At 36.1% G+C, this 68,261-nt stretch overlaps 3 protein-coding genes and 2 pseudogenes across 3 annotated transcripts; 2 read left to right on the top strand and 3 right to left on the bottom strand.

Annotated features, from left to right (window-relative positions):
* Window positions 1-20,124: 20,124 nt before the first annotated feature.
* Window positions 20,125-21,206, bottom strand: LOC127810046 (fasciclin-like arabinogalactan protein 21; annotated as a pseudogene).
* Window positions 21,207-21,292: 86 nt separating this feature from the next.
* On the top strand, window positions 21,293-23,535 carry LOC127810045 (putative fasciclin-like arabinogalactan protein 20). Its single transcript, XM_052349262.1, has 2 exons — window positions 21,293-21,351; window positions 22,524-23,535. The coding sequence occupies exons 1-2, from the start codon at window positions 21,293-21,295 to the stop codon at window positions 23,533-23,535; spliced, it is 1,071 nt and encodes a 356-aa protein (XP_052205222.1).
* A 16,087-nt stretch (window positions 23,536-39,622) lies between these two features.
* Window positions 39,623-46,584, bottom strand: LOC127810234 (plant UBX domain-containing protein 7-like). The gene is made up of 5 exons (XM_052349583.1): window positions 46,295-46,584; window positions 43,084-43,276; window positions 41,100-41,177; window positions 40,956-41,020; window positions 39,623-39,766 (listed from the first exon to the last, which is right to left on the bottom strand). The coding sequence occupies exons 1-5, from the start codon at window positions 46,396-46,398 to the stop codon at window positions 39,700-39,702; spliced, it is 507 nt and encodes a 168-aa protein (XP_052205543.1). The 5' UTR covers window positions 46,399-46,584; the 3' UTR covers window positions 39,623-39,699.
* Window positions 46,585-56,719: 10,135 nt separating this feature from the next.
* LOC127810233 (fasciclin-like arabinogalactan protein 21) lies at window positions 56,720-57,980 on the bottom strand. Its single transcript, XM_052349582.1, has one exon. The coding sequence runs from the start codon at window positions 57,917-57,919 to the stop codon at window positions 56,753-56,755; it is 1,167 nt and encodes a 388-aa protein (XP_052205542.1). The 5' UTR covers window positions 57,920-57,980; the 3' UTR covers window positions 56,720-56,752.
* Window positions 57,981-64,476: 6,496 nt separating this feature from the next.
* LOC127810044 (uncharacterized) lies at window positions 64,477-67,569 on the top strand (annotated as a pseudogene).
* The last annotated feature ends 692 nt before the right edge of the window (window positions 67,570-68,261 follow it).

Raw genomic sequence — 68,261 nt, 5'->3', positions numbered from 1 at the left:
AAAAAGGAAGTATTTTTGATAGTTTGGTTGATCTGGATCACGCTGGTCAACCTTTCCAATGAAACCCCAAAATGGCAAGTCATCATAGTACATTTGAAAGTAATAGTTTTCAGCAACTGCAGTGCGGAACTTAGAAACTTCTTCTTTTGTCAGATTCTTTCTACATGCAACTTCATACTCCTTCTGAACAAGAAATTCAAGTTTGAAGGGACCAGAAACAAGACGATCTCCATTCAACACTTCAGCTAAAGATTCCTTCTTCCCTTTCACATGGTCTGTCAATGAATAATAATAGAAAAAAATGCAATAGTTGAAACAGAAACCTAATAAAATAGAAAAGGCAACAATCAGAATTTTAGAAACAAAGATGAAGATGAAAACCTGGCAAACAGAAGGGAAGATCATAATAAGCATATGTTTCACTGGAAGCAAATGAAAATAAAAATAAACAGAATTATTTCCAACAGTAAGGTATCCAGTCTATGCAAGATATGGAAAGGCAAAGTTATCATGGCAGCATTGGATCTTGGGCTATCAAATACCTCACCCAATTCAGGGGTGGGGGAAGCAAGCTGTTTCTGAATCCAGAGTAGCATTGCATTACAAAACTTTGTAAAATTTTATACACAATATCCATAAATATTATCAATATTAGGTGGCTAATGAAAATGTAATATAAAGGCTGCAGTCAAGAACATGCCAAAACACAAGATGAAAAAATGCACCATTTTGCAAGCATACACATCCAAACAAGATAGATATCCCACAAATGGGCCATTCCATTTCAAAAGAAAAAAAATAAAAATAAAAATGGCAGGCCCAAGTAAATGGGCCAGCCTGAGACCCTAAGCAGGCCCACAATAGAGGGGAAAGCCTTCATTTGGCCCATGGGCCTTTTAAAGGAGAGCTAATGGGGCAAAGCCTCATTTGGCTCCCCTTCATTCTCTCCCTCTCTGCTCTGCAAAACTCTAGCCTATTTCTGGGCCAGATCTGACCTAGAGACAGGCCCAGGCCCATCATACTCTTAGGGATTTGTATTGGTCATGGACCCCAAATTTGGGTCATGGCATATTAACCACTGAATAAACTACCATGGTGGATAATTACACCTAATACTTCCAGAAGCAAAATAATTGCATGAAGAAACATAAATCTGAATATACAGAAATTGTCAGAATATATAGAAAGAGCCAAGTTAATTAACTAAAAATGTAGATAGGTCATTTATAAATAAAAACATTAGTTAGAAAAAAGCTGTTTAAAATCTAGGGATGTAAAGGTCGAGATATTACCTAGGATTGCGATATGGGCCAACCTTGTTGGCATAAAGGGGGACTGTGTCTCCAGCTTTGTATCTATGGGGTGACGTATCTGATCTGACATGACTTGCACCACATATTACAAGAAAAGAAACAAGTAGAACTGCTGGAAATTCTTCCATTCTCCTGTGTTTAACAAGAATAGGAGAGCTAAATTAAGTAAAATAAATGGGTGTTACAGAAAGGGCATAAATAAGGAGAGTAAACATACAACTTCATTTTCCTAGCATGATCCACAGAGGAATGTGATTTATCTCTGTGATTGTGCAGACACTTAAGAAGCTGAAGTATGAATATAAAACAGGTTCTATTAATCTTTAAATCAACATACCTACTACCATTGATGAACAAGGTACCAAAACCAAAACCAAAACCTATACCCTCATATTAAAACAAATAAAAAATTTCCAGAAATTGTTGCTGTACTGCCAAATAACTAACAAGTAAATATGGAATTCAACAGAAATCTTAATGCCATGCATGCCATGGCTTGGCCAGCCTATATCCTCATATATTCCATGGCTTGGCCAGCCTGTTAGGAGCCGTCTCAATAGCAGTCACTTATGGCCACAAACCTTCACACTCATGCGCCCCAAATCACTTAATTATCTTTCGCGTTGTTGCAGGCTTGCAGCCATCTGGCTACTGCAAATATGGAAGTTTCTAGTGCCACAACAGTCTTGACTATAATATTCTACCATTGCAAGACACCCCTTCTCAAGAACAAATTTGCTGAAAAGATATCCAACATTTGTTCCTCCTTGGCCTAACGGCCCTAACCAAAGCTTAGGAGGCCTCTACTTTCTTGGCACAAGGTCATTAAGTTTTATGGCTTAGAGGCTAGAGTTAGAAATAGTGAAGGTGGCCAATCCTGCTCTTTGTCAGTGGCCCAGAGAGAGATCTCCACTAGAAATAACTGTCAGGTTACACATGATCTGTCCACTACCCCTTCCACTGTCTTTCCAAGCTTGAACAACCCTGAAGATATAAATGCCGTTGCCATTATTAGTTGAGGTCATTCAACTAACAAGCATCGCATCATGCAAAGCCAACCACCTATCCTCGATCATGACTTCGGCAAATCTAAAGGATTAGCATCCGTGGTGTGACATTTTCTACAAATAATGGCCCTTCACCTCAAGGGCATGACCTTTTGTTCGATTGAGCAGCTAGTGTTAATATTGTATTAAACAAACCCTTTAACAATTCAACTAAGCTGGTCCTTGCTACGATCTTGAGATTGTCTAGTGCAGTTAGAGTCTCGTCGATCGTGTGCAGAAGGCATTTTCTGTCAAGACTGTGGGGTAATAATAATCCCTATTATGTAGGGATGTTTGTTTTCGTTTTTAACTTGTTCTCAAGCACTTTGCCACGTTATTAGTTACTGTAAAACGTGGGCTAGATATTTGCTTTTCAGTTGGAGTTGTAAGGCTATATATTAGCCACAATTATTCTTAATCAATAAGTCATTCTCCCAGATTGTTTTGTGTTTGTTCTGCTCTAGTTCTGATTCACAACATTCTGGTATCAGAGCCCCCATTTGGCTTGAAGAAACAAAGCAGCAGCTTGTGTGATTTGCAGCAGCAAGAGAGATGACGACTGAAGGAAACTTTGTCCAACCAGCTATTCCTCAATTTGATGGTCACTATGACCACTGGAGTATGCTGATGGAAAATTTTCTAAGATCGAAGGAGTACTGGAGCCTTGTGGAGACTGGTTATGTTGACCCGGAAAAAGAAGCAATGTTGACAGAGGCGCAACAGAAAAGACTGGATGAAGTGAAGCTAAAAGACCTGAAGGTGAAGAACTACCTATTTCAAGCCATAGATCGAACTATCCTGGAAACCATTTTGCAGAAAGATACATCCAAACAGATATGGGATTCCATGAAGAAGAAATATGAGGGCAATGAAAGGGTGAAGCGGTCCATTCTTCAAGCTCTTCGCAAAGAGTTTGAAACTCTTGAGATGAAACCAGGTGAGGGTGTTTCAGAGTATTTCTCAAGGGTAATGTCTGTTGCTAACAAAATGAGAGTTCATGGTGAGCAAATGAAGGATGTTACAGTGGTAGAAAAAATACTTCGATCATTGAGTGACAAATTCAACTATATTGTCTGCTCAATTGAAGAATCGAAGGACATTGATCGCCTATCAATTGATGAATTGCAAAGTTCATTAATTGTTCATGAGCAGAAGTTTCATAGGCATAATGGAGAAGAGCAGGCTCTGAAAGTAAGCTATGAAGATAGACCGGGAACAAGAGGTCGTGGCCGTGGAGTGTTTAGAGGAAAAGGCCGAGGTCCTTTCAACAAAGCCACTGTGAAGTGTTATAAGTGTCACAACCTTAGACACTTTCAATATGAGTGTCCAAGTTGGGATAAGGAAGCTAACTATGCAGAATTTGGAGAAGAAGAAGAGATGTTGTTAATGTCTTATGTTGAGATGAATGAAGCAAAAAGAGAAGAAGTCTAGTTCTTGGATTCAGGGGTGCAGTAATCATATGTGCGGAGACAAAGCAATATTTTGTGATCTCAATGACAGTTTCAAGCAGATGGTGAAGCTTGGAAACAACTCGAGGATGTCAGTGATGGGGAAAGGGAATGTGAGGCTGCAAGTGAATAGTTTTGTGCACATAATCACAAAAGTGTATTATATACCTGACTTGAAAAACAACTTATTGAGTATTGGGCAGCTGTAGGAGAAAGGGTTAGCAATTCTAATTCAACATGGAAAGTGTAGAGTTTATCATCCGTAAAAGGGCTTGATTATTCAAACTGAGATGACCGCGAATAAGATGTTTGTCTTGTTGGCTACGTCACAACCGAAGAAGCCCGTCTGCTTTCAAGCAACTACACAAGACCTATCACATCTATGGCAGTGCAGATATGGCCATCTGAATCACAAAGGTTTGAAAACTCTTCCAAGTTAAGAAGATGGTGCATGGATTACCTCAGCTCGAAGCCTCACCAATTGTGTGCACTTACTGCATAGTTGGAAAGCAACACAGAGATTCAATTCCAAAGAAGAGCAATTGGAGGGCATCTCAAAAGCTTCAACTCATTCATGCTGACATATGTGGACCTATCTCACCTGTCTCAAACAGCAAGAAAAGGTATCTAATTACTTTCATTGATGATTTTAGTCAAAAAACATGGGTTTATTTCTTGGTTGAGAAATCAAAGGCTTTGATCACTTTCAAATACTATAAGAGCTGTGTTGAGAGAGAAACAAGAGCTTACATCAAATGTTTGCACACTGATCGTGGGGGAGAGTTCACTTCACAAGAATTTGATGAGTTTTGCAAAGAAAGTGGCATCAAAAGACATTTAACTGTTGCATACACTCCACAACAGAATGGAGTTGCAAAAAGGAAGAATAGGACTATCATGAATTTGGTTCAAAGCATGCTTTCGGAGAAGAAGTTTCCAAAGAAGTTTTGGCCAGAAGCTGCTAACTGGATAGTGCACATCTTGAATCGAAGTCCCACTCTAGCTGTGAAAAACATGACACCGGAAGAAGCTTAGAGTGGAATCAAGCCCTCAGTCGAACACTTTCGAGTGTTTGGTTGTATCTCACATGTTCATGTACCGGATATCAAGAGAACAAAGCTGGAAGATAAGAGCTTCACTTGTGTATTGTTGGGAAGCATATAAGCTCTATGATCCAGTAGCTAGAAAGATTGTAGTTAGCAGGGATGTAATATTTGAAGAAAACAAATCTTGGGATTGGGATAAGATTTATGAAGAGCAGTTGGTGGTTGATTTAGAATGGGGAGACAATGAAGAAAATGCAGCTATGAATGGTGCAAGTAAGGCTGAGGGTGAAGACGAGAGTGATGCAGAAGAGGTGGAGAATGGTACACCAGTTTCTGTGAATGAAGAAGGGTCATCCAGCTCTAGTGATGGGAGAGTTAGAAGACCACCAGTTTGGATGAATGATTATGAAACCGGTGAGGGTCTCTCTGAAGAAGATAATCTTGCTATGTTTGCATCCGATGATCCAATTTACTTTGAAGATGTTGTGAAGAGTGCAAAATGGAGGGCAGCAATGGAATCTGAGATAAAAGCCATAGAGAAGAATGATACATGGGTGCTAACTGATTTACCAGTAGGGGCAAAAAAAATTGGTGTTAAGCGGGTGCATAAAACAAAGCTCAATGAAAATGGAGAGGTAAACAAGTACAAAGCTCAGTTGGTAGGAAAAGGCTAAGCACAACAACATAGAGTGGATTACATAGAGGTATTTGCACCTGTAGCAAGGATGGATACAGTCCGGATGATTACTGCACTTGCAGCTCAAAATGGTTGGACAATCTACCAACTTGATGTGAAATCAGCTTTTCTCCATGGTGAGCTAAGTGAGGAAGTGTTCATTGAGCAACCAAGAGGCTATGAGCAGAAAAATAGCCCACACAAAGTATACGAGTTGAAGAAAGCTCTATATGGACTTAAACAAGCTCTACGGGCTTGGTTTAGTCGTATAGAATCACATTTTGTGAATGAAGGCTTTGAGAGATGTCACAATGAGCACACTTTGTTTGTCAAGACCAGCAAAGAATGTAAAATTCTAATTGTCAGTTTATATGTTGATGACCTCATCTTTACTGGGAATGATGAATTGATGTTTCATGAGTTCAAGAATTCTATGGTGCGTGAATTTGATATGACTGATTTGGGGAAGATGAGGTATTTTCTTGGAGTTGAAGTGTTGCAGAGGGATGATGGCATTTACATTAGTCAGAAAAAGTATGCTTTAGATGTGTTGAGGAAGTTCAGAATGGAGGAGAGCAACTTGTCAGATTACGATTCTGACAAGAGATAGTTTCCTCGCAATTCAGTGAGGATTGCGTGGGAACCAGCATATTAAGAAAGAGAGAAGAAGAACAAGGGGAGAGAATGGGAGAAGAGAGAGAGAAATTGAGAGGGAAAATGAATCAATTATCTTTCCAAAGTTGTTTTCTCTGGACACGAAGGCTGGTTATATAATACCCAACCCTTGGCGCCACTATTTGGTTACATTTGAATTAGGCCCATGTGCTGTAATTGCCAACCTAATTCATATTACTATAATATCCTATATCCTCCCCTTATTTGCATACTAATCCCGTGACAATCCCCCCCTACTAGAAACATTACTTGTCCTCAAGTAATTCATAGGAGACCAGCAGCCTTGGGAAACTGTTGCAACAGGTTAGGGAGATATTCCCACGTGTTGTTTTCTGGGTGCAAATTGCACCAGCAAACCAACACCTCTGTGATAGGGGCCTGCTGTCGGTAGATGATTCTTCTGTCGACTATAGCTACTGGTTCTGCTTCTTAGCGTGCTGGTTGTATAGCAGTGGGTAATGTAGAACTAACAAGATGGCCGCCAAGAAAGGGTTTGAGGAGTGACACATGAAACACAGGGTGTATGTGAGACCCTTCTAGCAGTTGTAGTTTGTATGCCACCTGCCCAACCTTGCCAATTACTTCAAAAGGCCCATAAAATTTGGGACTCAGCTTAGAAACTGTCTTAGGAGCCAGAGTCTTCAATTGGGCTTGTCACAACTTCAGATACACCCTGTCTCCCACAGCAAATACCCATTCACTTCTCTTTCTGTCGGCATATTGTTTCATTCTATTTTGTGCAGTGGCTAGTTCCTCCCGTAAGGTCTGTAACATTTGTTGTCGCTGAATTAAGTAATCGTCCATTGTGGCCACTTGACTGTGGCTTCCTCTCAGTGGTAAGAGAGGTGGATTGTAGCCATATAGGGCTTCAAACGGTGTCACCTTCAAGGAGGAGTGTGAAGTGGTGTTGTACAACCACTGTGCTAGGGAAAGCCATTTGTGCCACCCCGTAGAATGCATTAAACTCATGCATCTTAGGTAAGTCTCCAGACATTGATTGGTCCGTTCGGTCTAACCATCCGTCTCCGGGTGGTATGAAGATGACATGTGTAGCTGGGTGCCGAGGGATTTCATCAGTTCTTTCCAAAGGAGGCTAGTGAAGATTTTGTCTATGTCCGAGACAATCACTTAAGGTAGCCTATGCAGTTTGCCCACCTTATCCAAGAAAACTCGTGCTACTTCTTGGGCAGTGAAGGGATGGGCTAAACCTAAGAAGTGAGCATATTTGGTCATACGATCCACCACCACCAACACACAGTCCTTACCTTCTGACTTCGGCAGGCCTTCTACGAAGTCCATGATGATGTGGGTCCATGCTTGAGCGGGAATGGGAAGTGGCTGCAGCAATCCGGGAGGATGTATGTTCTCATGTTTGCATCTGTTGCAAGTGTCATAACCTTTGACATACTCCATCACATCTTTCCGTAATCCTGGCCAGAAGAAGAACTGTTTAACCTTACTGTAGGTGTTCTGTATTCCCGAATGACCGCCCACAGGGGAGTCATGCAATTAGTATTCTATCCTTGTACCGTAATAGCCCATTTGTCAACACATAACCTGGCTTGCTGTCTGGTGCCAGAATTAGTTGTTCCAACAACTCTTTGATCCATTCCCCTTTGGTGTAACTAGACGTCACCTCCCAGAGCCAATCTGGGTTGATTGCGGTGATGGCAACAGATGCTCCTTCTTCCACACAACGAGACAGAGCATCATCTGCTTTGTTCTCCTGGCCCTTCCTATACTGTATACTATAGCTAAGGCCCATTAGTTTTGACATGCCCTTTCGCTGAAGGTGGGTATGCAATTTCTGGTGTAGTAAAAACTTAAGGCTCTCATGGTCGATTTTTATAATAAATGAGCCTCCTTCAAGGTAGTGTCGCCATTTCTCTACTACGATTAGAACAGCCAGAAGCTCTTTATCATAGACACTTGGGCCCAAATGTTTGGGGGCTAGTGCTTGACTGATAAAAGCCAACAGTCTCCCTCCATGCACCAATACTGCTCCCACTCCTCCATCACTAGCATTAGTCTCCAATATGAAAGGCTGGTTGAAATCGGGTAAACTGAGTGTAGGTACCATACTCATGGCAGTTTTCAATCTCCTGAAAGCTTCCTCTGCCTTCTCATTCCAACGAAATCCCTCATTTTTAAGTAACTCTGTCAACGGTTTACTTATAACGCCATAATCCTTGACGAATCTACGATAGTACCCTGTGAGGCCCAAGAATTTGCGTAAGGCTTTCACGTTAGCAGGTCTGGGCCAAGCTGTCATGGCTGCCACCTTTTGTGGATCGATGCTAACTCTTCTCCTGAAATGATATGACCGAGATACTCCACTTGGGATTGTGCAAATGCACACTTCGATTTCTTAATATACAACTTATTGAATCGGAGGATTTCTAGAGTAGTGTGTAAGTGCTCAAGGTGTTTGGCAAAGGAAGGGCTATATACCAAAATATCATCAAAGAATACCAAGATAAATTGGCGAAGGTAGGGTTTGAATATTTGGTTCATAAGGGATTGGAATGTGGCTGGGGCATTGGTTAAACCAAAGGGTATAACCAAAAATTCATAATTCATCTTTGGGATGCATTCGGATTTGATGATATCCCAATCTTAGGTCAAGTTTAGAGAAAATTTTGGCGCCATGCAGTTCATCTAATAGGTCTTCAATAATGGGTATAGGGAATTTGTTCTTTATGGTTTGTGAATTGAGTTGGCGGTAATCAATACAAAATCGCCAACTTCCATCTTTCTTCTTTACTAACAACAAAGGGGAGGCATAAGGGCTGGTACTAGGCTGTATAACAGAAGTGTGTAGCATGTCTTTGATCATGCGCTTAATTTCCACTTTCTATTTTGGGGGGTATCTATATGAACGGATGTTGATAGCCTTAGCATTGGGTTTGAGATTAATGGTATGGTCTATTGGTCTTGGGGGTGGTAGAGACTTAGGTTCCTCAAACAAATCCACAAATTCATCTAAGAGTAAATTAAGAGAATCGGATTGAGTTACCTCCCAAGGAGTGTGCGTAGCCTCTACTAAGTTCAGCCCGCAGTGCTCTTTATCATCTGTGTCCACCCTCATGTCCATGGCCTGTACTGAGAATAGTTGGGCTACTTGTGTCCACTTATTCTTGAACAACTTTTGTAGCCTTCTACCCGAAATCATCTTACATGTTCCGGTCTCCATGATGCCGGTCAGGGTCATTCTCTTTCCCCCTTTTTCTCAAATGTGACCTCCATCTTGTTAAAGTTGAAACAAATGGGGCTCACCTCTCTCATCCAATCCACACCTAAGACCATATCACATCCCCCCAGCTTAAGTAAGCGGAGGTCAACTTCAAAGTCTTCCCCCTGCATCTGCCAACAGAACCCTACACAAGCAGATTTGCACAAGACCTGTTGACCGTTAGCTACAGTTACAGACAAGGGTTGAGTTCCCGTGAGTCTACATTTCAATATTCTTGCTATCCCCTCATCCAGGAAGCTGTGAGTGCTTCCACTATCAATTAGAATCATCAAGCGACTATCTCTTGCTTTGCCTTCCACTTTGATAATTTTATTGGTCATAATTCCCCTTACTGCATGTAGGGAGATCTCTACCTTCTCCTCGTCACTATCTTCTTCCACAATGTTACTATCCTCTTCCGCCATCTCCCCCACTTCTTCTGCCCCTTCCAATAACAACAACTGTCTTCTACATTGATGGCCAGGTGTGTACTTATCTCCACACCTGAAACACAAGCCTGCTAATCTTCTTTGCTCGACCAATTGTCCTTGAAACTATTGGGAAGGCGTTGGTAGGGCCGCCAATCCCCTGCTGCTAGTCCCCACATGTCCCCCATTCCTTCCCCATCCCTTATTATTGGATGGTAAGGGCGTCGTTTGCCATCCTCTAGTCACACTCTTCTGTTTTTTTACCAGGGCCTCCACTGTTAACTCCTGCAATTTAGCGCATTCAACTGCTTGTTGGATAGTCTTGGGTTGGAACATCTTAACTGTGGGACGAACTTCTTCGTTCAAGCCGCTAATGAAACTCGACACGAAGTAGCCCTCCGTCAATGTGGGATTCAATACTAACATGAGAGCCTTCAGCTCCTCAAACCTTTGTTGATAAGCCTGTACCAATCCTCCCTGTTTCAGTTTGTTAAATTCTTCTACCACATCCAACATTCCTTTCTCTCCAAATCGTTCACAAAGTCCTTCCACGAATTCTTCCCAAGAGCACTCTTCCTTCACCCCGCTCCAACCTTGATACCATGCATCTCCTTCGTCATTGAGATACGCAGCCACTAGTGTCACCTTCTGAGCTTCAGCCACATTGTGCAGGCTGAACACCCTGCCACAACGTCTCGCCCACCACCGTGGGTTCTGGCCATCAAAGAGAGGTATCTCCATCTTAGGCATAGGGAAGCCAATCTAGTGTGATCCGGTTCCGTAGCCTTGCATCCTAATTCCCACATTCTCCTCTCTAATTGGTGGTTCGATCTCCAATTCCGCCAATCCTTCCGATCGGGAATTACCCCCGTGGTCATGTAAAATCGGCTTCGATCTATCCCTCAAGGGAAACTCAGGTGAAAGTCGTACCTGAGTTTGGCGAGTGAGCATCAAAACAAATTGTTGCATCTAATCTCTGAGGGTCTGACCCTATTCCCTCATTTGCTCCTCTAACCTCATCGCTTGCGACCTGCTTTCCTCTCGCCAAAGCTGCACCGCTCCATCAATTCTCCGATCTACAGAATTCTCCAATGCCTCCATCCGATTCTGCATCTCCCCCATCATTGTCGACACCTGATGGAGGCGATTCCATCTGTTTCATTCGAGTTCCATCTGCCATCTCCAACACCAAATTGTCATCCAAGATGATGCTCTAATACCAAGTTGTCAGATTACGATTCTGACAAGAGATAGTTTCCTCGCAATTAAATAAGGATTGCATGGGAACCAGCGTATTAAGAAAGAAAGAAGAAGAATAAGGGGAGAGAATGGGAGAAGAGAGAGAGAAAGAGAGAGAAATTGAGAAGGAAAATGAATCAATTATCTTTCCAAAGTTGCTTTCTCTGAACGCGAAGGCTGGTTATATAATACCCAACCCTTGGCGCCACTATTTGGTTACATTTGAATTAGGCCCATGTGCTGTAACTGCCAACCTAATTCATATTACTATAATATCCTATATCCTCCCCTTATTTACATACTAATCCCGTGACACAACTCTGTTTACAATCCCATTGTTCCAAGTTTTAAAATCTCTAAGGATGAGAATGGAGTCAAGGTGGATGCAACGTTTTACAAGCAGATTGTAGGGAGTCTTATGTATCTAACTACCACTAGACCAGACATAATGTTTGTGGTGAGTCTGATTAGTAGGTACATGGGACAGCCGACTGAGCTCCATTTGCAAGCTGCGAAGAAGGTTTTGAGGTATTTGAAAGGTACAACAAACTTTGGGATATTCTACAAGAAGGGAGGGATCGAAAGCTTGATGGCATACACTGATAGTGACTATTCGGGTGATTTGGAGGACAGAAAAAGTACATCGGGTTATGTGTTTTTGTTGAGTTCCGGAGCTGTGGCTTGGTCTTCCAAAAAACAGCCCATTGTTACTCTTTCCACAACCGAAGCTGAGTTTACAGCTGCTGCATCTTGTGCATGTCAAACTATTTGGATGAGAAGGATCTTGGAGAAGCTTGGTCATTCACAAGGAGGCTGCACTACTTTGTTCTATGATAACAGCTCAACCATCAAATTGTCAAAAAATCCGGTGATGCACAGACGCAGCAAGCACATAGATGTGCACTTCCATTTTTTGTGTGATCTTACAAAGGAAGGAGTTATAGAGCTGGTTCATTGTGACACACAAGAACAAATTGCAGATGTGATGACAAAGCCTCTCAAGCTTGATATCTTTCAGAAGCTCAGAGGATTGCTGGGTGTTTGTGAGGTTCCAGAAGTAAATTAATTGCTGATAGCAGTTAGTTTAAGGGAGGGTATCAAGATTGTGGGGTAATAATAATCCCTATTATGTAGGGATGTTTGTTTTCGTTTTTGACTTGTTCTCAAGCACTTTGCCACGTTATTAGTTACTGTAAAACGTGGGCTGGATATTTGCTTTTTAGTTGGAGTTGTAAGGCTATATATTAGCCATAGTTATTCTTAATCAATAAGTCATTCTCCCAGATTGTTGTGTTTGTTCTGCTCTAGTTCTGATTCACAACATTTTCCAACTAGATTCTTGGGGGGCCACGCCTACCATGAAGCATGGTGGGGTCCATGGCCCTAGACACCACATGTGGTTGATGTGGTGCTCTGCCCACCACACTATGTGTTGGGGCCCCTTGTGGCTATTGCGGGGCTCCGCTTACCAGGTGATGGACTTTTGCCTAACTCATGCAGACGGGGCGGTTTGCATGAGTTCATGGGGATTAGTTGGGCCGAAGGTCCAAATACCCCATATTACAAAAAAAAAAAAGAACAATTCAACTTTAAGTCCAAATAATTTTTAGAGTTTTTGTAGGATCCATTTGGGTATTACTTTGGGGGCTTAGAAGTGTGGTATAAGACAAAAGTACAAAAAGGCAAAATGTGAAATACTATTTGAAACAGTTACAATATTTTAGAGGGAAAAAAAAAGGAATTTACTCAATATATTGGATAAGGGTTCTTCGAGTTTGAAAAGAATATGTGGCAGTCCTCAACTTTGAATGTCATAAAAAAAATGTGAATCAAACATTGCAGGTTCAATATTGAGACGCAAGTTTACGATGATGCAAAGATGCTGCTTGAGCAGATTGAATATAAGTTCAAGAGAAGTACATGAATTTTTGCACATTGAGCCCAGTATAGACTATTTTTTACATGATCAAGGCGATTGTTACTGAGTTAGTACTTCTGTACGTTTAAATACAAGTCCATGAGACAAATAGAACCTAAATGAATGTGAAAGTTGGATTATTAGTTGTGCATAGACAAATACTTGGATTATTGTTGCCGCTGGAGTCTCCTAGTGATGTATCTAATTATTTGTTCCAAAAGAAGCAATAATAAGACCAACTTAGTTTATAAATGCAAACAAGATGTCGAAATTAAGGTCAATATGCCCAATCCCGATCATCCAAGTTCTGCTAACAAGGATGAGAAATCTCGAAATCCATCAGAACCGTTATCCATGATCAAGTAATCAATTCATTCTTCACCCAATCATTCATCGACAATAAACATTAAGGCTAAAAGATAATGCTCACACCATTTTTGAAATAAGTAGAAACCCCCTAAAACAAGCAAAACCCAAGAAGAGAAAATCCATAAATAAGAGGGAAACAAAGCAAGGAACTGCACAAGAAGCCACTAGAGCAATCGAAAGGCAACAAGTTCAAGGACAGAAAGACGAACCTGGTAGCAGAGAGCGGCGAGAAAATAGAAAAAAGAAAAAAAAAAAAAAAAAAAAAACTTCAGATTTCCGTCTCTTGATGGGAGACGACGGCGTCGGTAATCCAATTTCCGGACAGACTCTCTAGCCCAGAGTCAAGTCAGCTGAGTCAACTTTGAAGCAACTAGAAATCTAAATCTCAATTATTTCCGACGTCTATTGAGTTGAAAATTGCCTAATCTCGATCGACGTGCCCCGAACTGTTGAAGATCGAGCGTTCAAGAAAATTAAAAAAGAAAATCCTTTAATTAATAATTTATTTTTTTTACTTTTCATTTTTATCTTGTTAAACATGAAAATAGAATGGCAAATGGTTGGGCTTAAGTTGTTTATTTTAGGACTCTTTTATCTTTTACTTTGTCATGTGTTTTGACATAATTGTTTATTTTAGGACTTTTATATTTTACTTTGTTGTGTGTTTCGAAAATTTTGTTTGTCACATTATTGTGTTTTTTTTTTTTTTTTTTTTTTTGACAACTTCTAGGTGCCCTACCTAAGTAGCACTTGAAAAATATCGATGATTTTTCTTGTCTACTGAGCAACTCTCTAGAGTTATTTCCTTGTCTTTAAGCAACCCTTTGAAATTATTTCTTTATTTTTTATTGAATCATTTAAATTACATTATGACAACTCTTATATATTTATAATAAGATTTCTATAAATACTCATTTTACACAAATTATTATTTTCTTTACCTTTGAAGTTATTTTTGTTTCACAAAGATTTGGTTGGTTTTTGTATGGATCTAACGCACTATTTTTTTTTTTTTTATTTGGATGACACTCCATCACGAACATTTCCGTTATTCATCCCCACAATTTCAACAAAGGATGTAAATCTAATAGCGAAGATTCGAACACTAGCATACCGCAAAGCGTGAGGGTGAAAAACCTTTATCCATGCTTGCCTTAACGACTAGGCTATGCCCCTCTAAGGGCTAACCCACTATTTTCTTATTGCTATGGCTTATGGCTTTTACTATGATATTAGTTAAAAAAAAAAGGAAAAATACTTATAATTACTAGTTTTTAATTGTTGTTCTTGAACTTTGGCAAAAATGGCATTATGCCCCGACCACATTAAAGAGCCAAACGACTTTATTCCTAATAGATTTTAATTGCAACTTTTATTATCTTGTTTGGTCTCCCGTCGCTCATATTCTCAATTTCGACAAATGAGATAAATCTCAGGTAGAGATTTTGTCTCATTGCTCAAAACAATAAATCGAACTCACGATCTACTGGTATGAATTTCAGCTTATCGTGGTTCGACCACTTGACATATGGCCTGAGAGCTTTTATTAACTCATTTATCTTTATAAGATTTTATATAGCATGAATAATGACAATAGTGGTATAGTAAGGCATCTCAAAACCCGATACGTACTACTCAACACTCTTTTGGGATTATCGCCCTTGTCTGATCCCCCGACGCCCTTGTGAGTCTTTGCCTCATTGCGTAGGGAAATGAATCAAATCCATAATCTACTGGTGTGAATATCAATTTATCGTAACCCAACCATTTGACTTGTGCCCAGGGGGCTACTCAACACTATTTTAATTAAACTGTAACTGCGCCCACCATGTAACACACCACTTTTTCGGGCGTATATAACTTGGAAAATTCTAGGCTAAAAAATTTTCAAAATAACCTTTTCATGCTTAAACAATCATTCTAGAATTTCCAAAATTTTTATCTATCAATCTAGCACGAAATTCACCATACATCATATATGCTAGACTAGGCATTTCATCAATAGCGAAAAGCAAGAATTGAATTTAACTTTAACATTTGCTATAATTCAGATTATATATCATTGTCTTTTAAAACGTTCAGAATTTCAAGTAGCAGAAACTTAAATACATAAATTTAATAATCATAAAACATCATGCACTTGTTAAATGTCGTCACATGTTTCTTTTATGCCTGCTTTTGCTACATCTTTTTTTGGAACATTTGAATATTCTAGGGGTAAAGTCTAGGTTAAATGATTAATCATTTAAAGGTACAATAATCATATTTCATGCATGGATGTAATATGCAAAATGTCCTCATTTCCTTTTGTTTGAGCCAACCTCACCTTATTGCTACTTTTCATTTTTAAGATCTCCTTACCAAGCTGGGGTGTATAGGGGCACCCTTATTAAAGCAGCAATGCCGGCCCATACTCTCAAACAGATGCAATGCATGATCAATAATATCATTGTGAACATATGCATATTTCATTATAACATGTAAATGTAATCTACATGACATATTCACATCAAAGCATGACAACATAATGAAAGTATTTGCATAAAACCAGGTCTAGGGTCGCCCCAATCACTAGTCAAATCCTTTTGCAAGAAACTAAATCCAGTTTGGGTATAACCACTCACATTTGAAAGCAATTTAACACTGAAATCTCGAAATGAGTGTTGGCCTCGATTGTTGTGCCAAGCCTCGAAAATTGCATAAATCACCTAACCTTGAATCTCAATGATCCCTAAACATCATATTTATTTCAAATGAATATAAATATCTATTTTTTTTCAATTTCTTCCATAATTTTCACTTATTTTCTTCATATTTTTATCTTGATAATTCCAAAATAAATACTTAGGCACCCGCCCTCACGCGCCTTCCCATGCGCTTGCAGCAAATGGCCAGCGCATGAAACCCACGCACCAATCGTCTTCTTCGATGCTTCGATCACTAGCAATTTTTCCGACGTCAGATCTGACCACACCCCCTTGAAGCTCTCTTTCAGTTGATCCTATTGGTACTCTCATTGGCTCGAAAACACCACCAGAAAGCCCTTGATCGAACACCTAAATATCTGGCTTTGGTGACCGCTGCAAATATTGGCCACCTCTTGAAACACCCTCAAACCTCAATGAAACCTCACCAAAATATCCAGATTTTCTCTTCTTGATACAAGGATAAAAAGCCCTATATCCAAATCCCTCTAAAACTCTCCAAAACATTCGAATTCTCGAGCTTAATTTTTGAAGAATTCAACCACCCCATACCCTCTATTTATACTCGATTTTGGAGCCAAAACGAACCATACCTAGTCAAATTCAATCCCTTAATGCTAGATACGACCTTACCCAGCCTCAAATCGTGATTATTTGCTTTGATTTCCCCTTCCCCGATTTTCAGCAGCCCACGGCCATACCCATCATACTTCCATCTAATCATGGTCATACATGGCCATTTCTCGACCCTTACTTACTCACATCAACTTACCATGCTCTGGGGCCTATTTTGGAGCCTTTGGACAACCCTCACGACGTCGATCAGAGGCTGGCCAGTGGTGGCAGTGACTTGGTCGATGATAGCCATGGCTACCTTTTTAGAATTTTACACTTTGACTCCCAACTAATTCCAAATTCCATTTTGACCCTTATTCGAAGTCTTTAATCTTCGATAATTGACCATTTGAACCCCTATGATCTACGCTCTTCATTTTGGCCCAACAAATTGGAAGAAATATCATTTTCAACATCTTTTTAACCAGAAGTCAAAATTACACTTAGACTCGAAATTTGTATAAAATTACGTTTGGTTGTGAATCCTTTTGTTTTACCCCGATCTTACTTCACGGTTGTTCCTTATGCCACATTATAGTCTTTCAGGGTTCCGTTGCCTTTTCAAAAGTTCCTTACAATAATTCAATTTTCTAGATTGCATCGTAACTGTACTGAAAATAATCTTTAATTTGATTTCTTTTAACATCATAAATCTTGTGTCAAAACACTTGTCATAGGTATGCCTTCCTCTTTGGGTACTTATGTCCTAGGTATTCCCTTCCATTGATTCGACTGATTAATATTGATAATTTATCTTCTAAATCTTTGAATTTGACTATTCTAATGCCATAAAATAGGAAATATTTCACATATTATTTATTTCAAATTTTGGAATATTACACACCAGCTGTTATATATTTTGATTACAATTTGTGCCTTGATGAAACCGATGGATTTGGGCGGTGTCATATACAAGTATGCATTTAGATGTTGGATTTATTAAAATTATTATGAGCTTTAGAATGCGAGGATATATTTTTGAACATAGAATATCGATATTAGGATAGAAACAGAAAATAGAAAAACTTTTGTGCCTATTTTTTATATTTACATATCTTTTTTATCTTTTTAATTTAATAACTTTAAATTAAAAATATGTTATTCATGCATAGGAAATAAAATGGTATATCCATATAAACATTTATTTTAAAAGGATAGAGCACATTAACAAAAATAATAAATCAAAATAAATGATTATTTTATTATTTTAAATAAAAAATAAATTAAACATATAAAAAATAATTAACACATAAACTTGAAAAATAAAGAGTTCAACCCATACCCCCATACTAATATACAATATGCTTGAAAATGCATAATCTGTGTGACTTATAATGTAACTAGCTAACTGCTTGAAAATGTAAGCTGGTATTCTTTTCATATTTTAGTTTTCAATTTTGAGTTTTGAATTTATTTTTAGTTTTGTATTTTGAGTGTCCGTTTTAAGATTTTTGAAAATGTGTTCTTTTTATCATTTTGAAAAACTGTTTCTTAAAACAAAAAACTAGAAAACGCGTTTGCTTTAAAATTTTGAAAAACATCATTTTATAATATTTTATTCAATAAATTTAATTTAAAATAAATTATAAACAATTATTAATAAATTATAAATTATTAAAAAAATTAATACAAAAAAATTATATTACATATCATATTACACATTCGTATTCAAATAAAACAAAACAAAAATCAAATAAAAAAAGAATTCAAAACAAAGAAGACAGAATGGATGGGGTCTTACACGGAGGGGAGGCGATGATAGTGGACGCGAGATGCAAGAGAAGCGACGGTGGGCGGTAGACGGCGTCTCGCACAATTGGTGGCGGGCGCGGTCAATGGCGATGGTTGCGGTGACAGTGGCTGATGCGGTCTATGGCGGTGGCAGAGGCGGTGCTGTGTTTTTGGGTTTGCAATTTTTGAGTGTTTTGGAGAGAAGAGAAGAGAAAAAGAGAGAATGGATGGGGTCTGCCAGATTTGGGGGGAGAGGGGTGGGTCGATGGCGGCTTTCGGCGGTGGCGGGCGAGGTCGACGGTGGCTCTGGTAGCGACGGAGATGACACGTGAGGTCGACGGCGGCTCTGGCTGCGACAGAGATGGCGAGCGCAGTGTTTGGCCAAGGTTTGAGAAAGAAAAGAGATGAGAGAGAAAAGAGATTCAAGAATGGAGGCTGGGGCTAGGGGGAAGCGTCTGCCACTACGTGAGAAGAAATGCATATGTTTTCCATGTTTTCATCTTTTACTTGTGTTTTGGCTCAAAACAGCCAAAATGAGTTTTTGTTGTTTTAGATTTTCTTTACAAAATTTTTACTTGTTTTTGAAAATAACAAAGAGAACACATTTTTAGTTTTTTGAAAAATTAAAAACAGAAAATGGCACAAAAATGACAAAGAGAACAAGGCCTAAATTTCTTAATTAAGTTGGGCACGATAAACATCATTTGAAAGAGTGCATTGTTAAGGAACACAAGTAATTGAATTTTTCAACCCCTAGGGCATAAATTGGATGAAAAAAAGGTGAGCGATATGTCAATATAGTCCTATGGGTCATGATTTCGATTCTTCCCCTACGCAAAAACCAAAAACTCAACTTGCGATTTACCTCTTTATACATAATCGAGGGCACGAGCACAGAGAGCCGTATAAGGGTATTCATCCCAATAAACTGAATTTTCCAAACACTTATAAACTATATAATTATGTTGTGCGGTGTCAACAATCGGTCAGTAACAAAATAAAGAAAGTATTACAGAAAATTAAAGTACATTTGGGGGTTTGTAGAATTACGATTTATCCGAAATAATTGAATTGTGTAGATTAAAATTATTGTTTTGGTTCGATTTTCATATTAAAAAACTAAAATAACTAAATTTAACGATTACTTGAGTAAAATTTTGATTACTCAATTAATATTGCATATTAATTTAGTACATGTATAATTAATTCCATAATTTCATGTATTAATTTATTAATATTATTCATTAATAAACTAATATTGTTCATTAATCGAGCAATAATTGAATTATACAGTGTACAATCTCAAGAATAGTCGAGTAATAATTGAAAGGTTTTTTAGTCCTCCTTTGTTTCAAAAAATAATCAATCTTTTTGTTAGTGGAGCAATATTTAATTACTCATGTAATGTTTACTTAGCTAATTAAGAAATCTTAGTTGAATATTTGAAAAAACTTATTCGTGTACCTTTTCAGTTGATTTGGTTATATATATATATATATATTTTATTTTTGATTTATTCTATTTTAGTATTTATTTGATTGATTCAGTTTGAATTTTACACAATTTCAATCTATTGGGCAGGGAACCGATAAAATGCTAACGCTAGGTACATTCAGGAAGTAGCCGGAATTTGGGATATTTTTATTTGAATTTTATCTCTAAAAACAGTATTTGTACCTTTAGGTGAAAAATAGCAATTAGAATCAACCATCACAGGCCATGGCGATCGTCAATCTCTACCATCGGTTCTATCGCTGGAGTGGGAGCCCTCATCTCATGGTGGTTGGATCTTCCGGTGGCCTTGGATCTTGCGGCTACCCATCCGTGATGTCCATTCTGGCGCCCCTCATCTCGGCTGGCGAACGAGTGATGATGAATGTGCGGAAACGACACTGACAGTCCATGAACTACGATCTTGAGGTTGTACAGCAAATCCGGGCTCTTGATCCTCACGTGATTGACACTGATAGGTGGAAACGAGAAACCGTTGCCTCCGGCAGTGGTCATCACCAGCTTCTGCCCTAACGCCATTGTCGGAAGCAAAGTCCCCGCCGGCAACTTCTCCAAATCAGCGGCCATCAACAGCCTGTTCGGCACAACGTGGAAACGGAAATTAGGGAGATACTCATGTCCCGCGCCGGAGAAGATCGCGACGTCATCCATAGCGAACACCGTCATGGCATGGAGTTCCAAGAGCTCGGCTGACTTCAATTTCAAAGCGAGAGAGACGACGCCGTAACCGCTGATGCTTAATCGAAGCATGGCGTCTTTTAGCATCAGGCGCATGAGTAAGAACGGCGCCATAGCCGGCAGATGAGGAAACGAGAGAGAAGTCATTCGTTCCACGTGACAAGAATACGGCGAAAGGTGGGCGATGAAGCCTTTGAGGCCGTGAACGGCGATGAAGCCGTCGTTGTAGAGGTCGGGACTGGTGATCTTCACTCCGCCGACGAAAACGGCCTCTTCGGAGTCGTTGGAGAACGTGATGGTGATGCATTTTCCCGCCGCTAGGGTTTCGATCTTGGTGCCGTAGGCCAACGTACGTAGGTAGTGGATCGGGAAGAGGCCGGGAACGGTGTGCTCGTGGAGGAGGAGAGGAACAGAGCAGGTAGGGCAGGTAAGGAGAGAGGAGTCGGCTGGGGCGAAGACGGTGACCGGACCTCTCCATGCGCTGGTGTTGCGAAGAGCCGGCGACGCGGAGGAGAATCCGTGGAAGCCGAGATCGGCAAGGACGGGGCCAAAGTGGTGTAATGGATTAATTTCATGATCTCGAAACTCTGGCGGCGGAGTAGTGGGGGTTCCTTTGGTAGCGACGGTGTTGCCGTTTATTGAGAGAAAAAAGGCGGCAACGATGAACAGCTTCAGTGGAGTAGCCATTGAAGCTGGGATTTGGCTTGGTGGAAAGAGCGAGTGAGTGAATGGAAATGGCTGTGCCGCCTGTGCGCCCGGTTATATACACTCACGCGGCGGAACCAGCAACAGTTTAAAAATTCTGTTATGATTCCTCCAATTATTTGACAACCATATCCTGACTATTTTGTTGAAATAACATTATTGCCATGTGAACCCGGTCCGTGGAGCCATTAGAGGATTAACTTTTTAAAAATGTTATTTTAACATAATAATACTTAAATTACTCATTACAAAAGTAAATAAATAAGATATTAATATTAATGAGATAACACATGACAAAAATTCTGTGTTAAATAATAATTTTTTAATTTATTTATTGTATCACTCACAAAAAATTATTATTTTATATTTCAATTATTAAGATAATTAGTTCAGGACTTACTCATTGCTTAGATGATGATTTTATTTCACATGATCGTATCTTTTTTTTTAATATTACTAAGAAACTGCAATCACTATCATTTTTCAAATTATACATTCAATTGAAATTCATTACAATTTCTATTTTATAATAAAATATGATATGTTCCTATCAAATGCAAAATCTAATGTAAATTAGGCAAATGTAAATTATATTAAATTAGTATTGCAAAATTGTGTATACATAAAGGTAAACATATATTGAAAATTTTTTAACTCCATCACACAGAACTAATAATAGTGGGATAATGTGGTGTGTCACAAACTCATTAATTAATACAAAATTATGTGAGCATTTTTGTAAAGTATTTCATACAGGAAGGCAAAATAGATAAAATACCATCTTATATTTTTAATTTTTGAGTTGATATTTTAGAAGGCACTATACAGGTACCTCAAAATAGACCTCAAAAAAATGTGAGCCAAAAATGGCAGTACCGTCAATTGACTAAAATCAAGAAGGGTATAATCGTCATCTCCTAGTAGCCAAATCTGTTATATTGCAAACTCGTCAGTCTTCACCAATCCTCATAGAAGTTAGTGGATCCCATAGTCTTTAATGCCATATCTCTACCAGCCTTTAAACCAATGGCTACTCGTTGGCAAAATCTGTTAGTCTTGCTATCATTTCTCCTTCCCGCCTCAGTCGCCACCGCCATCGCCTTTTTCGGTAGTGCCACCACTACCTCATCGCTCCCACCACCACCGTCATAGATTCAAGAACACACTTACCCGTTACATCTCATTAGCACTGTTCTAGTCGACCTCGGCTTCCAAGATTTTGCACCCGCGGCGCCTTCCCTCCCCTCTCAAACTGCATGGCGCGGCCTGATCACCGTCTTCACTCCCACTGACTCTTCCCTTCTCACTTGTCCTTCCTGCTCCATCCAAGTCCTCCTCCAAGAACACACAATCCCCGGCATCTTCCCCCCTTCCTACCTGCGCACGTTAGCCTTTGGCACGAAGATCGAAACCCTAGCCTCCGGTCGGTGTATCACAGTCACCTCCGCCAACAATGCCTCCAAGGTCTTCGTCGACGGCGTGGAGATCACTCATCCGGATCTCTTCAACGACGGCTTAACCGTAGTTCACGGCCTCCAAGGCTTCCTATCTCTTCTCTCGTCGTACTCGTGCAGTGTCGAGAGAATGATTGGGATCTCATTCCTCCCTCAGCCGCCTAATTCGACGGCATCACTTATCATGCACCTCATGCTAGAAGAAGCCATACTTCGCCTCCGCATCAGCGGTTACAGCGTCCTTGCCGTTGCTCTAAGAGTGAAGTACGCCGAACTCATGGAGCTCAGAACAATGACGGTGTTCGCGCTCAATGACGTCGTGGTTTTCTCCGGCGAACACGAGTACGTCACCAACTTTCGCTTCCACGTCGTGCCGAATAGGCTGTTAATGGCCAACGATCTGGAGCATTTACAGGCAGGGACGCTGTTGCCGACGATGGATTTAGCCCATGACCTAGTGGTGACGAACGCTGGAGGCGGAGGTCCGTTGGATCCAATGAGGATCAACTACGTGAAGTTCACGAGCCCTGATTTGATGTACAACATGAAAATGGCGGTTCATGGACTGTCCATGCCCTTCCCGCATTTGAATCTTATTGCTGCTATTGGTATGGCTCAGAGTGAGCGGTCAAGACATGAAGCTCCGGGTTGGAAAATGGCGGGAAATGCTGGGATAGGCTACTCAATGGGCCCATCATACGGACTCGAATGGACAGCCAAGATTGAAGACGATCACAGCCTCTAAGATCTAACTGCATACGCATGGTCAGTTTTACGCAATACAATTGTTTTCTCAAATCTCACTTATCCGTGAAGTCATGCTTTTCTTGCGTAGTACCTTGTGGTACAAGAACTATTATGCAACCAATTGCTCCCAATCGAGGGAGGGAGTGATACTCGTTCAAGGAATAAAAGTTTAACGCGAGTCCTATTAAAGTTTTCCCCAGTTTTGTTTTATTTTTAAAATTTTGGTTATTTACATGAAAATACAACGAGTTGGTGAGTGCCTTTGTGAGGGATGAGTATTTTTTGAATAAATATTTAATCATATGATAAGAACATATATATTATTTACGGTAAACAAAATAAGAGTATGTGGATAGAAAGGAAGAGGGTTATCAACATATAGAGTGAGGAATATATGCATGTAAGGGTATGTAAATGGTCAGTTCGATTATTGAACCGATCAAAATGTAATAATCGAAAAAATTGAAGTGGGCTAAAAATCGAACTAAACTGACTAAATAAATTAAAAAATTAAATAAACTGAACTGAAATAATAAAAAAAATACCAAAAAAATAAATTGACCTGAATAATAGAAAAAAAATGACAAAAACAGAACAAACCAATAAAATGAACAAATTGAAAAATAAAAAAACTAAAAAGAATGAGGGCCAAAATCTCAAAGACAAAGGCAAACCAAGGAGGAGCAAAGAGAAAGGGGAACAGTCAGACTCGGCATTTGCGGCGGCCGAACGATCGGAATCAAAAGGTAAAAGGCCAAAAAGTTAAGGACAGAGGCAAAGTCGTCAGTTGGATTTGTTAGTCATCAGTCCAAAAAGAGGAAGGGTTTAAGGATTTAGTCAATCATGACTCGCCAAAGGCAAAGGTGGATGGTGGAAAGAATGGCCGAAGTGAAAGGGAAGACAGCAATTGATGCGAGCAAAGAGGACGTGTGAGTATTGACAACAACCAACAATAGTAGTTGTGAGGAGCGGTAGGGTCGAAATTGAAGGGAAAAGTGACAATGACGATGACAGGTGACGAGAGCAAAGAGGACGTGTGGCCCGTGTGATCTTGGTTAAGATGGCGATGGTAATCTGAATTGAGGAAAGGAAGGGTTGAAGGTGAAGGGAGCACTCAGTTCGATTCTACTTTTTTTGTTCTATTCTTTATTTTTTTTTCTTCTTCAATTCTGTTAAAAACGATCTAATTTCTTCAGTTTAATCAGTTTGGTTATTTTAATTTTTTTTAACACAAAAATCGAGCTGAATAGAAATAATCAAATTTTCAAATTTTATAACTGAACTAAATTGACAATTTTAATAGATTCAATTAAGTTATTTTAATTAAATAGAAATTTTGCACATCCATGGACAAAGTTACAGTGGAAAAGACATCATAGAGGCATTTTTTGGAATTTAATTCTACTGAGACATTGACATTAATGGTTGCACTTGTGTTGAATATTTAATTACTTACATGCTTCCCATTAAAAGAACATCCAATCCAACCACCATGGTGATTGGGATCGAGTTAATAATTTCTTGTTTAGCCTCTACACTGTGCGTGCAAGGTTAAACTTAGCCTTCTTCAGTTGTGGGCGGTGCAACACGGGGTCGAGGCCCACTGAACCTTTTAATTTTATTTTTATTTAAATACTTATTTTTAAATAATTCAAATTATATTTCCATAATCTAACTTGAAATTATAAAAACCATTTGATTATATATTTGAAATTTTAAATGTATTTATAATTATTTACACATATTATTACATATATAAATTTTAAATGTTATATGGCCATCTTGAATTTTAATTTTTAAATTTTAAATTTTAAATCTCAATTTCTTTTTAGATTCAAATTTCGACGTTTCACCAAAGAAGAAGAAATTTTCAATTAATATACATCTTTCAAAAATACATGATACATGATATATATATTTTAAAATATAAGATATATCTTTGTATAAAAACAATACAAGTAATATCTTTTTTAAAACTAAACTATATGTAACTCGTTCACTTATTTCTCTAATTTCAAGTACTTTAAAATCATAATAATTCTTTTATAATGTCATAACAATTATTTTTAATTTGTTAAAACTAATTTTAAAATATTTTGAAGCATTTTTTATAGATTTGGGCCGCAATGTGGGGCATCCTAAAGATCAAGGTCATGACAATATGCACACACAAAAAAAAAAAAAAAAAAAAAAGACTTTAAGAAAAAATGAGAAATTAAAACATCATTAAAAGACAACTTATGAGATTTTGCTTATCTCTAAAGTCTCTTTTTAAGGGTGTTATTTTTGCTGAATGTCCATTTATGATGTGTAAGGGCCCAGAAAGAGAGAGAGAGGGGGAGGGACCAGAAAGAGATGGCGGTGGCGCGCAGTGGAGGCCAACGGCGATGGTGACCAGAAATGTTGATGGCTAGAGCGAAAGACAGAGAGTAGGCGAGGGATGGGTGGATGAGACTTAAATATAATATATATATATAAACAACTTGAAAAATACTAGCAATGCAAGCGAGGAATCAATTATCACAACCGGATTTTGTGATACTTTTATTTGAATTTGAATTTGAATTCTATTACTAGAAACATAATTTGTAAAACTAGCAATGAAGTGAGGAATCAACTATCCCCATGCTTGCTCACCCCTCCCATAGGACATATGCAATGTTGATGAGAAAGCCGACTCAGCCGAACCAGTGATATTTCAACGAAAAATCGTTCAGAAATGCCGTAAGCAACGCCAAAAATGAACATAAATGGAGTTGGAAATGATCAACAGAGCTGCCGCCGCCGTCGACTCCAGCCCCACGAAGTTGCTGGACGATTGGATCGACATAGCCGAGGAGTTGTCGGACAGCAACGGATCTTTACATCGCTTCGCATTTGCGAAGTACATAAATCGTAAGTGTTCATTTGTATTTGTTTTCATTATTTTCTAGAAGTTGTTCATTATGCACATAGGAACTGCCATCAAGCAATGGTTGAAAAAAATTTCAAAAATTGCATTTGCTGGAGCGTTGCTTACAATCTTTCTGAACGGTCTTCCACTGAAATATCACTGGGCTTCCTGGTTCGATTTTCTCATCAACATTGCATATATTCTATGGGAGGGATAAGCAAGCATGGTGATACTTGATTTCTCACTTCATTGCCATTTTTACAAATCTTGTTTCTAGTGATAGAATTCAAATTTAAATAAAAGTATCACAAAATTCAGTTGTGATAATTGATTGCTTATTTGCATTGCTATTTTTCAAGTTGTTTCTAGATATATATATATATATATAATATTTCAGTCTCATCCACCCACCCCTTGCATACTCTGTGTCTCTCACTCTCGCCGTCAATCTCTCACTCATTTTCATTTCTATGTTTCAATAGTGGCAACAAAAAATAACCAATTAAACATGTCCTGGTTTCCATTACAAGAACGCCGGGAACAGAAGCAAAATAACGAGAAAGACGACAATATCAAACAACCCTGAGAATTGAAATCCTTGAACAGTTCAACCTCAATCCGCCAATCTCCACCACCAATTCAACCTTAATTCAGTCTACTCACGAAGAAACAAACACAGTAGCAAAAACATGTAATGTACTCCTGTCTATCTGGACACCAAATAAAGTGATTGCGATTTGAACTCGAACAGAGAGAGAGAAAGAGAGCAATTTGAACTCGAAGAGAGAGAGAGAGAGAGAGAGAGAGAGAGAAATGAGTACATGACCGGTCGTCTTCAGTCAACCACCTTCTTAAAGATGAACTTGTCTCCTCCATCATCTCCCAGTCAACCACCTTCTTAAAGAAGTTGAACAGCAGTTCTGAAGTTCATCTTTAGTGGCCGGAATCAAGCTTCCGTTTTTTGCTTTTACCTCCAGTGAAGTTTACAATAATGCAGTAAACGTATTATTTTCTCTTGGAAGTTATTACAATCAAACACTGCTCATCCATAATTTTACACATTTCTACGTATTCTGCAACTATCACTTGCAATTGATACTGAAATGCTGAAAGTTAACAAACGAAACACCACCAACTAATGAGACTCATATTAATCTAGGCATGAACATTTGTAAAATATTATGTATTTTTCTTCAAATTAGTCATTCCTCAAAGGTTCAGTTGCACTTTAGGCATGAACTTCACAAAAATTTAGACAAAGGAAGACTCATATTAATCTAGGTAAGAGATCAAATTTGAGAAGAGGTCCTATGTAAACCTGTGAATAAGCCTATAAAACCTTTCTTTAACTCTGTTGAGGGTTTACTTGTTGGGCGTGGAGATGAATCTTATTGTTTTCTTCTGTCTTCATTTTTTTTTTTTTTTTGTGAAGGATGTTTATACTTTCTATGTAGAATCCACTAATTAATAAACACTGGGGACCTGGAATACTTATCATTCAGTTTTAATGCATGTAAGAACTCTATCTTAATGTTTTAATTGTTGCTGATATGACCAAATACACAGGCAGAAGATGCTGCTACAATCCAGGACAAATGGTTCCTTGTAAATGTGCAATCTGCCAAGGAATTCAGCTCACAAATGGTACCCTGTCTTTCTGTCTTCTCTGATATTTTTACTTTTTGGATATGCTCAATTTTGATACCTTATGCTGGTTGTGCAGCTTAATCGTGACACCTGGGCAAATGAAGCTGTTGCTCAAACTATCAGTTCTAATTTCATCTTCTGGCAGGCATGTCATACTAATTCTAAGAACTGTTTTTTGCTCAAGTACTTCTCCATTTTTGTTGATTTTTTATAAGCAGTAACATTTGATTTCTTTCCATGTAATTTTTTAAGTAGGTAATCTGGATGACGGAGATCGGTAAAGAGAATGATAGTTCTGATACCAATTGATACAGAACCAAGAACAAGAACACAAGAACAAACTAAAATTCACAATCTAAACTCAAATCAAAGTCAATAATCCAAGTCTGCCTTCAATTACAACCTAAACAACTTTATATAGGCAAAACTAATAGATATGATCCTGCTCTAATTTGGATTAGACATAATCCCCAACTTAATTAGAATTCTAAAGCAACCTACTAACTAGGAAACAAAAAGAAATAAAATAAATAATGTTAATTCCTATTTTTTTTGCCTAGAATAATATTTTTGTGAATATCTAATTCTCTAGCCTACATCACTGGGTTTGTTCACAGGATAAAATTTTAGCATGCTGATGGTTGTCTAATTAGGTTCAATGTAGTACTGGATCATGGTTTTTCCAAATCTTAATATGAATCTAGTCTGGTGATTCGCATTATCACAAACTATTTGAAGACATTTAATTATGATTTTATTCTTAGGTTTTATCCGTGGATATATAGCTACACAATTATATTACCAATGTTACAAATCCAGACCAAAATGGGAAAAGAAAGGGTCACAGTCGAGTCGAGGTTGAACTGGGTTTGGCAATAACTAATTATAACCTAGACATAAAATGAATAAATTTGAAAAACAAATGATAACCCGTTTGAATGTCAGTTTGACTGGTTCAACCAGCCAGTTTTTTCCACCACTCAGATCAGCTGGCAACTGGTTACCAATTTACTCGAAATTAAATTATGTGAGCCCCAACACCCACGGAAACACCCTTTTAAAAAAAAAAAATTGCATGGCAATGGAAAAGCCCCAACCCTACTAGCGATGTGATTATGTGGCTTGCTTATCTTTGTTTCTTGTTTCAATGCATTTCATTTGGGCTTTTAGAAAATTATTACTAGACACAAACTTTTTTTACAAGACTTATTTTAACTGCCAGAAAAATTCTCTTGAAATGGCCAGAGAAAATTTTCAACTTTTTGTCCTCAATTTAACAGATATTTTTGTCTTGTGGTTGTGCTTGTAGGTATAAGATGACACACAAGAAGGCAGGAAGGTTCATACCTATTACAAGTTGGACTCTGTTCCCGTCACAGGTCAAAAAATGGGCTCATGGCATGGCATGATTCAACCAGAGAGTTCACTGGAGGCACGTATGACAATTTGTACAAATACTAATTTGATAATGTATTAAGTAGTACCTTGGGAAGAGTTTTGAGCTTAGTTTGGAAATTTCAATGTAACTCCATCTTTAACATGCTACATTCTGTTTCTGGAAATAATTTTGTGCTGCAGGATCTTTTAGCATTAATGGATAAAAGCCCAAAGGATCATGTCAGCTTATCTCATAAGCGTCCAAGAGAGAGTTCTCATACTTCACCTCTCAAAGTACAAGGTAGATCTGACTTCGGTGTATATTTCTTGTGAACATGTTATAAATTTAAGTAAATAAATTTATACATTGCGCATTTAAGCTTTGATAATGCGTTACTATTTATGTCTTGATAGGAAGGAAACTGTGTAGCTGTCAATGGTCGCATGATAGGAAGCTACATGCTTGTCAATGTTGATGGTCTTTATGGAGTTTCTTACTATTTTCCTCTTATGAGAAAATCATTGGTGTGGATGAATTTTGTAGAAACAATCATATGCTAGCACAGATAACAAACTTGATGTAGGACAAGGTTGATGGGCCTTCTTTTGTCTGATTACATGAATTAATTTATTGTGATGAGAGCCCAGAAAGGGTAAACGATGAAGTTCTAAGGGTATGAATTTATAGGAAATGATAGTTCTTCCCTGCCAGTATCCTTATTTTTTTCTATATTGGGCTTCATGTTTATATTTATCTCTCCAGTCTCCTCCGAGATAAGCATTCTCAATTGCGATCTTTAGCTCTCTTGCTCTTGTACTATTTCTTTGGCATTGGAGTGGTTTTCCTAGTTAGTCACAAGACAGTCTCACCATTATCTTTTGCATTGTCTCAAGTTAATTATTCGAGAGTTAAAAGCATTCCCCAATAAGTTGTTTTCACATTTTATTTTTTTTCTCTACCACACTCATTATCAAAGATAATTAGTAAAATTAACTACCATATTTTCTATCATGAAGAAAATTCTAAAATTTTTGAACGCCACTTCAAACATGTTTACTTTTTTTCATCTTAATTAATACCTAAACATCAAAAATTATAGATAAAAACTGAAAGCTAAAATAAAAAAATTAAAAACTCTGAAATGAATTTAAAGATTTTTATTTCTTTCAACTTTTCTGTTCTACAGTCTTTTAGAGTAAAATCTATTAATTGAACTACCAAATATAATGGCTCAAAGTTAAAACCCAAGAGATAATAGCTCAAATATAATGGATCCACGGATCGCGTTCAAGACATGACAATAATGTAATTTCAACAAAATTATCAGGGGTATGATTGTCATATAATTGGAGGAATGAAAATAGGATTTTCAAACTCTTATTGTTCCACCTCCTGAGAGTATATAACTGGGCGCACAGTTGTTCAAGACACTTGCTCTTGCAACTTTCAGTTTGTTATCTTCGTTCTTGCAAGAGAGAGAGAGAGAGATTGTTATCTTCGTTCTTGCAAGAGAAAGAGAATAGAACCCGAAATCATAAACACAGTTGTGGCCATCGACTTGAGCCCCACAGAATCTTCAGAATAATGGGTTGATGCAGTGCAAGAGTTGTCGGACGATAACAAATTTCTACCTCCATTCGCAATCGCCATAAATTGTGAGTTCATTTACATTTATTTTTGATAAATTATTCATTATTTTCTTTTATATATAGCAAGAACAACAATCATACGATGGTTCAAAAAAATTTCAAAGATTGCATTTTGTGGCATGGATGTTGACGACCTATCTGAATACTATTCTCCCCAACTATCATTGGACTTCTTGGTTTGGTTGGGTAGGTTTTTTGATCAACACTGCATACGTTCTCTTGGATGGGTATGGAGGCTTGGTGATAGTTGATTTCTTTGCTAATTTTACAAATTTTGTTTTTAGTGATATCATTCAATTCAAATAAATGTAGCTCACTTGCATCAGTAGAGAATAAGGGAGAGTCTACTTCAAGAGAAACTAATGTGATTAAGAAAAATTATGCTCCGAGAGAAACTTTTGTTAAAAATTCTAGTACTGCACCCCAACTAAAGGTCCGTCCAAAGACCATCCGAAAGAATAACTGATAGACCACTATTGTCGTCCGAAAAACAGAAAAAAAAAAACGACAATTTGTTCCTAATTTTTAGGAGATAAAGTAGATATTTTGCCTTGTATAAATATCTCTTATCGGATTCAATAAATTATTAATTAAGTTTTCAAGAATTGTCGTTACATCCTTAACAAATTGTCGTTTTTTTTTCTGTTTTCAAGACAACAATAGTAGTCTATCAGTTATTCTTTTGAATGGTCCTTGGGCAGACCTTTAGTTGGGGTGCAATACTAGAATTTCTAACAAAAGTTTCTCTCGGAGTGTAATTTTTCTTAATCACATTAGTTTCTCTTGAAGTAAACTCTCTCTTATTCTCTACAGATGCAAGTGAGCTACATTTATTTGAATTGAATGGTATCACTAAAAACAAAATTTGTAAAAATAGCAAAGAAATGAACTGTCACCAAGCTTCCATACCCATCCAAGAGAACGTATGCAGTGTTGATCAAAAAGCCTACCCAACCAAGAAGCCCAATGATAGTTGGGGAGAATAGCATTCAGATAGATCGTCAGCATCCCTGCCGCAAATGCAATCTTTGAATTTTTTTTGAATCATCGTATGATTGCAGTTATTGCCGTACATAAAAGAAAATAATGAATAATTTATCAAAAATAAATGTAAATGAACTCACAATTTATGGCGAATGCGAATGGAGGTAGAAATTTGTTGTCGTCTGATAACTCTTGCACTGCATCAACCCATTCTTCTAAAGATTCTGTGGGACTCGAGTTGATGGCCACAACTATGTTTATGATTTTGGGTTCCATTCTCTTTCTCTTGTAAGAACGAAGATAACAATCTCTCTCTCTTTCTCTCTCTCTCGCAAGAACAAAGATAACAATCTCTCTCTCTCTCTTGCAAGAACGAAAATAACAACCTAAAACTTGCAAGAGCAAGTGTCTTGAACAACTGTGTGCCCAGTTATATACTCTCAGGAGGTGGAACAATAATAGTTTGAAAATTTTGTTTTCATTCCTCCAATTATATGACAATCATACCCTTGATAATTTTGCTGAAATTACATTATTGTCATGTCTTGAACGTGGTCCGTGGATCCATTATATTTGAGCCATTATCTCTTGAGTTTTAACTTTGAGCCATTATATTTGGTAGTTCAATTAATAGATTTTACTCTAAAAGACTGTAGAACAGAAAAGTTTGAAGAAATAAAAATCTTTAAATTCATTTTAGAGTTTTTAATTTTTTTATTTTAGCTTTCAGTTTTTATCTATAATTTTTTATGTTTAGGTATTAATTAAGATGAAAAAAAGTAAACATGTTTGAAGTAGCGTTGAGAAATTTAAGAATTTTCTTCATGATAGAGAATATGCTAGAGAATTTTACTAATTATCTTTGATAATACATAATGAGTGTGGTAGAAAAAAAAAATAAAATGTGAAAACATCTTATTGGGGAATGCTTTTAACTTTCGAATAATCAACTTGAGACAATGCAAAAGATAATGGTGAGACTGCCACGTGACTAGCTAGGAAAACCACTCCAATGCCAAAGAAATAGTACAAGAGCAAGAGAGCTAAAGATCGCTATTGAGAATGCTTATCTCGGAGGAGAGATTACCTTTGTAGTAGTTTAGAGATAATCTTTTGCGTAGGATTAGGTTTTCTTGTGATCGGTGTCTAAGAGTAGTTCATTCTAGATGAACTTGAAGAAATTAGTTTTATTTCTGAAGTTTGCCTTCCTAATATTTAGGAAGAGGGGTATTTCCTGAGTTTATCAAGATTATGACTAATTGCTAGATTGTAGAAAGTAATCATGATTTATTTTTATCCCTTTAACTCTAAGAGAGAATCCCAATTAAATTAGGTAAACCAATCTTGAGCAGGATTGGTTTGCCCTTGGGTCAGTAGAAGACCCCCTTTGTGGGTTGAGCCAAGCTTAGATGCGGACTGAGACTGGGGACAACCTAGTGTACACGTGTCACATGATAGTCTCACCATTATCATCAAGAAAATTCTTAAATTTCTCAACGCCACTTCAAACATGTTTATTTTTTTTCATCTTAATTAAATACCTAAACATCAAAAATTATAGATAAAAACTGAAAACTAAAATAAAAAACTCTGAAATGAATTTAAATATTTTTATTTCTTCAAACTTTTCTGTTCTACAGTCTTTTAGAGTAAAATCTATTAATTGAACTACCAAATATAATGGCTCAAAGTTAAAACCCAAGAGATAATGACTCAAATATAATGGATCCACGGACCGCGTTCAAGACATGACAATAATATAATTTCAGCAAAATTATCAAGGGTATGATTGTCATATAATTGGAGGAATGAAAACAAAATTTTCAAACTGTTATTATTCCACCTCCTAAGAGTATATAATTGGGTGCACAGTTGTTTAAGACACCTGCTCTTGCAACTTTCAGGTTGTTATTTTCGTTCTTGCAAGAGAGAAAAAGAAAGAGAGATTGTTATCTTTGTTCTTGCAAGAGAGAGAGAATGAAACTCGAAATCATAAACACAGCTGTGGCCATCGACTCGAGTCCCAGGGAATCTTCAGAAGAATGGGTTGATGCAGTGCAAGAGTTGCCGGACGACAACAAATTTCTCCCTCCATTTGCATTCGTCATAAATTGTGAGTTCATTTACATTTATTTTCATTATTTTTGACAAATTATTCATTATTTTCTTTTATGTACGACAAGAACTGCAATCATACGATGATTCAAAAAAATTTCAAAGATTGCATTTGCAGCAGGGATGCTGACGACCTATCTGAATGCTATTCCCCCCAACTATCATTGGGCTTCTTGGTTTGGTTGGGTAGGCTTTTTGATCAACACTGCATACGTTCTCTTAGATGGGTATGGAAGCTTGGTGACAGTTGATTTCTTTGCTATTTTTACAAATTTTGTTTTTAGTGATACCATTCAATTCAAATAAATGTAGCTCACTTACATCAGTAGAGAATAAGTGAGAGTCTACTTCGAGAGAAACTAATGTGATGACTCAATCACATTAGTTTCTCTTGAAGTATACTTGATAGGAACCCAATTAGAAAAATTCAAACAGCAAGCAATTATCAACAACTATCAGGATTCCCAGCCAAGAAATTAACAAAATGAAAAGAAAATGGACTTTCGAGAGGTCCACACTCTCCCAATATCCTTACTAAAATATTCCCCCCTTCTACTCTATTTGCTTCTCTTATTTATTGGAATATGTTGCCCTCACATGCCCCCTTCTCTTTGCTCTTCCTATTCTACCCCTTAACTAAATTTGTTAGTCTGCACATGCACCAATTGGCATTCTCCTATTTCAATACCTATTCTGTCCTTATTGCTAGTAGCGGAATATTATGAGCTACCTATCAATACTCCCCCCCAACTTTCACCTTGTTCTCAAGGAGAAAAACAGGGAACTGTTGTAGGGTTTCTAGGTGGTCTAGGACCAACTTGGGCTTGGAATATGTGAATCCTGTCTTCAATTCGCTGGGTTATCTCTGTGATTTGCTATAGACCCAATAGCTGTAACACCCTAACTTCTGCCCTAATTTTTGGCTTCAACCTATTAACAAATGTGCCCCCTTCCAGTATGGTCACTGAAACTTCTCCCACCAAGGCCACCAAAATTTCAAAGAGGAGGCGGTATTCTCGCACTTTCGGTCGCCAATTTCCTCCAATTCCACCCTCCAACTCTCTGCCCATTTCGATTCCAGGTGATCCCTCAGAATTCTGGGTAAATTCCGAAGGTCTATCTCCCTTCTTCGCTTTGCTCTTCCGCTCTCGCTCTTGATCCGCCCACTTTGTCCTCGAGTATGCAAGTTGGTCCAGCCTGATTGCTACATTCCTTTCCATCAATTGCATCTCCCCTCTTATGGCGTCGACTCCTTTCTGCATCCCAACTCTGTCCGATAAATTCACCATTGGGATTGTTAGCCGGTTTCTCAGTAGCCCCTTCAGCTCTTCCTAGCTTCTTACTCTTTGTCTCCGTTGCTCGCACTGGACCCATGAAAGTGCAGCATCCTCCACACACAATGTTGTTGTGTCCGTCTTCTCCTCATCAGCCAACATCGCAACTCCCAACTCCTCACTCATCGCCTTAGCGACGGCCAGAGGCCAGTGTGATGAGGTGAGGCTTGGCATCACCCATTTTTGTGCCATCATTGGAGGAGGCAATATCACTACCGGCTGGTGATTCGAAATTGGGGACGAAGGGGCCTGACCTTTGTTTGGGACGGGTCAAAAAATGCTTCCACGAATCACCAAATTCATCTCCTCAATTGGTTGGGCTAGGTCCATCATCTGCTCCAGCCCAATCGGCCTCGACATCCTCATCTCGGCTCGGATAACCAGCTCCATTCCATTGATAAAGTAGCCCTCCAGCAACGCCTTTGGCATGCTTTTGAGCGGTGAGGCCAGAGTCTCAAAGCCAAGGCGATAGTCCTTGACGGACCCCCACTGTCGAAGCGCAAGGACCCTCTCTTCCACCGTGCCTTCCTACGTGGGCCTGAACCTATTCCTCAACATCGCCTTGAGCTCCTCCCAACTCCTCACCTGTCGTTGTCTTTGCTCCCACTGGAACCAAGAAAGAGCAGCTCCTTCAAAACAAAGAGCTGCTGAGTCCAACTTCTACGCATCCGTTAATTGATTCACGGAAAAGTACTGTTCGGCCCTAAAAACCCAACCATCAGGGTCGTCTCCCTTAAACATAAGCATTGCCAAGCGTTGACTTCTCACTTCCGACCTCCCCAAGATCTCGAACCCACCGCCTACTTCCTTACTCTGTTCCCTAAGTTCCGATGTGGCCTCCCCAGTGAGGGACGAGCCCACAGGTAGGTTCTCCTCGCTCTGTTTTCCCTTCCTCTCTCGCTGTTGTTCCTCCCACCTCGCTCTCATCCATTCAAATTGTTTCAGTAGCGAAGTAAAGTTCTTCTCCACCGACCAAACCTCACTTCTCATGGCGTCCACACTCAGTTGTATGCTATCCAATCTCGTCTCTAAATCTCCAACTCGATCCGTTAAGTTCACCATTAGGATCGCAGTGCTCTGATACCAAATTAATAGGAACCCAATTAGAAAAATTCAAACAGCAAACAATTATCAACAACTATCAGGATTCCCAGCCAAGAAATTAACAAAATGAAAAAAAAAATGGACTTTCGAGAGGTCCACACTCTTCCAATATTCTTACTAAAATATTCCCCCCTTCTACTCTATTTGCTTCTCTTATTTATAGGAATATGTTGCCCTGACATGCCCCCCTCTCTTTGCTCTTCCCATTCTACCCCTTAACTGAATTTGTTAGTCTGCACATGCACTAATTGGCCTTCTCCTATTTCAATTCCTATTATGTCCTTATTGCTGGTAGCGGAATATTATGGTATCACTAAAAACAAAATTTGTAAAAATAGCAAAGAAATCAACTATCACCAAGCTTCCATAGCCATCTAAGAGAACGTATGCAGTGTTGATCAAAAAGCCTACCCAATCAAACCAAGAAGCCCAATGATAGTTGGGGGGAATAGCATTCAGATAGATCGTTAGCATCATTGCCGCAAATGCAATCTTTGAAATTTTTTTGAACCATTGTATGATTGCAGTTCTTGCCGTACATAAAAGAAAATAATGAATAATTTATCAAAAATAATGAAAATAACTGTAAATGAACACACAATTTATGGCGAATGCAAATGGAGGGAGAAATTTGTTGTCGTCCTGCAACTCTTGCACTACATCAACCCATTCTTCTGAAGATTCCGTGGGACTCGAGTCAATGGCCACAGCTGTGTTTATGATTTCGGGTTTCATTCTCTCTCTCTTAAAAGAACGAAGATAACAATCTCTCTCTCTTTCTCTCTCTTGCAAGAACGAAAATAACAACCTAAAGTTGTAAGAGCAAGTGTCTTGAACAACTGTGCGCCCAATTATATACTTTTAGGAGGTGAAACAATAACAATTTGAAAATTCTATTTTCATTCCTCCAATTATATGACAATCATGTCCCTGATAATTTTGCTGAAATTATATTATTGTCATGTCTTGAATGCAGTCCGTGGATCCATTATATTTGAACCATTATCTCTTGGTTTTTAATTTTGAGCCATTATATTTGGTAGTTCAATTAATAGATTTTACTCTAAAAGACTGTAGAACCGAAAAGTTGGAAGAAATAAAAATCTTTAAATTCAGTTCAGTTTTTTTAATTTTTTTTATTTTAGCTTTTAGTTTTTATCTATAATTTTTGATATTTAGGTATTAATTAAGATGAAAAAAAGTAAACATGTTTGAAGTGGCGTTGAGAAATTTAAGAATTTTCTTGATGATAGAGAATATACTAGAGAATTTTACTAATTATCTTTGATAATACGTAATGAGTGTGGTAGAGAAAAAAAATAAAATGTGAAAACATCTTATTGGGGAATTCTTTTAACTTTTGGATAATCAACTTGAGACAATGCAAAAGATAATGGTGAGACTACCCTATGACTAGCTAGGAAATCCACTCTAATGCCAAATAAATACTACAAGAGCAAGAGAGCTAAAGATTGCTATTGAGAATGCTTATCTAGGAGGAGAGATTATCTTTGTAGTAGTTTAGAGATAATCTTTTGCGTAGGATTAGGTTTTCTTGTGATCGGTGTTTAAGAGTAGTTCATTCTAGATGAACTTGAAGAAATTAGTATTATTTCTAAAGTTTGCCTTCCTAATATTTAGGAGGAGGGGTATTTCCTGAGTTTATCAAGATTATGACTAATTGCTAGACTGTAGAAAATAATCATGATTTATTTTTATCCCTTAACTCTAAGAGAGAATCCCAATCAAATTAGGTAAACCAATCTTGAGCAGGATTGGTTTGCCCTTGGGTCAATAGAAGACCCCCTTTGTGGGTTGAGCCAAGCTTAGATGCGGACTGAGGCTGGGAACAACCTGGTGTACACGTGTCACATGTGTAATTTTCGAATATATCACTTATGCTTCAGCATAAATAAGATAATTTATAGGAAAAGATCACCTTAGAACACACGCCTCACATTTGGTTTTAAGGGTCATGATTAGGTGGTGAAAGATCATAGTATATTCCATGTACACGAGATCACATACCACATTAATTAAATTACCTCCCATTAATGGGGTTAATTTATCAAGAATTAACAAGATGAGGCACATAATTTTTTAGGTGTTGGTTCCTGGGTACAATTTGTCAAATATGGAAAGTGTATGTATACTTCCATTGGGGTACTAAGCTTCAATCATTGTTAGGAAAAATTAACTAATTGGCATCACTCTAGATTAATATTTATTAGAAATTGTTGGACGAGATTGGGTGTTCGAGTTTAAAAAGGAAAGATAAAGTGGTTGGATAAGATAAAGATTTAAAAGATAAGAAAGCCTAAAAGATAGGATAAAGCTTCAAGATTCAAGAGAGAGATTCAAGCTTGATATCAGAAAATAAAGACTAACATGTTTTGAATATTAGTTATTATTATCTAAATTTGAATTTGTTCCTATTTTTTAGGAGATAAAGTAAATATTTTAGCTTGTATAAATATCACCTATCGGATTCAATAAATTATTAAGTTTTCAAGAATTTAGCTTATTTCAAAAATATTTCTAGATGTTGGTTCATAGGTAAAATTTGTCAATACTTTGAAGAGTCACTTGAGTCCTGTTTCTGTTCGACGGCAATCTATGATAGCCTTTCATGAAGCAGTGAGTTGTATGGTTTAGCGATGTAACATTATGCAATAGCTGTCATTCATCAGCTGTTAGAAATTTTATATAGCAATCTATTACTGTATCTTTGAACTTGATCATAGTTGTATGCAAGATATATTGATATAGACCTTTACTAATAGATTTTGTATGTTAATATTCACTTAATTGGGGTTAGCTTTGAGCATGTAATTTACTTTCTGATTTTCATAATTTTGAAATTTCAAGTGGCTTCTTTTTTCTTCTTTTTTTTTTTTTAGCTATGTAAATTTTGAGTGGCTTCATCTATCCCCATAACTTAATTTCCTGCAGAGGTGTATAGCACAAATGATTATACTTGCCTCCAGTGAACTCTCTGGTTGAACCATGCCATGCCATGAGCGCATTTTCTGACCTGTGACGGGATCAATTACAAGAATTACAGGAACAGAGTCCAACTTGTAATAGGTGCGAACCTTCCTACCTTCTTGTGTGTCATCCTATACCTACAAGCACAACCACCAGACAAAAATATCTGTTAAATTGAGGACATAAAGATAAATTTTTCTCTGGCCAATACAAGAGAATTTTTCTGGCAGTTAAAATAAGTCTTGTAAAAAAAGTTTGTGTCTAGTAATAACTTTCTAAAAGGCCAAATGAAATGCATTGAAACAAGAAACAAAGATCAGCAAGCCACATAATCACATCGCTATTAGGGTTGGGGCTTTTCCATTGCCACGCAATTTCTTTTTTTTTTAAAAAGGGCTTTTCCGTCCGTGTTGGGCTCACATAATTTAATTTCGAGTAAATTGGTAACCACTTGCCAGCTGATCTGGTTGGTGGAAAAAACTGGCTGGTTGAACTAGTCAAACTGACATTCAAACGGGTTATCATTTGTTTTTCAAATTTATTCATTTGATGTCTAGGTTATAATTAGTTATTGTAAAACCCAGTTCAACCTCGATTCGACTGTGACCCTTTTCTATTCCCATTCTGGTCTGGATTTTATAACATTGGTAATATAATTGTGTAGCTATCCACAGATAAAACCTAAGAATAAAATTATAATTAAATGTCTTCAAATAGTTTGTGATAATGCGAATCACCAGACCAGATTCATATTAAGATTTGGAAAAACCATGATCTAGTACTACATTGAACCTAATTAGACAACCATCAGCATGCTAAAATTTAACAGAAAAGAAATAATATCCTCTGAACAAACCCAGTGATGTAGGACAGAGAAGCAGATATTCACAAAAATATTATTCTAGGCACAAAAATAGGAATTAACATTATTTATTTTATTTCCTTTTGTTTCCTTTAGTTAGTAGGTTGCTTTAGAATTCCAATTAAAATGGGGATTATGTCTAATCCAAATTAGAGCAGGATTATATCTATTAGTTTTGCCTATATAAAGAAGTTGTTTAGGTTGTAATTGAAGGCACACTTGGATTATTGATTTTGATTTGAGTTTAGATTGTGAACTTTAGTTTGTTCTCGTGTTCTTGTTCTTGGTTATGTATGAATTGGTATCAGAACTATCCTTCTATTTGCGTATCTCCATCATCCAAATTACCTACTTAAAAAATTACATGGAAAGAAATAAAATGTTACTGCTTATAAAAAAATCAAACAAAAATGGAGAAGTACTTGAGCAAGAAACAGTTCTTAGAACCACTATGACATGCCTACCAGAAGATGAAATTAGAACTGATAGTTTGAGCAACAGCTTCATTTGCCCAGGTGTCACAATTACGCTGCACAACCAGTAATAGGTATCAAAATTGAGCATATCCAAAAAGTAAAAATATCAGAGAAGACAGAGAGACAGGGTACCATTTGTGAGCTGAATTCCTTGGCAGATTGCACATTTACAAGGAACCATTTGTCCTGGATTTTAGCAGCATCTTTTGCCTGTGAATTTGGTTATATCAGCAACAATTAAAACATTAAGATAGAGTTCTTACATGCATTAAAACTGAATGTTAAGTATTCCAGGTCCCCAGTGTTTATTAATTAGTGGATTCTACATAGAAAGTATAAACATCCTTCAAAAAAAAAATGAAGACAGAAGAAAACAATAAGATTCATCTCCAAATGGAGACAAAAGAAAACAATAAGATTCATGTCCAAATGAAGACAGAAGAAAACAATAAGATTCATCTCCACACCCAACAAGTAAACCCTCAACAGAGTTAAAGAAATGTTTTATAGGCTTATTCACAAGTTTACATAGGACCTCTTCTCAAATTTGATCTCTTACCTAGATTAATATGAGTCTTCCATTGTCTAAATTTTTGTGAAGTTCATGCCTAAAGTGCAACTGAACCTTTGACTAACCATTATTAAAATATTTCAGAACTGTATACACTAATGATTATATTTCTAACATTGAAAAGGAGGACAAAACATCTCTATTTCAAGTCGAACAACTATTTTTTCAAATGTCAACCCCAAAGCCTACACAAGGAGTTTTTAATGAAGAGAGAATAAGTTGGCTGAGCAATTTGTAAAGATATACAAGCATTCAAAAGCTTTAAAGTGTTCACTCATTTTCTACTTTTGTTCTTAATTTGTAGACAACCTGACCAACCAAGTGGCATGTGATTGAGCACAATCTTGTACAAATCAGATTTTTCTAGATGTCATTGCTGTTCTGAGATAACTTATTTTAAGTCTATCAAAATGATTTTTTCATTTGTAAAAAGCTTGTGTGGAAGCCAAGTAAAACCAATATTGGTAAGGTTGCGTGACGGGCCTAAGAAAATCATTGCTTCTGAAGGTTTTGAGGTGTGCCTGAAAAGCCTCCAAGTGTTGCTAGTGGAAATTTTCTAGTGGTAGCTAGAAGAGTGGATATAGGCGTGGTTATAGCAGAACAACTATAAAAAATTTCCTTGAGCTGCATTTTTATTTCATTCCGTACTCACAATCTTTCGGAGTTCAGTTTTCAGAAAATCCCATCTTGCAAACACGGTCTTAAAATTTCAGATTTTCAATGACAGTAACTTTTGTTTTTAAACACCCAATTCACCCCCCACCCCAGCAGGAAATTCCATCTTATCTTTGTGCTAACACTGTCTTCCCCAGGGCTTCCAGAAAACTGCTAATACCAAAGTGACTGACAAATTAACAGCATGCTTAGGAACAAATTGCATTTGTGTTTAGAAACAGAAAATTATCTGTCTTTTTTGTATTTACTTGCTAAAAATTTTTGTAACAAGGAAGGTCAAACAAAATGAACTAGATCTAGGGAGGGTCATGTTCTTCTATGAAAAAATTATATATATAAACTGGAGATGATGCTCTAAGAAATTTGTTTATGCATGACTAATTTGAAGAAAAATACATAATATTTTACAAATGTTGAATTATTAAAAATAAAAGTTGTTTTGGAAGCACCATAGAGAAAACTACACAAGTCTACCATATTCTAGAACATGTGTACCAAAGTATTAAAAAGTCCCATTCCTGTTCCATGCATATTGAAATGCATTCTGGGTAACATGTAATATATTACTAACTAGGAAAATTGGGTTCAATTACTAATATGGGTCATTTGACTTCATGTCTTCAAAATAGCGTGCAAGACCTGAAATCATGTATAATCTTAAAAAATACATATGAAAAATAATAAAAGTATTCTGAAGGCATATTCCTGAAACCTGCTTGTCAAGATCATACTAAAGCATATGCTAGTAGATAAATAACTATAAATACCAAGAACAGTGCCCATTCAATCACTTATAAACATTGAAACTGAAAGCAGCTCAGTTTGCAAACAGGAAACTAAACAAAGTTTTCATTCAACAAAACCAATTACCTTTTTAAAGGGCCCATTGTGCATCAAAGCAAATGGAGGACGGTATAAAGAAGCAAGACTATCACCAGAATTATGAGCTGTAGAGGAGGCAGCTTGGTCTGATTCCCAAATCCCAGGACGTCTCATTTCCTCATTAAAATTGCGGAAGGGAACCACTACAGGAGCTTCGTGCGATGGGTATCCCATTCTTGATCTAAAATCAAACAGAGAAACAAACATATGTAAGCAATATATTGGACCAAGAAGTCGAATACAAGATAGACAGGTAGAACAAAAATAAAATAAAATAAGCTAATGCAAAAAGAAAAAGCTTTCATTTTAGTTAAACTTAGCCCAACAGAACCATATTATTAAACAAACAAATGTGCACATTCCTCCAATCACATTAATCATATTCTTAAGGAGCAAAATGAATATGGATTGCCTTTCATTTGGCAGTATGTAAACCACAGGAGATAAAAAATAAAAGAGCAAAATGAATATATTTCATTTCACAGAACATAAATCAAGATACCAAATTGTAATCAAATTAATGAATGAGCTGATAACAATCAGTTGAATGAAAGTATAATATCTAAGCTCTCCAGGCTATGTTAAATAAAATGAAAAATACGTCAAGAGGTTACCTAGAAACAATTCATTGTAAGCACCTGTATTTTAGGAGTACATATACATGCATTGTAAGCAGCTGTATTTCAAGTTACAATTATCCAAGCAAATGAATAAAAGCTAAAATCTAACTTTCAAATTTCGAATAAGACCTAAATTCTAATGTCAAATTAAACTTTATAAAATCCAATTTCTAACCAGTCCCTTCTAAGGAAGTGCAAGGACTTTCTGTTCCTGCAAATACTCAGCTATTTCTTTCTCTACAAAATACTCCAAGAAACACAGTGGAAAAATGTTCCGTATCCATTTGACACAACTCCTTGGGCAATTGTGGATCCAAGGATGTAGAAGGTCAATCATTGGGGCTTCCGGGACACCGTGGACTTTGAATAAATTGAAAATATGATTCCAGAAATGTCAAGCAGTGTAGCAATGCAAAGTATGCGATCTACTGATTCCTTGTTTTTGCACAAAAGCACAGATTTACTTATCAATATCTTCTCCTCCTCAGCTTATCAATAGTAAGAACGGCAGTCCTGACCTCCCCAGTGTTCTATAGGTAGCCTGCCTCCCCTCAATTACATAGTGTCACATAAAAGAGACTGAACAACGAAGATCCCCTCTTTTATGGCAGCCATACCAAATTTTGTTTGCCCTTTGTAGGACTGTGTTGATACTCAAGCATCTTAAAAAATAAACAATCTTGGATTCTATTTCCCAGTTCCTGAGGTTACATCTAAACTTTAACTTTGTGACCAAACAATGCCTCTAGAGTTTGTATGCAAGTGTTTTTAATAGAAATATCTTGATCACTAAACAAACTTGTAAAAATTTGAGAAGGCCTCATTGAGGGGTATGTGCCAGCACCAGTTGTGATGCCAAAACCTAAACCCCAGTTGCCTTGAGAAATGTTATGTGATAAGCCTGACCAAACTTGGGTTATGCCTCTCCAAACCCCCTCATCCTGTGGAATAGAGGCATGCCCTGTAGACCAGCCCCCAAACACCCTTACTTTTCAGCCACCACTTCTCTCCACTGCCTATTGGGCTTGCTCACAAGTCTCCACAACCACTTACCAAGTAAGGTTCTATTAAACAGATCAAGCCTCCTAATTGATGTCCTCCTTTACTCAATAGCTTACAAATCTGTTTCCAAGTGACCAAATGGTACTTTGGTATGTCTGATGTCTCCTTTGCCAACCTATAAGAAGCCTGTCGGCAACATATTGGCCAGCACATAGGGGCTGTAAACAGAGTAATAGTGTATGGGGATGCTAGGCAGGGTGCGCTTTCTAAGAGGGTAAGCCCACTCCCATGTGAGAGGTATTGTCTTCTCCATGAGGTGAGCCTTTTCTCACACCTCTCTACCATGCCATCCCACACATTGGATTTAAATGTTCCTAGGCAATTAGAAGGGAGAGACCCTATTCTGCACTCCAAAATCCTAGCTAAGGCTCTTGTTATCTTTACAGCCACTAGTGGAGTAATCTAACTTTCTGCTAGATTTATATCAACCTTGAGATTGCCTCAAAACAAATTAGATGCACGTCAACAATCTTAACTCAGGCAATAGCTTATCAAAAGATCATGGTATCATCTGCAAAGAGTAGATGGAAAAATGAGATCGACCTTTCCCTCCAGAATGCCTTACACCCTATCCCCGCGATACATCCTAGATTCTTAACCTTCTAGATCTTTCAAATGCATACAAATATGAATTTTATATTTATTTGTAAAATATTTTATGTAATATATATTTTACATATTGTTTAGGAAAGTTTTTATATTCAATATATATATATGGAAAATATTTTGTGTTAAGACAAATCCAAGCACTAAAAAATTTTACAATCTTTTGTTTCCTTTAGTTAATCTTAATAACTAATGAATTAACTAAATGATAAACAAAAGAATATAGGAAAGAAATAATATTAATTCCTATTTCTATGCCTATAATAATATTTTCCAAAAAAATATTTCTCTATCTTACATCAGTTTCCCCTGGTTGAAGAAAACTCGTCCTCTAATTTTTTGAATCTGTCTGCTCAACCTGGAGGGATTCGCCCAATGAATTAAGAAAACTTTGAATGTGTTCATCCCTATCATGAACATTCTGTTCCTACAAAATAGTGTCAAATTTTTATCTATGTGCATAGCAGAATGGTAATTATAGTGGGATCTTGGACTCTAGAATTGATCCAATAGTTGGGTCTTCAAGAGGTTTAGAAAGAGGAATGATCATTTGTGAAACATGAAGTAGGAAGTAGAAGAATGGGCAAAGAGTAAACGAGTCCTGAGTATTTCTTAAGGCAAACATCAGGAGATTCTTCAATTTCCTGACATGTTTCTTGCTAACTTCTAACAGACCGTAACATATTTGATAGTAATTGAGTCGACAAGGTAAAGCCCATTACTAACAAACAAAAAATGTTTACAATACAGAGATCCCCAGATTGCCTGTTTCCCTCGATCTTCTTTGTGCCCTAATTTCCTTACCATCATTGACCGACGCTGATTCGTCAAAGACTACTGGCGCAAAACATAATAATAAGCAATAAGCCAATCGCCGATGTCATGGAAATCAGGGAAAAGTAGCGACAAACCCTTTCTGTCTTGGGATAACTGTGTTGAGACATGGAGCTAAACACGCCGAAGAAGGCAAGCCAGACCAAGACTTTGAATGCAACGTAGGCAGATTGTTGGCCATTGAAGATGAACTTGGGAGCCTGCTGTCCCTCTGCGAGTTGGTAGAGGATGATTAATCCAATAGCAATAAGAGAGGTGGTAATTAGGGTTGCACGCATTAGAAGAGCGATAGGAGGAGTTTCAGCTTCGGAGAGACTTTGCTGATTTTCCATATTACTAAGCGGCGCTTTTGGATCCGAGAAAGAGAGAGAAGGAGAAGCAACGACGTTATAATATTGCATGTACACTATAAACATAGAAACACACATCATGCTCATAAAATTTATTAAATTTATAAATTACATAATATAATAATTAAATGCTTGATCCATTAAAAATTAAATTGTAAAAAAAATTATCAATCGAAAATAAAAATATCAAAATCTAATTTCTCCTCCTTAATCTCTATCATATGATAAATATAAAATAAAACTGTAATTATTTTTTATGTTAAATAGGTAGAGAACCAAATCCTTTATTTATAATAGTGAAAATAATTTTTCATCAGAATTCTTTAAGAGTTATCATTCATATCTTTTAAACCAAATAGAATTATAAAGTAATTAATTATCTTATTAAATTTTAATTTTAATTATTTATAATAATAAAAGTAATCTCCTATCAAGATTATTTAAGAGTTATCATTCACATTTTCTAAATCAAATAGAATTATAAAGGAATCAATTGTATTATTAAATCATTTGATTATCAATCAGATTAACAAAAATATACATGATATTAGATTTGATTATTTTATCAAATAAATATTATAATATCTAATAAAATATTTACATTTAATTATATTATAATATATTAAATAATTATTACTGACTAATCTGATGAGACATTAATTAGTCACAAAATAACTCTTACGTTTAATAAGAAAAAGGTTTGTGTTTAGATTGAATAATTATTTTTAATAATTTTTATATTAAAATTTATATTTACAAAAAAGCTCCACTATTTCTTTATTTAGGTGTTTTCCCATTTTTTTGTTTCATGCTTTTTTTTTTTAAATGTCATTTTCTCGTTTTCATTTTGTATTATATCTATTTCCATTGTAGGTATTAGTTTTATATGTTTTCTAAATTTAGAAAATAAAGAGTGAACATTACTGATATCTTAAATTATTAACAGACAAATAATAAATGAACTCTAAATACACTGGTTAAAACAAAAGATATAAATTATTGATTTTTTATATTAATTTATGTTTTTTCGTATATTGTAAATTGTTTTCATGAATACATTTTGATTATTGCAATCAGAATATGTAATTGGAAGTACAAAATATTTTACGTTTAATGGAATTAATTTTTATAGTTTGATAAATGCATGTATGATCAATCTTAACATTATGACCAGTTTAAGATTTTTTCTGATTATATTTTTACGTACATGGAGGGTAAATTTGAACGAAATTGTTATTTTAATATTTTATATAATATTTAATTAATATGTGTGAGGTTTACTCAAGTGTTAGTAAAATGTTAAAATTTAATACTCAAATAGCATTTTTCAAATTCGATTATTTTATTAATTTTTTTAATTATTTATAAAAATAAAAATAATCCCCCATCAGAACTATTTAGAGTTATCATTCACATATTCTAAATCAAATAGAATTATAAAATAATCAATTATATTATTAAATCATTTGATAATGCCATCAGAATAACATAATTATATTTGATAAAATATTTACATTTAATTATATTATAACATATTAAATAATTATTATTGACTAATTTGACGAGATCTTAATTATCATATGAATCACAAGATAAATACTACATTCTCGCACTTGACTCATATGATATTATCTCTATGATTTAATAAGAAAAACGTAATATTTATGTTTAGATTGAGTAATTATTTTTTTATAATCTTTATATTAAAAATTAAATTTACAAAAAGACCCACTCTATTTTTTTATTTATGCATTTTCCCATTTTTCTCGTTTCATGCTTTTGTTTTAATTTGATTTTCTCATTTCCGTTTTGTATCATATCCATTTCTTGTGTAAATTTTAATTTAATCTAGTTTTTGAATTTAGAAAATAAAGAGTGTATTATTAGTTTCTTAAACTATTAACAAACAAATAACAAATGAACTGTTTTATATATTGGTTAAAATAGAATATATAAATTATTAATTTATGTTTTTCATGTATTGTAAATTATTTTTATGAATAAATTTTTATTATTGTGATCAGAATATGCATGTAAGTGGAAATATAAAAGATTTGATGTTTAATTCACTTTTTTTGACCTAGTGGAATTAATTTGTATGGTTTGACAAATGTATGATCAATCTTAGCATTATGATCAATTTAAGGTTTTTCCTGATTATTTTTTTGGGGGCCTGTACATGGAGGGTAAATTTAAACAAAATTGTTATTTTGATATTTTATATAATATTTGGATAATATGTGTGAGGTTTACTTAAGTATCAGTAAAGTGTTAAAATTTAATATTTAAATAGCATTTTTGAAATTCAAGAGGCAATCTTGTAAGTTTTAGGCATCTTTTATCGTGAGTATGTATGAGTTTTATTGACAAAAGAAGTTCATAGTATTATTATTGAAGTTTAATAGAAAAATATTATCAACTTCATTATTATTATTGACATTTAAGTACAAGTATGCCCTCGGGTGAATTGATTGTCCTATATCTGAACTTTAACTTCTTCTTACAAACAAGAGATAAATAAAGAACATAAAGAGCATATTCAAATTCCAATACAAAGTGAAATGCCCCAATTAATCCATTTATATTCAACATAAAAGGATAATTTAAAAATAATTCTCCTCATTTTTTATATTTATTTTAACATAAATGGCATTAATTGTAATCCATCAAGGACCATTTAAATTTTTGTTTAAAGATGTTACCTAAATTGACTTGTAAAGTTATGATATCAAGTTCTATATAAAAAATCTCTTACTAGATTATTCATATAATATTGAATTGTGACAAACTTTGTTCTTATTAATTCTTAATAATCTCGTTAGATTAGAAATATCTTAATCTAATCCAAAATTAGTTATATAATATTTTTCTAACTAGCATTCACCCGATATTGATTTAAAATTATTTATGAAATCACTTATAATATCACAAGCACTCACCTAAAAATACATGTTCAAAGTAAATTTTTATCGATTTAAAAAGCAAATTTTATATATGCTTCAGCCTTTCAAGTTTGCTTGGCAATCTAATTCATTATTGATGCATTTGTATTTCATAGATTCTTTTTTATTTTCGAGAAGTTCAATATATAATATACAATGTATAATATGTATTAGGATTATTGTATTAAAAAATGGTTACCACTAATATTACTAAAATATAAAATCAAAATTAGTGTTCTCAGGATACAGGTCAAGTGGTTGGATCACTATAAACTGAAATTCGCATTAATAGATCATGAGTTCGATTATTTGTTTTGTACAGTGAGCCAAATTCTCTATCAGTGATTTATTTATTTTATCAAAATCGATAAAATGAACAGTAAAAGACTATGTAAGGACGATAATCCCATAATCAGAATTGGCTCAAAATAAAATGTAACAAAACAAACACTTGCACAAAGTAAAATTAAACAAATAGCGCTAGCCCAGTTGCTATGGTAACAAACGTAGCTGCCCAATAAAAATTTGGGAAAGCCTACGGCTTGAGGAATTGGAGTGGGCCCGGCAGAGGCCTAAAAGGGCCCATTTTGGCTCTCATTAGTCGGCGGTGTTTCGTTTGTTTAACTTTCGCCATTTCAGCATCACTTGCCACTTATCAGTGACAGTTGCAGAATATGTAGAGATGTCTAAAATTATGGATGAGCAGTGTTTGATTGCAATGGTGAAATTTGAGTGTAACGGAAATGAATTTCAGATAATTAAATTGTAGTGGAAAGAAAATGAATTTCAGATAATTAAATTACAGAAAAAATGAATTCTTAAAAATTAAAAATTTAAGTTATTTGATTAGTATAATTTTTTACCTGAAAAATGATATTTTTTTTCATCTTTTGAGTATGTTTGATTGCTCACATTTACCATAAAAAATATATAATTATTACACATTTTCTATGGAAAGGAATCAAACACTCTTAATTTTTTTATAAAAAAATATGTATGGTACAAGTATTTAAAGTTTCTTTTTATGGAATTCATTTTCTAAGAAGGTGTGGTGGTTTTTATTTTCCTGACATTTCGTGTTTGATAAACATTATTTTTCATAAAAAATGACACATTGTCATTTTTCATGGAATTCAATGATGAAAATGTATTAAAAATATTAAATTTTATAAAAAAATTAAAATAATAATGTACTTTAAATTAATTAAATTATTTTCTAAAAAAATGAAACTAGAAAATTATTATTTTTTATTTTTCAAAGAAATAATTTATATATAATTTTTGACATATTCACTTTTTATATATTTATATTTATTAATTATTAAATTTTTAACATATTCACTTTTTATACATATATTTATATTTATTAAATAACCCCACGCACCCCCGCCAGACTGCCCTTCTGGCTGGGAGACGATGGAGAAGACAAGTTCTTCTTTAAGAAGGTGGTTGACTGAAGATGACAAGTTCGTCTTCGACTGGTAATGTACTCCTCTCTCTCTCTATCTCTTCGAGTTCAAATCGTTCTCTCTCTCCATCTCTTCGAGTTCAAATCGCAATCACTTCATTTGATGTCCATATAGACACGAGTGCATTACATGTTTCTCTCTTCGTGAATAGACTGAATTGAGGTTGAATTGGTGGTGGAGATTCGCGGATTGAGGTTGAACTGTTCAAGGATTTCAATTACTCAGAGCTGGCTGTTCGATATTGCCGTCTTTTCCCGTTACGTACTTTGCTTCTATTCCCGGCGTTCTTGTAATGGAAACCAGGACATGTTTAATTGGTTATTGAAAAATGAAAATACTCGGACACAAACAAAAAGAAAAGTATCTTCAAATACTTTTGTCCGGAAAGATGCCCGATCTCTGTACATCTATAAAACTAAAAAACATAAACTTCTTCATCTTCATCACCAGTTCAGCTCTCTCCGACTCTTTCAGGGATTGTGGGTCAAAATCAGGAATGATGGTGGGTTTGTTTGAGGTGTCTCAGTGTGACACTTGTCGCCTCCACTTATTTGATGTTGGTGTTGGGTCCACAATAGAACAAATTTAGTAGCTTGAAATATTGCTTATATTTTCCTTCCAGAACTACTTGTGTGAAACTTGTATATTGTCAAAATAAAGAAAGATAAATTTTGGAAGGATAAAGTAGAATAGACTGTTTAGAAATAGGATAAAGTACAATTTATTCAATCAAAAATTGTATAGTTTTTTAATGGAAAGGCTATAAACTCTCTTACGACACAATTTTGGTTGGATACTTTAAATCTCTCACTATAATTTCAATTTCAGATAATTGGTCATTCTCTCACACAAATAATATCAATTATCGGAATTGTAGCACACTCCATGGGTGCTCAACTCAATAATCTGGTTACATAATCTCTCATATTATTAATGTGATATTCTTTGTTAATTAAGTAGCTCTAATTCCACTTGTTAAATAGCTTTGATACCACTTGTTAGGGATAAATCAAAACACAAAAATAAATTCTATAATACTCATACAAGAATAAATTCTAAATTATATTTGATTTCCTGCTATCATTCTTGCGTATGGGCACAAATTGATCATGATCTTTTATTGGCTGTCCCCCCCCCCCCCCCCCCCCCCCCCCACACACACACTTCTTTTTGAGAGTTATTTTTTTATGGAAGTGCATCAAATAAAGGTGTGTTTTGTTATCTACTTTCTCAATTTGATGAGCAGTTGTCGGTCAAGTAAAAAAAATTGGAAGTGCACCAGATTGGGGATAAAGGTTTTGTTGCACTTCTTTTTGAGAGTTCATTTCTTAGTTATAATAACTTTCAATTGGTAGTCATAAAAAAGAACTTGGGGCTTTTAAAAATGGAAGCATAACTGGTCTTCAGTCAATGGAAATGGTTTTAAGTGACGCGCAAGCTGCTTGCCTCCATTCTCTCTCCAGAGGTGCTTGGAGTTAGACCTATTGTTTTGTTGCTCAATGCAATGGCGATCTGGCATTTCCTGTCATAATCATTCACTGTCTGGCAGCAATTTTCCGGTGTAACACACTTTTGTGTTTATGCTTTCTTGCTTGTTCAATAAATTATTTTAACACATCTTTTATTTAATTTCCAAATGATTCCCCAAAAACTCTAATGTGACAATTTTGTCTACTTAATATACCTTTTTATTTTTTCTTATTAGTGAATATATTCACATTCATTTATTTAACATAGTTTTTTATTTTGTCATCATTTTCATATTGTGTATATATTGATATTATTGTTCTTGCACAGTCTTTTGCCGTTCGCACCATTGATTTTGACAAAGGAGGTAAATCACAAATGAAGACTTTATCTCACTACGTAGGACAAGAAATCGAACCTACGACTTACTAATGTTAATCCCAACTTATCACATCTCAACCACGACCTCCTCGTGTTATATCTTTTTACATGCTTAGGTAAAACATCTAATTGTGTCACAATAGACATTTATTGAGTTGAAAATTGCCTAATCTTGATCGACGTGCCCTGAATCGTTGAAGATCAAGTGTTGGGATGCGTGGATCCACCCGACCTATTAATTGGATCATGGGTTACTTAGTCCGATCGGTTGGACCGGAGTGATCCGACCGGATGATGTCATATATATATTTTATAATTAAATAATATATATATTTTTAATATATATTTAAAATATTAGTATTTTATATGTTATTATGAAAAATGTTATTATTAATTAATGTACAACTAATATTTTATATATAATTGTTATATATGTTATTAAAGAATTAATTAATAATTAAAAATTTTAAAATAAGTGATGGCAGTGAAAAAACTGAGGTCAACCCGGTACCCGATTTATCGGTCCGATCGTATTTTGACATGTTTTGATTGGGTTGAAAGACATCTAATTTTTTAAGCTAAACCAGACCAGATAGGCCATCGGTTCCCAGTTAAACTGGTCCGACCAGTCGATCCGGTCTGGTTTTTAAAATATTGCAAATAATACGCATATACAATTATTTGTAATTATTATTTTGAAAAATCTATACTTTTATTTATCAAGTTCATGAGTTATGCATATTGTGGCTACAGGTCGAGTCGGACTTTGCTTGGAATTTTTCTTTTCAAAAGTTCTGTTTGCATTACTATTAAAGTAATATCACTTATCGTGTATTAAGTTTTATAACTTATTGATCAGTAATAATAGTAATATTAAGTTTGTTAAGGTCTCAAATTTAAGTTTTTAAATGATATAATTTTATTTATTGAGAAAATAAAAAATCCTTTAATTAATCATTTATTTTTTATTTTTTATTTTTCATTTTTATCTTGTTCACCATGAAAATAGAATGGCAAATGCTTGGGCCTATGTTGTTTATTTTAGGACTTTTACCTTTTACTTTATCATACGTTTTGAAATAGTTATTTATTTTAGAACTTTTATATTTTGCTTTGTCGTGTGTTTTGAAATTTTTGCCATACTTGTTACACTATTATGGGTTTTTTTTTTTGGGAACTTCTTGGTCCCCTAACTAAGTAGCACTTGAAAAATATTTTAGGTGATTTTTCTTGTGTAGTGAAAGCAACACAAAATTGAATGAAAAATTCTATAGGACAATTATAAGAGCAGTTTTGTTATACGGCTCAGAATATTGAACAGTCAAATACCAACATAAATAAAAGACGAGTGTAGCGGAGATGAGGATATTAAGATGGATGTGCGGCCATACAAGAAAAGATAAAATTAGAAATGAAGTTATTCGTAATAAGATAAGAGTAGTGCCAATAGAGGAGAAGATGAGAGAGACTAGACTAAGATGGTTTGGTCATGTGAGAAGGAGACCAAGAGACGCTCATGTGGGGAGAATTGATGAAATTGAACAATTAATAAAAAAAAAAAAAGTAGAGGCAGACCTAAGAAAATTTTTAGGGAGACATTAAAATTTGATATGAAGTGTATGGATCTCAATGAAGATATGACAAAAGATAAAAATACATGGAAGTTTAGAATTCATGTAGCCGACCCCACATAATGAGATAAATGCTTAGATATGTTGTTGTTGTTGTAGTGAAAACAACTATCTCATTTTCTTATCTTTAATTAAACTGTGACCTTTTAAAATTATTTCTTTATTTTTTATTGAAGGTTTTAGGTTACATTATGACTAGTCTTATGTTTATAATAAGATTTCTATAAATACTAATTTTAAACAAATTATTATTATCTTTACCTTTGAAGTTATTTTTGTTTCTCAAAGTTTTGATTGGTTTGTGCATGGATCTAATCCACTATTTTTTTTTTTTTTTGGATGATGTTTACGGAAGCTCTCATTGCTCAACCCCACAATTCTAATAAAAAATATAAATTAAAAAATCATAATAGTCAAGATTCGAACACTAACACACCATAAATATAATTGTAAAAAGTCCTTTTCACATTTATCTTGACCATTAAACTATGTCAAAAAGCTTAGAATTACTAGTTTTCAAATATTGTTGTTCTTGAACTTCAGCAAAAATGGCATTATGGCCCCGGGGCCACATTGAAGAGCCAAACGGCATTATTTCTAATAGATTTTAGTTGCAACTTTTATTAACTTTTTATCTTTTTTAAGGTTTGAGATGGCACGAACGAATAGTGACAAGAGTGGCGTAGCAAGGCAGCTCAAAACTCGACACGTATTAGTCGTGTTAAAAGTAGAAGAAGTATACAAGTATGTATTTGGATGTTGGATTTATTAAAAGTATCATGAGATTTAGAATGTGAGGATATATTTTTTAACACAGGATAGGATATCCGTATAATTAGGATGTAAACACAAAATAAAAAACTTCTGTACCTATTTTTTATATTTACATATCCTTTTTTTTATCTTTTTAATTTAATCACTTTAAATTAAAAATATGTTATTTATGCATAGGAAATAAAATAGTACCGGGTAAGTAGATAATTTGAATGATCTCATATATATAAACGTATATTTTAAAAGGATAGAAGCACATTAACAAAAATAATAAATCAAACTAAATTATTAAATCTTATTATTTTAAATAAAAATAAATTAAATATATAAAAAATAATTAACACATAAACTTGAAAAATAAAGAGTTCAACCCATATCTCCTTACTAATATACAATGCTTGAAAATGAATAATCCTTGTGGCATAGAATGTAACTAGCTAACTTGGTAAATTCCTTAATTAAGTTGTACACGATCAACATCATTTGAAAGAGTGGATTCTTAAGGAACACAAATAATTGAATTTTCCAAATATACATATAAATTGTACAATTATGCTGTGCGGTGCCAACGATCGGTCAGCAACAGAACAAAGAAAGTACTGCAGAAAATTAAAGTACATTTGGGGGTTATGTTGCACAGAAATACTTCATAGGAGTCGTTTTTCCGTTTCAGAAATGTTTTCGAAACGTTTTCTATTCCGGTTTCAGACCTTATTTATGCCTATTTTTTTAGAAAAATGTCCGTTTCCACGTTTCCGTTTCCTATCAGAAACGTTTCCCGTTTCCGTTTCCATGCAAAATAGTTTGGGGGTTTGTAAAATTACGATTTATTCAAAATAATTGAATTGTGTAGATTAAAATTTTTATTTTTGTTCAATTTTCATATTAAATAACTAAATTTATCGATTACTTGGGTAAGATTTTGATTACTCAATTAATCGAGTACATGTATAATTAATTTCATAATTTCATGTATTAGTTAATTAATATTAATTATTACTCAAGTAATAATATTTTGAAAATTAACTCACTCTTTATTATGGAGATTAATCGACTAATATTATTATGAATCTAGCAATAATTGAATTACTTGCGTCCAATCTAAAAAATAATAGAGTAATAAATGAAGGGTTTCTTAGTCTTTCTGTGTTTCAAAAAATAATTGATTCTTTTGTTAATTGAATAATATCTAATATTAATCATGTAATTTTAATGTATACTTGAGTAACTAAGAAATCTTAGTCGAAAAAATTATTCGAGTAACTTTTTAATTTTTTCAGTTGATTTGGTTCTTTTGTATTTATTTGATTTTTTTTATTTTTGATTTATTCTATCTTAGTATTTATTTGATTGATTTTGAATTTTACACAATTTCAATCTATTGGGTGGGGAACTGATGAAATGCTAACGCTAGGTACATTCAGGAAGTACCTTCATTTAGATGAAATACTTTTATTTGAATTTTATCTCTAAAAACAGTATTTGCACCTTTAGGTGAAAAATAGCAATGTGAATCAACTATCACAGGCCATGGCGATCGTCAATCTCTATCATCGGTTCTATCGCTGGAGTGGGAGCCCTCATCTCATGGTGGTTGGATCTTCCGGTGGCCTTGGATCTTGCGGCTACCCATCCGTGATGTCCATTCTGGCGCCCCTCATCTCGGCTGGCGAACGAGTGATGATGAGTGTGCGGAAACGGCACTGACAGTCCATGAACCACGATCTTGAGGTTGTACAGCAAATCCGGGCTCTTGATCCTCACGTGATCGACACTGATAGGTGGAAACGAGAAACCGTTGCCTCCGGCAGTGGTCATCACCAGCTTCTGCCCTAACGCCATTGTCGGAAGCAAAGTCCCCGCCGGCAACTTCTCCAAATCAGCGGCCATCAACAGCCTGTTCGGCACAACGTGGAAACGGAAATTAGGGAGATATTCATGTCCGGCGCCGGAGAAGATCGCGACGTCATCCACAGCGAACACCGTCATGGCATGGAGTTCCAAGAGCTCGGCTGACTTCAATTTCAAAGCGAGAGAGACGACGCCGTAACCGCTGATGCTCAATCGAAGCATGGCGTCTTTTAGCATCAGGCGCATGAGTAAGAACGGCGCCATAGCCGGCAGATGAGGAAACGAGAGAGAAGTCATTCGTTCCACGTGACAAGAATACGGCGAAAGGTGGGCGATGAAGCCTTTGAGGCCATGAACGGCAATGAAGCCGTCGTTGTAGAGGTCGGGACTGGTGATCTTCACTCCGCCGACGAATACGGCCTCTTCGGAGTCGTTGGAGAACGTGATGGTGATGCATTTTCCCTCCGCTAGGGTTTCGATCTTGGTGCCGTACGCCAACGTACGTAGGTAGTGGATCGGGAAGAGGCCGGGAACGGTGTGCTCGTGGAGGAGGAGAGGAACAGAGCAGGTAGGGCAGGTAAGGAGAGAGGAGTCGGCTGGGGCGAAGACGGTGACCGGACCTCTCCATGCGCTGGTGTTGCGAAGAGCCGGCGACGCGGAGGAGAATCCGTGGAAGCCGAGATCGGCAAGGACGGGGCCAAAGTGGTGTAATGGATTAATGTCATGATCTCGAAACTCTGGCGGCGGAGTGGTGGGGGCTCCTTTGGTAGCGACGGTGTTGCCGTTTATTGATAGAAAAAAGGCGGCAACGATGAACAGCTTCAGTGGAGTAGCCATTGAAGCTGGGATTTGGCTTGGTGGAGGGAGAGAGCGAGAGTGTGTGAATGGGAATGGCTGTGCCGCCTGTGCGCCCGGTTATACACACTCACGCGGCGGAACCAACAACAGTTTAAAAATTCTGTTATGATTCCTGCAATTATTTGACAACCATATCCTGATTATTTTGTTAAAATAACATTATTGCCATTTCTTGAATCCGGTCCGGAGGATTAACTTTTTAAAAATGTTATTTTAACATAATAATACTTAAATTACTCATTACAAAAGTAAATAAATAAGATATTAATATTAATGTGATAATACATAATAAAAATTCTGTGTTAAATAATAATTTTTTAATTTATTTATTGTATCACTCACAAAAAATTATTATTTTATATTTCAATTATTAAGATAATTAGTTCACGACTTACTCATTGCTTAGATGATAATTTTATTTCACATGATTGTATTTTTTTTTAATATTAATAAGAAACTGCAATCACTATCATTTTTCAAATTATACATTCTATTATGGATAATTTCTGATTAACATTTTATGAGCTAGACTCCACCAAGTAAGCCGACCAAATCTCCTGAAATCCAATAAGTCTAAGGCCGAAAATATCTCGATAAGATTACAGATCACTGAAACTCGAGCTATGACAACAAGAGTAAGCGAGCTCCCAGCAAGACCTTTAGCTCGCTGACCAATCCGATCAACTCATAGGACAAAAAGACCGCGTGATAACCAGAGACAATCCTCACCTACTTTATCTAGGGCAAACCACATCCCATATAATACGAATTTTATCCCTAGTTTTGTGGAACTGATAAAGATAAATTATCCCTGTGATATTATATGTAACATCTCGAAATTTGAAAATTAAATTAATGATTATTAATTTGGTCGGGAATAGTTAATAATTGCTAAATTTTGCATTTGAAGTGATTTGAATAATTTGGTGAATGGTTGATAATTAGTAATTATTATGTATAAGGTGACTGTTAAATATTTTTGGGTTTTAGAGAAATATTAATTATTAATTATTATGTTTGTGGTGATTATTGAATATTTGTGGATTAAAATGAAATATTAATTTATTGGGTATTTGGAGATTTAGGGAGATAAATAATAATTTATGTGTTTTGAGGAAATAGGAAATTAAGGATAATTAATTAATTTATTTGGGAATATTTATGGAAATAAAGAAAAATGAAAGTAAATTAAATTGGGTGATTTATGAAAATTTCGAGGTGGAAGTGAAATAAGTGAAAGTTAAAATTAGGGGTGTATATGCTGAATTTGAAAGTTCTAGGGGGCAAGAGTGTCACTTTCTGGAAGTTTTGGGCGTTGTTGCAAATTCGGAGAAAGGGTCGCGGGTCACTTTAAATTTAATTGAAGGCTTATATAGGTTGAGGGTGAGGGTGAGGGCGAGCGTGAGCGGTCGCGCGCGAGGGCGACCAGCGGCTAGACGGGGGTGGCGTGCGCGCGAGGCTGGGTTTCTGCTGCTTTAATTTGGCCAGGGAAGGGACCGAAACGACGTCGTTTCGACCCCAAAGGTGGTGGCCTTCCGCGCAGCCTAGCGGCTGTCGTGTGGCCGCGCCCCACCCCCTTATTTTGGCTAATTTAAAGGCCAATTTCGGCCTTCTTCGAACCAGAAAGCAGCAAGGAAAAATTGGGAGAAGAAATACGCACACAGTGAATGAAAAATGGAGAAATTGGAATTAAATCAAGTTTAATTGTGGTTTAATTATCCAGGTAAGTAAAGAAATATGTATTAAACATTTTGTACGGTTAAAATTTCCTTTTGGGTCTAATTTTATTAATTTTGTGAGTTTAATCTATTTTACAGCGTGTATTAATTTGGTAGCGTGCGAGCGTAGAAACGCTATAAATAGCTAAGTAGAGGAAAGCTCCCTCTACCCTTCGCAATCTCTTTCCATTTTATGAACCCCTCGTATTCCCTCAATTCGTTTTGGTTTTGCGTATTAATTATACAGAATGAGGATTTTATTAGCGTGATTTAATTTAAAATAAATATGAGTCTCATTGGGATTTTAATTGTTGTGCGCCTACATGAAATTTTAGACAGCTAAATTATTTATATTACACGGTTAGATTTAATTAATGTGAGCCATGATTTTATTAATCGCTATTAAACGTTTTAGTTCGCAGCGAGAGTGTAAGAAAGGCAAGAAACGACCGTGTAAAGGTAAGTTCCTAACTCTCTCCTCATGTTCTTTAATTCCCGTGAAAGACTCCATGGTTTCTTGTATTTTATTTCCTCTCTTACTCTAATTCGGCACCTAGCATTACTTATTGAGTTATTATTTATTTGTTTTAATTTAAATTAAATTCGAGACTTCTAGTATTTTAATTGTTGAAAGCCAACGGGAGTTTGTACTGCCTCGCTCCTTTCGAAATGATGCCAGACCCAACTTGGGGACTAGGTTCCTAGACGTGCAAGTTTATTTATAATTTTTTCGAGTTTATTTATGGTTCGGTTAGAGCTATCAAGCAGTGGGGCAGGGGTCGGCTGTTTAGTGACATTGGGGTAAACTATTGTACGGCCCTGAAGTGGACCGTTGGGTGGACACTCCTAGTCACTGATCGTTGACCGATGCTAGACACTGCTGATTAGCTCTGCCAGTATATGATTTATTGCATGATTTGATATGTTGTATTACCATTCATGATTTGATATGCGCATGGGTATTGGATGCATGTTACGATATTCATTTATTGAGTATGCTTGGACACAGACATTCTAGCTTGGTTAGGTTGCATCTAGCACGGGCATATACATCTCATGTGATTTACTGTGTGGGCGGAGCATGACCTGATGCCTGGATGTATGAGCATCAGTGTCTCATGTTGATGTTTATTATGCCATTGCATTTTATGTGCATTGCATGGTTACTGGCAGTTCACTGGTCTCTGATGGGAGGACCATTCCGAGGGATCCTTCGGCTCAGTTATTCTATGGCTCGGGTGTCAGGAGTACCTGTGACGGCCCACCACCTGAAACCTCGGCTAGCATAGAGGATCCATGAGGAGGTCATCAGTAGAATGATATAGAAATAACTCAAATAAGAACATTCATAAACGCTCCTTGAATTACCATATAGGTACATCCATTCATGACATAGGCACACAAGTTCTAAGCTTCCATTAGACATAAAATCCCCAAACCATGATCACAACAATATACACATAGCTTTCAAAATATAGGAGATTGACAAGTTCTCAGTAATACAACAAAAGACTAATGACTTTGTCTTTAAGTAATCTCTGTACACAGTTAAGTCCCCGGAGATCCACCTTTGCTAAACTCGCCTTCAGCCTTACCTTTGCCTTTTTCTGGAATGATGTAAGAAGCAAGAGAATGAGTCACAAGGCCCAACAAGCATAACAATGAATGATAATGGAAATCAGATTACAACATGAGTAATTCGCCATAAGGAAAAGGAATAAAGCCCAATAAGTCACGCACACCGACCCCACAAACCAAAGAAAATATATGCACACATATAACTCCCATTAGCTTATACAATTAGCAATGGACGGTTGGGGACAGACAGCTCAACTCCTAGGGCAGTGCTCGTGAGCACAATTAACCCTCGAGGACAATCAGCTCCCACCCAAGGTCACAACCACTTCAAATGCTAGAAGGTCATTGGGTCCGGATAGCTCCACTCCAAGGGCGGTGCTTGCGACCACACACGGCCCTTGAGCCGAATCAGCTCCACCCAATACCTAGGCTAACCCACACATTTATATATACCATAACATGATAATGTGTGGAACACACCCCCAAATATGCATCTCAACCATCTCTCATAATATTCATTCATGAGACCCCAAAACTCAAACTAAGAAATGCCATGGATTGCGGATTGGCTTCCAATCCTAATTGATATGACTTTAAAACCTAGGGATAACCTTCAAATATTATCCAAATAATACCCATAATATATCAAATCGAATCCTATCGAGTCTAGTTTACAACTCTTTAAACGATTCATCAATCGTATATCTATACAAAACATTATGGCCAAAATAGTAGAAGGTGCGCAGTGTAGAGTCAACTTACGAATAGTTGACTAAAGAGGGCTCATTAGTCGACTGGGCCGAGAACTAATCTTCCGAACTCACTCAATAGTCGACTATTGACCCCCAATAGTCAACTAATAAACCCAGAAATGCACAGAACCATCCGAGAACACCCCAAAATCACCCAAAACTCCCAATCATCAATCCCAACCACAAAAATACATCATTCCCAACTAAATATAGGATAAAGAATACCCTATGTCAATGTCTAATTGAGATGAACAAGAATAAATGAAATTGGGGAAAGACTTACATACTTAAACAACAACATGTATTTTCTCAAAAGATCATGGAGGTTCTCAAACTCTAGCATCAATTCCACAAGCACAAAGGTATAGAAGAGAAGAGAGAAGTTAGAACTTGCCTTAATCACCACTTTTAGGGACACCACTTGAAGAAGTTCCACCAAAGCCACCACACTCTTCCTCAACCCAAAATAGAGAAACCACAAGCAAGAGAAGATGAAGATGGTGGAAATCTAACACTCAAACAAACCAAAACCCTTTTGGAGCTTGATCACCAAGGGAAAAAGAAGAAGAAGAAGAAACCCTAGTTGCTCCCCCATTTTCTTCCTCTCACGAGTGCCCCTTCCTTCAATTTCCTTTTCTTCTCCCTTTTTCTTCTCTTTCCTCTTATATATATATATATACTATTATTAACTCTTTATAAACCATTTTCATTTATTAAACTTTGTCCAATATTCAAGCAAAATTCCATAATTCACATTACAATATTTCTAATACCTCAAATTCCGTAAAATATTTATTTACATACCTTACAAAGTCATGGATCCCACTTCCATTAAAACCAACCATTTGATCGTTTTCCACATTCTCTCTACTTTGGTCACATTACCTAAAATAACACATATAACGCCCCAATGTCATTACTCAATCAATTAAATATTCATTCACCAAATTAATATAATCCAACCGAATAACGGGTCGTTACAGTACCGACGTGGGCACACAGGTGTCGGGAACACTAACCCGGGATGGCGTGCACAGGTTTGTTGGAGTTAGTTGTTGTCTATCAGGGCAGCGGCAGGTTGGTATGGGACTTGGGAGCCGTGTGTCTTGTGTGCGCCCCAAGGACCGGTATGTGCTTTCATTTACGCTTTTATGCTGTGTTAGGCGTCTCATGACTTGTGTGTACTTGGGGGGTTGGTGTTCTAGGGAGAGCTTGCTAGATATGTTCAGCCTTTAGCCTTTCTTTCACTATGCTTGCTGAGTCTCTCGACTCACTTTACTTTCCATCATTCCAGGTAGTGGTAGCATGTGTCAAAGGCAATGGAGTTAGCTTCTAGAGGCAGAGTCAGTATGGTGTATAGGCAGTCTCGTCAGTCCCTGTATGGTTGAGTAGGATTTACTCTATTATTTTTACTGTGCTAGGTCATTCCTCAAGTCTCTTGTATGTCGACATAGGAGTCTGTATTCATTTATTTATCTTGTGATCGTTGTGCTGGCGGTGTTCCCGTAGTGCATGCATGTATATAGTTTTGCTTCCATTGTTTTAATTCTTTTATATGCATGTTAGGGTGATTTTTGTCTTGTGTTCAATTCTTTTGCTTTCCGTAGGCGCTCCAGTTCAGGTAGTCCGGGTGGTTGGGATATCCGAACAGGGCTGCTTACATTATCCTTATATATCTAGGAGCCATCAAAAGTTGTAAACACCACATTCTATGAATAGGGGTCAGAATACCATTATAAAGGCATGATCAATTATTACATGTTGTTACTCTACCAAAATTATTAGAGAACAGTCGTGGAGTAGGTATCATTCTGGGCAAACCACGTAAAAATTCTCTTCCTTATCGTTTGTTATTTGTGTTATTAATTTATTCTCTTTGCATACGTATTCATTTAATCAGTGCGGGTCAACGAATCAAGATCGATCAATTTTGAACGTCGACATATTCAATTGAAATTCATTATAATTTCTATTTTATAGTAAAATATGGTATATTCCTATCAAATGCAAAATCTGGAGTCATTATGTAGGCAAATGTAAATTATATTAAATTCATATTGCAAAATTGTGTATACATAAAGGTAAACATATATTGAAAATTTTTTAACTCAATCACACAGAACTAATAATAGTGGGATAATGTGGTGTGTCACTTACTTATTAATTAATACAAAATTAGGTGAGCATTTTTGTAAATTATTTCATATAGGAACGCAAAATAGATAAAATACCATCTTATATTTTTAATTTTTGAGTTAATAGTTTAGAAGACACTATACAGGTACCTCAAAACAGACCTCAAAAAAATGTGAGCCAAAAATGGCAGTACCGTCAACTGACTAAAATCAAGAGGGGTATAATCGTCATCTTAGTAGCCAAATCTGTTATATTGCAAACTCCTCAGTCTCCTTCACCAGTCCTCATAGAAGTTAGTAGATCCCATAGCCTTCAACGCCATATCTCTCTGTCTCTACTAGCCTTTAAACCAATGGCTACTCGTTGGCAAAATCTATTAGTCTTGGTATCATTTCTCCTCTCCGCCTCAGTCGCCACCGCCACCATCTTTTTCAGCAATGCCACCACTACCTCATCGCTCCCACCACCACCGTCACAGATTCGAGAACACACTTACTCGTTACACCTCATTGGCGCTGTTCTGGTCGACCTCGGCTTCCAAGATTTCGCTGCCGCAGCACCCTCTCTCCCCTCTCAAACTGCATGGTGCGGCCTGATCACTGTCTTCGCTCCTACCGACTCTTCCGTTCTCACCTGTCCTTCCTACTCCATCCAAGTCCTCCCCAAAGAACACACAGTCCCAGCATCTTCCCCCTATCCTACCTGCACACGTTAGCCTTTGGCACGAAGATTGAAACCCTAACCTCCGATCGGTGTATCACAGTCACCTCCGCCAACAACGCCTCCAAGGTCTTCATCAACAGCATGGAAATCACTCATCCGGATCTCTTCAACGACGGCTTAGCCGTAGTTCACGGCTTCCAAGGCTTCCAATCTCTTCTCTCACCGTATTCGTGCAGTGTCGAGAGAATGACTAGGATCTCATTCTGGCTACACTCTCACCCTGCAATTAAAACACAATAAAAACATATTAAAACTTTTATATTTTTTTCTTTATTTTGGTGAAAGGTTTATACTCATCAGTGTACGAGTGCAATTGTAGTCCAAATTTAAATTTATATTTTCTGGATGAGTACAAGTCGTCCACTGAGAGATTTATTTATGGCAAAAGAAAAGGAATGTCACACGCACACGCATTTTGACAAATTAGCAATAAGGTTTTTTTATAGTTTTTTTTTAGACAACATATACTAGGAAATAAAATAAGGCAGAAATTGAAATAAATACTGAACGTGAGAATATAAAATTAGATAGTACTTGGGTTAAGACAATTGCAGCGCCAACCCGTTGATTCCCAAATTTTAGCAGACAAGGTTAGTAACATTAATTTAATTTCAGATATGAGGGTTTGTTAATAACTGCAATTAGAGATGATAATAGTTCTAATTTAAGCAATCTCCATACATGATATGCGGGATTCTAATTTAAGCAACTATCATAAATTCAATTGCAATTAATACACAAAACAACTAAATTAATCATTCGGGTTTGGGTATGATAGCGTTTTCAGTTCTAGTAACTCCCATACATGACATGAAAGCTCTAATTTAGACTTACGCTCCAATCCAAACCTAGTGATTTCACAATGATTAAGACACACTCATACTGAAATTTAAATTAATGTTACTCATTTAAAGGGTAGCTTTCTTTGGGAATCATTGGCGTTGAACACTATCCTTGCTTTAACTCAAGATTGAATTTAGCTACTCATCTCCATTTAAAAGTTAATTGACAGAAATTTAAATGACGTAATTTAAATAACAAAATTTAAATGACAAGAATTAAAATAGTAGAAACTAATTGACCATTTAGGCGGTGGATAATTAAAAGATAGGAATTAAAATTGTAAAAATTTAAAGACATAAATTAACCGGCTATTTAGGCGGTGAATAATAAAGTAACAATAAATGACATAAGAATTTAAAAGAAAAAAGATAGGAAAAAGTAAGTAAGATCACAAAAGAAAACAATAGAGAAAATAAGAAAGAACAAAAACAATTCTCAAAGAGAGAATTCTAAGAAAACAACTAAGCTTTTATGCAAAAATAATAATCACACTTACAAATGCAATCAAGTGAGTTATTTATAGTCCACAAGATGCAATACAAACCACATAATTTCAATTATTCAACTAAACATAATTATATCTAATGGGCACTCACACACTTAAAGTTAAATGGATTTTAGCTATAATATACACCTAATATTAAATGGCTTTTAGCTAAAATACACACCTAATAAAGCACTCTTAAAGTTAAATGGATTTTAGCTATAATGCACACCTAATAATTAAATAATTTTAGCTAAAAACGCACTTAATAAAGCACTCACAAAACAAATATTTAAAAATAAATTTCTACAATTAGGTTTTTGATCCTCATTAGGATTAAAAATAATGCTTGGGCCTTCTTCAAATGATATCTTTCATGGGTTGCTCAAGTTAGGCCTTAATTCTTCATGGGGTTTAATTCTTCATAGACTTTAATTCTTTATGGGCTTTAATTTTTCATAGATTTTAATTCTTCATGGGCTTTAATTCTTCATTCTTCAATCCAATTTGAGTCTTCAAGCCCACATTCTTCATGCCTACAAGCAAACAATTAAGTGTTATTAAATTATATATTATATAAATGTTCCATGCATGCACTCCATTGAGTATATGTATTATGTTATAATATATATATTTATTACACATAACTATTCAACTAAACCAATTTAAAATCAAAACGGGGATTATAATTATAACAAAATTTTACAAAATTAACCACTAATCACATTCCTTCCTCAGCCGCCAGATTCGACGGCATCACTTATCATGCACCTCATGCTAAAAAAATCCATGTTTCACCTCCGCATCAGCGGTTACAACGTCCTTGCCATTGCTTTGAGAGTAAAGTTCGCCGAACTCATGGAGCTCAGGACAATGACGGTGTTCGCGCTCAATGACGTCACAGTTTTCTCCGGCGGACACAAGTACGTCACCAACTTTCGCTTCCACGTTATGCCGAACAGGTTGTTAATGGCCGGTGATCTAGAGCATTTACAGGCAGGGACGCTGTTGCCGACAATGGATCTAGGCCACGACTTGGTGGTGACGAACGCCGGAGGTGGAGGTCCATTGGATCCAATAAGGATCAACTACGTGAAGATCACAAGCCCTAATTTCATGTACAACATGAAGATAGCGGTTCATGGACTGTCCATGCCCTTCCCGCATTTGAATCTTACTGCTGCTATTGGTATGGCTCAGAGTGAGCGGTCAAGACATGAAGCTCCGGGTTGGAAAATGGCTGGAAATGCTGGGATAGGCTACTCAATGGGCCTATCATACGAACTCGAATGGACGGTCGAGATTGAAGACGATCACGGCCTCCAAGATCTAATTGCATACGTACGATCAGTTTTACGCAATACAATTGTTTTCTCGAATCTCGCTTATCCATGAATAGGGGTGTGCATTCGGTTATAACCGAACCGAACTGAATTGCATGTAGTAACCGAACCGAACCGACCGATTAATTCTAACTAACCAAAATCGAACTAACCGAAATCTAAACTAAGTTAATGATTAGTGGTTAATTTTATAAAAATTTTGTTATAATTATACCCTTCTTTTGATCTTAAAAATAGTTTAAATTAGATATTAATATATATTTTATGGTTATATGCAAGTTTAAATTGAAAAATGAATGAAATGAAATTTTAAAGTAAAATTTAATAATAATAATAATAATATATAAAATTATATATAATACATATATATCATTATATGCATACATGTAATATATATATAATATAATCTAATATATATGTGCCATGTGTAATACATATATATAATATATAATTTATTAATAACATTAAATTATTTTTATTTTTATTTTTTAGGCATGAAGAATTAAAGCCCATGAAGACTTAAAGTCCATGAAGAATTCAAGTCCATGAAGAAATCAAACCCATGGAGAAATCAAGTCCATGAAGAATTCAAGTCCATGAAGAAATCAAACCCATGGAGAAATCAAGTCCATGAAGAATTCAAATCCATGAAGAAATCAAACCCATGGAGAAATCAAGTCCATGAAGAATTCAAATCCATGAAGAAATCAAACCCATAAAAAATTAAAGTCCATGAAGAATTCA

Source organism: Diospyros lotus, chromosome 9 (assembly GCF_014633365.1).
Source record: "Diospyros lotus cultivar Yz01 chromosome 9, ASM1463336v1, whole genome shotgun sequence".
Classification (NCBI taxonomy): domain Eukaryota; kingdom Viridiplantae; phylum Streptophyta; class Magnoliopsida; order Ericales; family Ebenaceae; genus Diospyros; species Diospyros lotus.
This window is presented reverse-complemented; position numbering and strand designations above follow the sequence as displayed.

Coding starts and splice junctions, on each gene's coding strand:
- LOC127810233 (XM_052349582.1), bottom strand. CDS start 57,919: ATGGCTACTCCACTGAAGCTGTTCATCGTTGCCGCCTTTTTTCTATCA.
- LOC127810234 (XM_052349583.1), bottom strand. CDS start 46,398: ATGGCCAACAATCTGCCTACGTTGCATTCAAAGTCTTGGTCTGGCTTG. Junction 41,178..43,083: donor ACAATGGGCCCTTTAAAAAG/GTAATTGGTTTT, acceptor CCAAATTCACAG/GCAAAAGATGCTGCTAAAAT. Junction 41,021..41,099: donor AGGAATTCAGCTCACAAATG/GTACCCTGTCTC, acceptor CTGGTTGTGCAG/CGTAATTGTGACACCTGGGC.
- LOC127810045 (XM_052349262.1), top strand. CDS start 21,293: ATGAACAGCTTCAGTGGAGTAGCCATTGAAGCTGGGATTTGGCTTGGT. Junction 21,352..22,523: donor TGGCTTGGTGGAAAGAGCGA/GTGAGTGAATGG, acceptor ACATCTCATTAG/CACTGTTCTAGTCGACCTCG.